Raw genomic sequence first — 60,948 nt, forward strand, 5'->3', positions numbered from 1 at the left:
TGCTCTGCATGTGTAATAATTTTTCTTTAAGAAAAAAAAAATGAAATAAAATAGTTATTATAGAGAGAAAATAGTAGGAGAAAAAGTAGGGGTTGTGGGATCATTTCTTTTTTATTTTCTAATAAAAATTTATTTTATAATTATCCAATTTACCCTTGTGATTTAATTTATTCTTAAAGTTTTTTAATATTTCAATGTTAAATCTGTCAAAATTTTCAGTTTTGGCTAACAAAGCCTCTTCTCTTAATAATAGTATAGATAAACAAGAGTCTTTTGGGTCGATTCAGAACAATGTCTAAATTATTGGTATCTGCAAGAGAGTTTCTATTGGGACCTCCAAATTTGCTCACTTGACCTCACTCGATTATGAATTATTAAATGACATATATAACCTACTATAAAATAACTATTAAGGACAATAATTATACTAAAAAAATATTATATTTATTTTATGTAGACTTTCCAATTCAATAATATTAGATTGTATTCCTTATTATTTTCCTTATCTATTTTCATTTTCCAATTTCACTACATACTCATTAAAGCATTCATATATATTTAATAAGAAATAAAAATATGATTAAGATCATATAACATAAAAATGTATGATATATATGTTGAACGCATATTGGTGAGGGAAAACAAAATAAATCCTCTTATGATTTATGACCTAAATCTAAGTCAATCCATTATATTTGCAAAAAAAAAAAAAGACACTATAAATATTTAAATAATTAATCATGTTGTAACAAAAAATACAGAAAAAAAAAACATTAAAAAATGAATGATTTCTTCATTTTTTTTTAGCATAGCTAAAATAGAAAAAAAAAATTAAAAATATTTAAATAATTAATCATGTGGTACAAAAAATACAGAAAAAATAAACATTAAAAAACGAATGATTTTTTTTTTGAGAATAAAAATAAATGATTTCCTCTTTTTTTTTTTTTGCACAACTAAAATATAATTTCTTTTAAAAAAAAAACATAATAGTTCATGACATTTTCTTATTGATTAGACATAAATTTATGAAACTCAAGTTTGATTAAGAAATATATATTTAGTTAAGATTTATAGAGTGATTAAATCATTGAAATGACTAAAATTTTTATTTTAAAGATAATAATTTGTTTGCAAATTATATGAGTGAGGTTATTTGAGGAAATTTAGTGAGGTTTAGTGAGTAAATTTAGTATTTGAAGATTTGATAAGAGGTGTAAAAAGCATAGAGGTCAAGTGAGTAAATTTGGAGGTCCAATAGAAAAACTCTATCTGCAAATGTATTAGTGTTTCGGATCTAAAAACATCTCGATACCGGTGAAAATATTTCAAGAAATAAATGTCGTGAATCAAACCTCTCAATATGAATTTGGCCGAAGATGTTTGGAAAGCACTTGTGTTCAAACCAGTGTGACTCTCTTATTTGGCAAATTGGAGACAAGGGATCACTTATTGGTTGACCTAGGCCGGGCCTTTTACTATTGCTACGTGCTAGTATTAGCCTTCTTAGAATTTCCAAAAATCTTGTTTGTTTTGTTGGTATCAAATATTCAAAGTTGATGCATGGGCTTCTCTTCTCTACACAGTACACACCATCCAGCCCACACTCCACCCCAGTTGTATTCGATTGCCCACAGAACCGAATTAGATGGATAGTTCATAGTTCCAGTTCTAAACTTGTCAATCATTTTTTTTTTTTTTAGAATAAACTTGTCAATCATTTAACAACTAGCTGTCAGCATCTTTATTATAATGACTAGCAGACAGTTTCACTTTCATAAACTTAGAATTTGGTAGATACCCATTTTAGATTAATTTACGTATCCATCTTCAACTGGAGCACGCAACATCTACGTCTTTTGATTCATGCATGGTATCGAACCTTTGTGATTGTGAATGTGTGCCTTCTTCCCACGGCTCAAATCTATTTGAATTTTCTCCAAAAGCATATATTCATGTAAACCAATTAGCTAGCTAAAATTTATATATATTCCTGACCGGCCGGAAATCGACTTCTAGATCTATCTGCTTGTCAATCAAAATCAATGAATTATTCCATCCTACACTGAATATGATCCTGCACTAATTTTCATCCTGGTAATATCTAATGGGGTTTAGATTTTTATTATTAAGAAGGAATTAATTTGACGAAGTCCAGCCATATATGCATGTGATAACAACAAAACAAATTGCAGAAGATGGTATGTATGCCCCACTCGAATTGTGCAATGATATGATGTGAAGTAGACATTGTAATTAGAATGGATGCCATCTCACGTAAAGTTTGGCCACATCCACCATTAAAATTGACCTACAAAACAGAATAGCAGAAAGAAGAAAGAGAAACATATATTTTCAAAATAGCAGAGCTAGTTAGCTAAGCAAAAGCATGAACTTAATTTTTAAGTTTCAGCCACCACTTATTCACACGCAATGATCTCATCCGGTCATCCCCAATTTAATTTCCTTCACTTTCCCAGCAGTAAAGTGGTTGCTAATGTATTCCCACACAGTCTTATATGCATCTTTTCAGATTTAGAATTTAATTTCCAGTGTGTGGAAGGTAGACGTACATTTTAATCCAATGGTGCTATATATGAAAGTTTATACAAGTCATATCTACTTTTAAATGAGAAATTAATCATCAGCATCATGGTTTTGCTAGCTCTCAATCCCTCTTGGATCATCTCTACGTTTTTTTATTATCTATTTATTTTACAGTACGTATTATGCACACAATTCTTCCAATTAATTAATCATACCTAGCTACTGTCCAAAAAATATTAATTAAACCTAGCTAGCTTCTTTTTTTCTAATTGAGTATTTGATATGTAGCTTCCTATATAATAGGAGCACCTGTCCTCTCATTCTTATAAAATTTCAAATTCTCGTAGAGGATTTAAGAGGAACATGCAATATTGGTGAATTAGTATATAAGCAATTAAGCATATATTATAATCCAAGGAATAATACATTAAACTAATTTCCTCCATATATATATATTTTTTTTGAAATAAGGGCCGATGCGGCTGTACTCAAGCTTTGATTAATGAAACTGCTCTGGGGGGGGACATGGTACCTTAACCCCATATTACAATAAGCATCATGTGAATTTCCTCTCATATTTATTCAAACAAAAATAAAATTCCACCATATTTATGTATGAACCATGCCACCTGTAATACGATACGAGCAATCCATGGTTAGAGAGGTGGCTGGTTATGCTTTTTAAGTTTTTATATATGTAAATCTCTGGCTTTTTTTTTAATCAATTATGTAAACGGCTAGAGAAGGAAAGGTATTTATATTAGGTAATTAATTAAATGGTAATACGTATCAAAAAAATTAAATGGTAATAAATATTAAAATAATTGAAAGATTCTTTCTTTAAATGTTATTATCTTTATTCCTAATGGACCCGAGTCACTGTCATGAATGGGGTCATTATTCGAGTAATTAGGGTTTTTCCATTTCGTTTGGTTATAATCGAAGTCGGTAATTGCTAGGGTTTGGCGAAATTCACGGATTTCTTGTTCCCTTCCTTTATTATGTGCGAAGACGACGTAAAGCTATATATTTATCATCTATCATCATCCAATGTATACTCTCTTTATATTTATGTGTACACTGTACACATCGATCAGAGATGAAGACGATGAAGAGGGTTGTTGAAGGTGACCTTTGCCTAACATTAATACTAAAACCATTGGCTCCTTTTGGAGATTATATTCCGTCCTGTGGAAAAAAAATGGAGGCAATGAGGGAGAAGAACACAAGGAATACGTCTCTTGTATTGACCTTTTTTTGTCCACTTTGACTTTTTCATGCTTATTGTTGACTTAGTTGTAATGCCCTGATTAGTGATTATGAATTAAGAAACATATCCACTACACTTTTAGACTAATGTACATATACCTACGACTTTTTTGTTTTTTTTTTTTTTTTTGAGAATAAGAAATTTTTATTAAAATAAACCAGATTACATAAAACGGGAAAGATCGGTGGTGGATAAGAATTCCCCACTCTCCTCCCTCAAACCTAAACCAGTTACGAGTCCGTCATGAATGATCTCCATGAGCCGAAAGGGCCCAAGTGGTTCTATATCGCCCAACCTCTCGGGCTACATAGAATCCCGAGAATATCGATACTACCTCATAGACAACCGCCAGATAAACCAACGCCCTTTTCCACACCGTGTCCCAAAGGTACCAGACCACGTGCAAGGATCGCTCGTCAGCATATTGACCATAAGATAAAACCAACAATACACCAATTCGTCCCCAGGAAAGACACCACATCCATGGCATGCACCTCAATTTGACCCAACCCTAGCTCAAATGAGTAGGGACATGCTAAAGACCAGGAAAACCTAACCAAATTCCTAACCAAAAAAACTACCTTAAACAAAAGCACAAACCAGCCGCTGCAATCCTCTTCTCTTTCTCCAGGTGCTCCGCCGGCAAAACCACCACCATAAATCAATCCCTTCAAGCTCGCCTCGCCGAAGAACTGCAACTCACTCAACAATCCACACCAAACCCCCTGCCTGTTTTTGGTGGGATCCAGGCCAAAACCACAGACCCAAACCAAAAACCAGTAAGGAATTTACCGTACCCTGCCGCCTGTTTGCTTCCACCGACTTGAGAGCCTGAAACCGCCATTGAAAGCTCCACCATCGAAGGCTCCGACTATCGACGCAACGTAGATCAGTAACCAACACCATACAATCCATGGCATGCCGCCGCCATGATCTGGTTTCTAGCCACCTACTCCATGTTTGCGCCGTCGCCGATCGCCAATCACCAATCGCCCGTCAACCACGCCTGCGCTGCCGCCTAAGAGGAGAGACGCATCATACAGAGCCCAAACCAATGAAGAAAAAGCAAAACCTGAAGCCTCGAGACTCCACGAACCAGTCCAGCAACACCCGCCATTCGTCGATGAGGCCAGAAGCCATGGTCGACGCGGGGGCGCTGCTGGACCGGCGCTGAAAAATCCCCTGTGTTTCCCAAACCCTAGTTTCTGTCTCCTGTTTTCGCGGAGCACTCTGTAGACCCCCGTGTTTGTGGTCTCTGAACCCTAAAACGACACTGTATATACCTACGACTTTGTATGCATATTGTCCGAGAAAGTAATTTTTTTTTTTGGTTTGGGCAATTCGCTCTCGCTCGAACTTTTATTCAACTAATAACTTGCTCAATTTCTCTTTGTTTTTTCTTTTTATAGGTGTAGTGACAAAATAAACGACATAGAAAAAATAATAAGATATATGATGAAATTCCTTGATCATGTATGCTTTAATTTTCATTACTTTTAATGAAGAAATTATGTTATAATAAACTTTTGAAATTACATTTTGCAAATATATATGTGTGTATACGTGTGTTAGTGGTTTTTGATTGATCAAGGATAAATGTTGAAGTAAAGCTAGCTAGGTTGTATGATGTTTGTAATGGGCCATTGGACAGATAAAACCCTAAACTAACATGCAAGCAACTGTATGTCTTGCAAACCACCATACATATCACATGGGGTAGTCCCCTCCACAAATTCACTGCTCTTTCACTCCAAACAAGCACCAACAGTGTACACCACCATCACCACCACCCCAAAATCCAAACCACCATATAAAGAAAAGAATCAGAAAGCAACTTAGTTGGTTCTACTTTGTATATATATGTATGCAAACTCAAAAGACACATGCAGCTAGGCAGCATTCAGCATTGGATTCCTTAACCTTGCATTATATGCAAATAGTATCAAATCTTCCCAACTAGTCTTAAATAGCTAGAGATACAGCTAGCTCAAACCCTAACTCTACAGTCCACCGACATGTGTGTGTGTGTGTCTATATGCATAATGATTAATGAACTTAACAAAGTAATTGGTCAGTGAAATAGCAGTACGTTCTGTTTAACTTAAGCAGCAAGAACTCATTGCTTACTCCTTACTAGATTGCGTGCTCATTCTCAGCAGTGCTACACAACCAGATCCATTACTGACTAATTTATACATGTATGGCGTACGTGTACACACACACACACATATTGAGGTCGATGAGCTACAGCTGCTAGCTACACGAGACTCTTTAAGAGTCGAGCGAGAGAAAACTCTTTTGGAAGGGAATTTTTAATGTTAATTAAGCAGCTTTTTTTTTTGAAGATTTTAATTAATTAAGCAGCTTTTGATCATCGTCTTTGAAATCTGTTTCTGAAAGAGTTCAACTGTGAGTGCAGACTGCACAGCACTTTGAAGTTATAGAGAGAGAGTCCAACAAATATAGTTATTATCTTCTTAAACATGAACTGATGAAAGTATGAGTTGCGATTAGTCAGTGCGATTATAAACAAACCAAACCAGCTAATTTCTCATCGTCCAATAATGCTCCACATGACAACACGTCTTTACACGAATGAGCGACACGTGCACGACCGGCATTGGAGAAAATAACTGCCCTAGCTGAGGATCGATGAACAGAGAAGAGAAGAAGATTATTCATTCGTATTCATAATTATTATTATTCGTTCATTTATCTTGTTAATTATTTCTTATATAAAAAAAATTAAAAAAAAGGTCGTGAGTGCACGCCAGAATCTTTCTTTGTGGGTTGGAGGAGATAGTGGAGTTGCTTGGTTTTGAAGTTTGTTTCATTATCCTATATATTCCTCCCCCTCTATAATATCCCTTCATATAGTACTTCTACTTCTACTACTAATTATATACTATTGCTAATTTTTCTTTTTTTTAGGATCCATAAAGTGCAAATCACATGTCTGTGTTTGGGGCTCCTATACGTACTCTTAAAAGATAAACTTTTCAATTTAGGGATAATGACCACTTACCCATAAAATACCAAAATACACCCCATACACTCCACCAACTTATTTTCAACCCCATTCACACAAAAGTTTTCTCTTTTTCTCCCAACTTTTCCTTTCACTTAATGTTTATACAATTAGTACCCTTCTCTCTCTCCAATTCTTGCTTTTATTAATTTGTTTCTTATTATTTTTTCTTCTTTTGATGAAACATGGTGGATCCATCTTGAATTTATTTATCTAAATTATAAATACAGCTATAGGTCATCCTCTATATTCACCGCTAAACAGTTAAACTTTACTATTCATAATTTCGATCGTTGACAGACTTGAATTAAAAGTTATCTGTAAGAAACTAAGAATACTAGCAAAGAATTGAAGAAAGAAAGAGAAAAATTGAGAAAATTGAAAGACTTTAGAGAAAGTCTTAAAAGAGAAACTCCCAATTACTGGGATATCATTTTTAGAGTACAAACAAATATCTATAAAATTGAGTAGGATATTGAAAATCTCTCTTATATCCTTAAAGAGGAACAAAAACCTCTTGATTATATGAGCATTGATTAGATCCGCAAATCACTTGTATCAGAGCTTGTAAAGAGCTCAAAAGGGGAATCCCCAATGGGAACAATGTCTGATTTAATATTAGAGAAGTTGAATTCTCTACTGACATCTTTTGATGAGAAATATCAGAACCTGCAAAAGGAATTATCTAGATGTCAAGATCATCTAGACAAACTACTTGCTATAATCCACCAATTAGAAAATTGGAAAACAAACTGGATTATATCAAAGAACTTCCAAAAACGGAAGAAGAAAAGCTAACAAATGTTAGTAGAAAAATCAATGAACAGCAAAAAACGCTGGATTCTATGAAAAATATACTGAAGGACAAGAAAGTGCCTACAGTAAAAACAAAGAAAGCTAATGGGTTTAAAACATTAGAAAAACCAGAGAAGAATCCTGTTCCAAACATGATTTTTTTAGAACCATCTACTAGTCAAACTAGTATTCGGTATGAAAATCTGAAAGAAACTAGAGATGTCAAAATGATGAGCATCTTCGGGAAAAAGAAAGGAGTACAACTCCTAAACGCTGAAGAGTTCGAATATAATGAAATCGAACATGAGGTAAAAAATTCCTCAATTCCAAAATTAGATTTTAAACAAATCTACAAAAGGGGAAAGTTTGACCTGATGGACAGCCATCATTTCAAATTATTGGAATTTACAACCCCCTCCACAACAGGAGAAACAGATCTCTTGATGATCATTCCTGATGAAGTTGCCAGAGCAAGAACAAAAAATTATCAATTTATGCTAGGGCTGGATTCGGCCCAAAACCGAGCAAAATAATGCCCAACCGTTATCGAACCGAAGTGGGTCGGTAGGCCCATTTCTTAGGCCGAAACCGAACCGTACCAGGCCCAAACCGAAAAATCGGTTACCAAATAGTCGGTTGGTTTGATTCGGTAATGGGCTGATGCCGAATTGTATTGGGCCTTCATTCCCTTTCTTTTTTAGTATTTGTTTTCAAGCCCAATATCTGTGTTCTCATAATTGATTTTAGCCTTGACCCAATATGTGTTTCCAAAGGCCAGCTATTCATTCTCTTCTAACAAAATCAGAAAATCTGGTACCAAGTACTAAGTACTAACACAATAACACATTGAAACATAAAATCTGGAAATTGAAAATCTTACAGGAATTCAGAATTCTAACCATTCAAAGTTTCAAACTCATCTTAAAAGGGATAACTCTTCATCTGGAAACTGTTAACACAAAAAACATTGAAACACAATAACACATTGAAGGGATTCAACTACTACTAATTTACATATAACTTAAATATTACAATAATTGAAAAGAATATTACATTACCAGCATAAATCATAATGTAAATTGTACCAAAGCATTTTGAAGAGCAAAATACACTAAGTCCCATTACAAGTGAAAATCAAAAGCAGCAGTTAAGCACAATGAGGTTGTTTTAATCTTCTGATCAGCATGACCTCATCTTCTTGACTTCTCCATTATGTTGCTGCAGCTGCACAGTTTAAGTTAATTAATATTGGACTAAGGATGAGGATTTGGGATACGACCTATTGCAAGAGAGATTTGTCCATGGTTTTGATGATTTTAGGGGCTAGAATCTGGGATCGATGATTTTGGGGAGGGAGGCGGGTTTAGGTCGAGCAAAACGAAGAAATGACGAAGTGAGAAATGAGGCTGGGGTCGAGTTAAGTGATAGGGTATTAGGGTTTGTTGGTCTTTGTTTTAATTTTGACAATAAGAACCAAGTGAGAAATAAATATAAAATTTGTAGTATAATATAATGAAGGCAGATTGTGCTCTAGTGGTTGGGAGCCGAGTCTGTGTGGAAGAGGATGTGGGTTCGAATCCTGCCTCTTACACAATTTTGTACATATTGTCAATTTTTTGGTATGTATACACTATACTCGGTCGGTACGGTATACCGACGGTACGGTGTATGGCATACCGTAGCCGAGCCGAAGGGAGCCATACGGTACGGCTGAGCCAAGCCAAAAGTCGGTAGGCCGAGATTTCGGCCCAAATAGGTTCGGGCCGGTTCGAAAATCGGTTGGTTCGGCCCAAAATTTATGCACATTGGAGCAGTCCAAGTAGGCATAAAACTTCTTGCCCGAGAAGGCATAAACTGCTCAATTCTATGTGTCTTACAAGACAATAGACTAACAGATTTTCAAGCTAGTCTGTTGGGAACACTTGAAGCATCTTTATGCAATCAAGTAGTTTATTTCAACTGCTTCCCAAATTTCTCAACCAGCTTGAAAGATGCAGCTCACTGTCTAAGACTAAGAGTCAAGACAGATGGCATATCAATGAAAAAAGATATGCAAGAATTGGCTATAGTAATTCTATATACTATAAACTGATGAGTACCACAGTAGAACCCAAGACAAGGATATCCAATATCCCAGGTCTCACTACTGGATTCCTCACCAGTCAGAAGAACCATTCACATCATATTCATAAGGTTACTTGGAATGAAGTAACTTTCCCTATTGAATGGAAATTATCTGGTCCGAAAATGCCAAAGCGGCAATCTATGAAAGCAGAAAGACTGGAGAGATCAGTGTCAAATTCGATGATCACAGGAAAAGTGACGTCTGCCCTGAAAATATCAGGGTAAACAAAAACCTTCTTAGAAGAAGCTACAACACTAAAGAAGCTAGTAGTAGTGGTACCAAATTTTTTGTTGAAGAACCAACAGAACCTATCACTGAAGAAGAATTAGAAGCTTATCTGAACAGACCAGTTAATATGATTAGAGCACATTAGCTCTATGATCTCTATGATGAAGCAGAATCCTGTGAAGATCCCGAACGATTAGAAAAACTAATCGAATAAATGAAAATTTTCAAACCAGGAAAGGAAAGAAAACTCCTTCCCTACCAGGATATTGAAATGGAAGAAGGAGAAAGCTCCAAAACTTTCATCATAAGAGAAAAGGGAAAGATAAAACTCTCTATACAAAAAGCCCCTACGGGAAAAAATGAAGAAAGAAATTATCAAAGATTTGTCCCAGAGAACAATATACCCAGAATACCAATTTCCTCTTATGGTTCTGGCTAAATCTAGACAAAGCTCTAGACAAGAGAAAAACTCTTGACCAATGGGTTGATAGCCTGATGATGGCTTCTGCTCTAACCCTTGGAAAATTTGAAGCACCAGATCTTCAGGTGTACTATGAAACTACCTTCACCGGAGTAGCAAAAAAGTATTACTTCTCTTTCAAAGAGACTGCCAGAGGAAAAGACTGGTTAGAAGAAATCAAAACTTCAAAATTTCCGTATGATTTTGCAGTACCCCTGTACGATCAGTTCTGTGGAGACCTCTCAAATCTGAGTGAAAAGGCTAAAGAAACGGCCAAATCAAATATTTATGCTCTCAAAATCTGTGACATGAGATATTTTGAAGAATACTTGAATGAATTTCAAGAATATTACTGTACGATTGGTGAACTAGAGAATACTGATCTAGTCAACTTATTGCACAGAAAACTCCCTGAACCATGGAGAACAGCTGTAAGAGAAAGCATAGCTGAAAAACCAATTGAAAGATTTTTAGTTGGAGGAATTGCCGATAGAATCAGGCAATTACTGAAAGAACAATGCAAAGCCAATCTTAGAGCAAAGATGGCTAAGAAACAACTCAAAGGAGTTGAAAATTTCTGCTATGGAATAATGGACATGCCAACCAACTGGGGATGTCATGAATCCAAGTTCCACAGAAAGAAAAAAGAAAAATATTACTCTAAAAGATTCAAAAGGAGTAATAAGAAAAGAGATTGGAAATTCAAGAAAAGCTCCAATATCAAGAAACAACAGGATGAAGATCCTAAAAAGAAATTCTTCAAGAAAAAGAAGAATAATCATCAGCAACAACCAAGCAAGAAAGCTTGCAGATGTTGGTTATGTAAAGCTGAAGGGCACTATGCCAATGAATGCCCGGAAAAGGGTAAAAGATATACTAAAGCTCTGTTTGAAGAATACGAGCCTATAGTAGAAACAGCTAATGTAAAGGGCTACGAAATAGCCTATTCTGATGATGAAGAAGATGACAGGTCAGTTTATTCTGCCTGGTCTGACAATAAAGAAGAAGTTACATCTGATTCTGAAACAACTGATTCTGAAGTAGAATACTTAGAATCAAGACAGATGAATGTTCTTAAGGTTAAAAACTGGGAAGAAAGTAAGACAGAAGCAATAATGTCTTCTTATCAGGTGAACCCTGGTACATTCGTTTGTGACTACTACCTATGTCACGAAAAGAATGGACTCCCCATGTTTTGTGAAGAGTCAAAAAAGACTTATCACAAAGAATGCTTCATAGCTGAAGCAAGAAGAAAAACCAAACATGACCTTATCAACCAATTGGTTGAGCAAGAATATAAAGAATATTTCTCTGAACAAAAAGAGAAAGAAATAGAACCTTTGTTCCAAGAAATCATGGAACCATCTTCCTAAAAAATAAAGGATGAAAAAATCGACGAAGAGAAAATCGATGAAGAAATAGAACTGGTTGAACCACCAGAAATTGTTCCAGAAGAATGCAAACCATTCATACCACAAGAACAAGCTCAAGAAAATGAGCTTCAACAGTCGAAAATCGTCTCTACTAGTAGATACAGCAACTACATAGAGATTGGATTAAAATTCCCTGATCACAAGAAATATCATCTACATGCATTTGTAGATAATGGATCAGGATTTACTGTTGCAAAGAGATTTTCAATGCCAGAAGAACTCTGGAAAGAAGATAAGAAAAGAACAGCTACTGGTGTCACGTTTGACCGGAGTCATCTTACCATGAACAAAGTAGCAAAAAATGTTCATATCACCGTTGATGGAGAAACATTTATCATCCACAATGTTTGGCAATCTGAAGGCCAAGGATCTGATTTCTTGTTGGGAAATGATTTTATTCTCCAACAAAGATTCATCCAGGATGAAGAAGCGATAGGCTTCAGAAAGGGAGAACGGGTGTTCTGGGCAGACAGGCTTACCCAAGCCAAAAGTGTAGTAGGTCCAAAGTTTACTACACAATATCAGAGATCGCAACAGAATAGTGGTGATCTTACCCCTTATAAACCCAAATTCGAACCCATACTCCAAATTAAACAACAACAAGTATTACTTGTTGAATAATCTTATGAAGAAGAAGAAGAAGAAACTAGTGAAGATGAAGAAGCTAGTTTTATCCATGAACATAACCTCAAGCACTTCCAGAATAAGCTTGAGTCCCAAAACATTCCTACTCTTGAGAAAATCAAGAAACTACTCGAACAGAATATCGATGTCGATCCCCAGAAATTTTGGGAAAAAGACCCAGTGGTCTGTGAATTAAGATTGCATGACATGAATGTTATCTGTCATGTTAAAGCTATTCCTCAGTACAAAGAGGAAGATCAGAAAGAATTCAGAAAAGATATTGAAGATCTCCTGAACAAGAGATTAATTCAACCTTCCACTAGCCCTCATCATGCTCCAGCTTTCTACGTGAGAAATCATGCAGAAAATCTTAGAGGAAAAGCTAGAATGGTAATTGACTACAGAGATGTCAACAAGAAGACTGTAAAAGACGGTTATCAAATTGCTCAAGTACGAGTACTAATCAACCAGCTCAGAGGAGCTAAAGTCTTTTCAAAATTCGATGCAAAGTCGGGTTTTTGGCAAGTCAAGATGCATCCTGAGAGTGTTTCGCTCACTGCATTTGGAACACCACAAGGTCATTACTAATGGATGGTAATGCCTTTTGGTCTAAAACATGCTCCCTCAATCTTCCAAAGAAAGATGGACAACATCTTCAAACATGTTGCTGAGTTCTGCGTCGTCTACATTGATGACATCCTTGTCTTCTCCAAAAACAGAGAAGAACACATGAAACACCTCCATGAGGTTGTAAAGCTGATAGTTCAGCATGGAATTATCCTAGGAGAAAAGAAAATCTTCTTTATCCTCGATGAAGTTGATTTCCTAGGAATAAACATCAAGAATGGAGTGATAAAACTCCAACCTCACATCCTTGAGAAGATCTGGAAGTTCCCAAATAGAATTCCTGATGCTAAGAGTCTAGAAAGATTCTTAGGAGTCATAAACTAGGGGAGATATTTCATTCCCAAAATCTCAGGACTAACAGCAATGTTATCTCCTAAAACAAGTTCCAAGAGAAAATGGAACTTCACAGCAGATGATGAAAAAATTGTGAAGCAAATAAAAAATCTCTACAAAAATCTCTCTCCTCTACAACAACCAGAGGAAAATGATGAAATTATCCTCCAGACAGATGCGAGTGATAATTACTGGTCCGGTGTTGTTCTGGCAAAAACACCTGGAAGTAACATTGAAAATATCTGCAAATTTTGTAGCGGCAAATTCAGTCCTGCAGAACTAAATTATCCCACAGGGGAAAAGGAAATTTTGGCTGTCAACAAAACAATTTTAAATTCTCCAGCTTTTTTTGGAAAACCTTTTACTGTCCGCACCGATTGTGTTAGCTAACTGGCAATTATTTCTCAACCAATATGATTATAATGTTGAATTAATTGCAGGAAACAAGAACTATCTTCCAGACGCCTTAACCAGAGAAATGGCAATGTTTAGCCAGAAAGATGACGACGAAGGTCGCAATCCCAGAAGTCGAAGGACTGGGAAAGAACATGAAATTGCTGAGGATCCCAAAGAAAAAATCCTCAAAAGGTTCCTGCTAAGTCCAAAAAGACTAGCCACAACTGATCAATCCCAGGGCAAAGGATTGGCTAGCCCGTCTCAAACGACAAACGGTAAAGGCTCATCAAGACCGTTGACGGCTGTTGCTTTGCCAAAAATCAAACCTACTCCAACTGGAGTAATAAATGTTTTTAACTATGAAATTCAAACGTTTGATAATCTCGTGTTCAGAACTGGCAGGAGACTAGCTTACCACCAGAAGGCAATCTTAGATAACATCCTATTTGCCTTTCAAGAAAGAAACAGTGGCATAATGTTTCCAACTCTGTTCACTTTAGCAGAAGAGCTCCATGAAAATGGAAGGCCACAGTTTGAAGAAGTTCATACACAGCAGAGTGCTGATCGAAGTAAGAAGATTCATTTTCTTGAAGATCCAGAAAGTGCTAGAGTTCCTATCATAGCATTAACATAATCAGATTGGTTTGAATTCCATAATCTTATAGGAAGTCATAATTCTGAGGCATGTATTCCTCGAACCCACTTCATCATTGCAGGACCCTATGTTGGAAGATACTTCGTCAATGTTCAGACTGAACATCCTCAAGAACACAAGCTTTGGTTTGTTGAAAATGGTTTTGTCCATAATCTGTGGACTAAAATAAATGATGATCTCAAAGGCCTGCCCCCCATTATTGTCAACACAGTCAAAAATGTCAGAAAAAATGATTGTATGCTGAGACTGAAGTTCAGATCCACTCCACCATAATGGATACATACAGCAAATGGTGAAGTTGAATACATTTCTCCATATCATTATGTGAGAATTATTCAAAGAAGATATCTTCAGCCCGCCTATGTTGGATACAATGGCCAGCCAAACTCAAGCATTCCATGGATGAAGGCCATGACTCTAGAATATATCAAAAAGATCATCTCTGAAGACATAAAGAATACATTCCTGGCAGCGGGAGAAAATACAATTATCACTACTTACGATCATCCTGACGTAGTCAACAGTAATCTTTTCCTATCTCTCACAAGAAAAGAGATAGATTCGACACTGACATGCGTAAGCATACAACCACTACAAGATGTATGTTGATACAGATGTCGAAGACAATACAACAACTGCTCTTATGGCCCAGGTAGATAACAACTCGTTTGTCATTGGTCACAATTCAGAAACAGATGAGACCATGTGAAGCAGCAGGTGTAGAAAACACCGAAAGTACTTTTGGACTCTTCCCAAAAGCCACTTTGCTTTTCAGAAAAGAAAGGTGAAAAACATTTCACCTAAAGGAATCTGCTTTTCCCTTGTCCGACCTCCATAATCAGGAGCACTCAGGAAAGCAGGAAATCATGGAGTTGTTCTGTACATTTTTATGTTTTGAATTCCAGTTTGAGTTCCGCTCCCTATATAAGGAGCTTTAGGTTTCATTTGTAAGGCATCAAAAAATCTGCTCACATCAAAAACTTCTATCATCTGAAAAATAGTTTAAGACCTTGAACAGAAGAGTCTTCTCTAAAGAAAGAGGAATGCCATAGTAGCAGTGTGATATTTCTTTCCTATCTAGTGTGAAGTGTGCTTTTCATTACAAGGAAGTACTGTAATCATTCTCATGGATAGCTAAACAGCTTTTTAGCTGTTTACCTGAGAATGAGGCTCTAAATTCTTAGCTTATGTTTATGTTTAATTGAATATGTTCATTGTGCTCATCCACTTCATCACATCTTTTATAAAATTTGCAAGTTATATTGTCAATTATCGTGTTCAGCCGTTATCCTATATTACCTGTAAGTTCAGATTTGCTGTTTCGTATAGAAATTTGCTTCAGCTTAAGATAGAAACAAGCAACAATGATTCCGCCTGTTAAAGTAACCGTTAGGCAGGAAGCCGTTAGGTGAAAAATGAGGGCATGTTGAAGGCTAGTTTTGTTTTTCTCAGAAGTTTGAACAGGTTTTTCTAAGAAAAAGTGGATTTTGGACCCAAAAGTCAGCATATGATATATTTGGCACTACCTTAGAAAAGACTACCCTTATATGTCTTTTCCCCTAAGAATTGTGTAATTGGGCAAAATACTTCATGATTTTGGGCAAACGGGCTTAACCCCTTCAATTTATTCTTCCATGTAAGAATTAGATACAACCTCCTCATATATATATATATATATATATATATATATATATATATATATATATATTCTTCCTCACACAATTCCACTTTCATATAATTAATTAGCATTGTTTTTATTTTTTTCTACAACTGTATCATATAACATGTTAGCAAGAAAAGAGATTAATGAATACACTATATGTTAATATGAGAGCAGCGCCGCTCTTCCTCAACCCTAGCCCCCCGAGGCTGGACGATCTATTTCCGGCCATCCAATAGCTGATCTCTATGCCAGTCATGGCTCTGGCCATCACACAGTTTGATAAGGGCGGTGATGTGGGTTCTGACTTAACACCAAGGAAACACAGAGGAACCTGGTTGTCTTCTGCAAATTGCTTTACCGGATCTGGGGAACTTAGCTTTCTCCAACAAAGAATGGAACAAGATCGATCAATCCAAACCGAGGCACTCCTCGTCAATATGATCTTGATCAATTTTGGTGAGTGGTGTCGGAGATGGTGCAGCTAGTCGAGACTCCAAAGGATGGCGCGGTGCCTCTCGACGTGGTCTCAGCGGCGCCAGTGACACAAAGTCCCAGCTGCAGTCAAGTTTGCCCATTGGGCTGGCTTGCTTTCTATGGGTTTGGGTTAAGGCCTTTGGGCCTCAAAGAAAGTGGGCTAACCTTTTGGGGTTGGTTTATATCTAAGGTTTTTTTTTTCCTTGGCCTATTTTACTATGTCATAGTCTTAATTACCATAGTATACAGGCTTGTTTTAAATAAATGAGCGATAAGTTCGAATATAATTAATCTACCTTATGTACCACTGTGGCTCCCTCACGAATCATTGTTCTGTCCACTGTTACGTGATAGCGGGTGGGTATGTAATGACCTTCATGACATGCGTTTTTTTTTTTGGTGTAAGGATTTGATGTTATTAGATATCAAAGCCATGAACACAGGCCAGAGTCTAACATGCGCTTACATAAGAGTCCGGTGAAACCGGAGAACCTATCTAAGTCAATACTAAACTCATTAAAGTCTAAAGGGACGCTCGCTGGATAGCAAGCCTAAGCAAGCAAGAACAACCTCGCTATTCTAAGGAAAAATCATTCATCTAGTCTAATCTGCCAACACGCAACTGTAGTACAAATACAACTAGAAACATCTTAGAAAAAAGCTCATAGAGATAACTCCAACTTTAGAAGGCTTGTAACCAGATGTCTAATAGCAGAGACCTAGAAAAATGCTAGCTCCTTCCCCTTAGGGTTGGAGCCCACACCCTCCATGACCTCTTCATGAGCCAACAACCTCGGCAACAGGTTGGTATTGCTCTTCTTATCTGAAGCAACTGCAACAAACTCAACCAGTCCAAGCTTGAGCTCAAATCCAGGCTCAGGAAACCAAGCCCAAATCCGAGCAGATGGAGAAGAGCCCATCAACTCAAATTTAGGCCCAGGCCCAAAAGCCCAAGTCAATACCAGAGCAAAGACAACAGCAACCGCAAGGCTTTCTTTCCTCATCAGCCTAAGGTGGAACCTAACCCACCTGACTGAACCCACATTGGAGCCCAACAACGCAAGCTTGATCCTAGGCCCAAGGGCCCAAGCCCTAACTCGAGCCGATGGGGCAGAAGCTGTAGGCCACTGCTGCCATGTCTCCTCCATCGCCGTTTGGCCCTCCGGCGGCCAGCCTATCTTCCATTGCCTCATCAGTCAGGCCTTCAGCTGGAAAAAAACCAAACAAATCCCTGTGCGATGCCTCCTTGAACAGTCCACAATCCCACATAGGCCCTGTCGGAAAAGATCTCTGCTCCTTGACAGCGGCGACCCCTCCGACACCTCGCCGGGGTGACATGCGTTTTATATCAATGAAATTATCATTAATTTAAAAAAAAAAATAATGAATAGCTATCCTAGGAAAATTAGTCCTACACATTATCTATTGCTTCACACATTATTTGACCCAATAAAGTTCCCAACAATGAGTAGGATGTTAAATTATTACTTATTTTATTACTTATTTTTTTCTCCTTTTTTCTAAAATGGTAGGACGATAAATTTGGTATATTATTTGTAAATTTTAAGCGCTTTTAAATGTTTATGATCATTTAGGCCAGCAGTTTAAGTCTTTCGGTTATAAACGAAAAATTATGAGTTCAATTCATGGCCACATAATTGTTTTAGCCACAAAATTTAGTGATTTTTTATCAATATATTTTTATGTTTTCCTTTGTATCCAAAAATAAAAGTGTTTATATTCTCGGTCATACTTCAAAAATCATTAAAACGGAACGAACACCGAAACATCTATTTTGATAAACATGTGAGTCAAATCATCAACATCTTCATTTTCAATCCATTAATCATAATTTTTCTGATTCAATCAAACAATAATATCATAAATTTCGTAAGAAGGAAAAAAAAATCATTGTTTCTCGTATTTAAAAAAATGCGCGGAAAGCAAAAGCCGGTACAGACGGACATTCTCCACGTGTGCTGCTGGTATTTTTCTGGGCTCGTAGATTAATTAAGTTTTGATTAGGGCGATAAACGCATTAATTAAAGAAAAAGCATCGAGGCTTTTTGAACATTTTGGAGTCCACTAAGAGCTGCCCACGTGCGAGCGCCGACACGTGGCTCACAATCCTAGAGCGGTGTCTTTGCCCCTCAATTGGCGCGCGCAAAATCTATAGGAAATATTCTCACATGCCCCCTTGCTATTTTCGATTGGTGATTACTAAAGTGGGTATTGAGAGCATTAGAGCAATTTGTTATTGGATGTACTTGGCAAAACATTAATACCAAAAATATCCGCACGTGCATGGGTGCGTGTTTTTTTTTTTTTCGGCAATGGCATGGGTGCGTGTTTAAGAATTCACTATTGAAAAACAAGATTCTACAACCCTTTTTTTTTTTTTTTTTTTTTAAAGACAACTCATTTTTTACTCGTATGTAAAAGGTATTATGAATTTAAGACAATTCATTACGCATGAGACGTCTTGAAAAAAGTTTTGAAAGACAAATTAGTAAAATTCTATATATAATATGTGATCGATTACTTTTAGCGATAATGGGATTGAAAAGAAAATTTATCCAATATGGAGTTAAAGTTGACCGATTCTTTCCTTTTTCGATGTGAATAGGAGCTAAGTGTTAAATTCTAACTCTAGATAGGATAACTTTTCTTATCCATTCCATTACTAGTAAAAGTAATCAATCACATGTTATAGAATTTTAGATCTTGTTCACATCAAAAAATGAAAGGATTGACGTCTTACAAAGTTGCACCAACTGATACGGCTTTGGACAACCCTTTTGAAAATTGAAATGAGTATACGATAATTGCTATTGTGTATTAATATGGAATGAGCAATGGATAAATTCATTCAACGAGAATCTTCTAGATAACACTTAGATGAATTTATTGGTTAATTTATGGAATTTGAGATGGAATGAGGATTCGTAATTTCAAATTTAGAGTCAAAATCCTTTATTAATGAATTTTTACCCTCAAGTATTGATTAATGAAGATAAAATAAGGGTCAGTAAGGGTTGGCACAGCTGCCCATCCTCCTTATCAAACCTCGATTAGTGAAACTACTGAACATAATGAGAAGTGAGACATATTGTTTAGCATTGAATTATGTAAGGGCCTCTGAACTTAAATTTTTTAAGTTGTACTATCAAGTTCTAAAAAACCAAAAAAACTGATGGAGATGGAAGCTTCATTAACATAAGCTTTTTGGAGATGGAATAACCTTCACAACTGCCCAATGTTCCCCTGGAAATTATTCTATGCACCGACGGTGCAAGTGACCCAACCCTTATAAAATAATCTCAACCCTTGATATTTATTATCAACTTTATTTTTAATAAACAAAAAGTGTATTTAATGCAATCTAACCATTCATTTATGTTGGTGCAAGTGCACGGCGGTACTCTGAATAATCTCTCTCCCCTCCTACCTGTTTTTTGTTGGCTACTTGGTTTCTCTCTCATTTATGAGATCCTGATTTCGCCACAATTGTCAAATATGACGTGTCCCCCTCTCTCTCTCTAATCATCAAAAAAGATAATCTATATTATTATTAATTATCGCACTTTTTAACATTGACGAGTTAAATGGGCCGTCCGTCCACTTAAAATGACCCTACAACCCCGCCTCCCAACTGGTTCCTTTTTTTGTTTTTTTTAGTCAAAGATTTATCCTCTTCTTCTTGATCAAGCATTCCTTATCCTACAGCCAGCGGGCAATGCCGTGAAGGGCCTCTCTGCCTCTTTTTAAGGTTGAATAGAATTTTCTCTAGTGTGTGGGAAAGGGGCCGTGATAATTACAGGACAGGAATCAAAGACCAAAGCCCAAATGGATTATGTTTGATCCTTATTTTTGACTCGATCTTTGCCTTGCTACTACGATATCTATACCAAAAGGTACCTATATCAATTTGTCTATTCTCAATGTGAAAAATGAAAGGAGAGGAGTATGATGACTAAACTTCGTGGTTAGCGGTAGGAAGATGCCTATCTAATCAATGTTTGATGATACACTATTCATTTATTTGACATAATTGGACAATACGTATCGACATTTGATTCAGTTGATCTTTTATACATTTAATCTAATATGTTAGAAAACGACTTATTTCATTCGTATACAATACATTTCAAAGTAATATTAAGAATAAAGGGATGATGCTAAAAACAATGTTGATACTCACTAATTTTCATCTCTTTTTATACACAGGAAAATAAGTTCTTAAAAGTATTTTGAATTGTAAAGTTAATATAATATAGCTTGTCTATCATATATGAACTATGAACTAGAGGAACTAATCAATTCATTACTCATAGTCATTTATGAACTAGACCTTAATGAATAACTTTGCATGCAAATATGAAAATGCAAGCCTCGAATAAGGAATTTAACTATATAATTAAAAAATGCTGCTATCTAGTTAAAGTTTGGATAAATTTTTTAGAGGTTAATACTAATTTTACTAGAAATTATTTTACGTTTTATATTTATATAATAGTAAATGTTCATCAAAAGATTCGCTCCAACATGTTTCATTGCGCAAACATAACATTACTCATTTTCATTAACATATCACAATTAATTTTTTTAGACGATCTGAAATGGAGTATCGATCAAGTAATCAGAATTGTATCATTATCAGACAACTCAATGGATCTTCATTTTAATAAAAAAAAAAAAAAAAAACCTGTTGTATGAGTTTAGGGTCGAATCAATCCTAAAAGATGATTAAAAGAAATGGGCCTATCTTAAACACTCCCAAAGTCCCAATGTAATAATCACGAGATTAGTAAAGCCGAAGAAGTAGTTAAAGTGTTAAACAGTAGATTTGACAGGTCAAATCTGATTAATTACCCGTATTTCCCATCGCCCTATTTGGTCGGTAAACCCTAACAAGATCCTCAAATCCCGCGTCGCAGCCAATCCCAGCACATCTGCCTAGATGAACTAGAAAGTGGCGCGAGAAATTGACTTTGAACGTAAACGAGAAATCGCGGGGGCTGCAAAAGACGTAAGCCATACGGACTCTCTCTTTCATTTTGAGCTCCATAGAGACAGAGAGAGTCTACAAGTATCCCCCGGTCAACACGTGGCACTCACCGGCCATTACCGCCGCACCCGGTAGCCGGTAGTTCCATAACGGCGACTACTACTACGGGAGGCCTCCCCGCTTTTAGTGGCCCCCGCCTCCACCACCACCACCCCATCTTCCCCTTAATACAATAATATTATTTAGGATTCTAAAAGAAAAACAAAAAAAGGAAATTATTTAATTAAGAGAAAAAACAAAGGGTTTAAGAGAGATAAAGATGGGGTTCACTAAGAGCAACTCCAACAGCTTCTCTATAATTTTTGTATTATAGGGAAGCAAAAGTCAAAGCTTTAAGTAATTTTTCTTCTTCAACTCCAACAGATTCCCTAGTTTACAGCGATCTCTAAAATCTCCAAATTCTTCCTTAAAATTTTAGAGATTGCTGTAAATTTAGGGAATTTTGTTTTCTCTCTCCTCACTTTCCCTAAAATGGAGAAAGTTATAGGGAATCTGTTGGAGCAAAAGAGGCTCATTTTTCCCTAAAATAGAGAAAAACTAAAATATGGGGAAGCTGTTGGAGTTGCTCTAAAGATTTTTGGTCCGAAAGCCAGAGAGAGAGAGCGCCAAAGCCCTTCTCTGATTTGCAGAGAGAATCCAACGAAGAAGAAGAAGAAGAAGAACAGAAACAGCAAAATACACACACATTTTTTTTTTTTAAAGAGTTAAAGAGATAGATAGATAGATAGAGAGAGATGTATTGTAAATTTTGATAATTCCAACCAGGTCCTTTTTTTTCCCCTTCTTATCCAATCCCGTAAGTCGCTAAGTCCCTCGCATTTCTTTACTCTTTTTCTTTCTTTTCTTTTCTTTCTTTTTTTTTTTTTTTTTTTTTTTTTTTTTCGATTAATTTTATCTCCATTTCTTAGTGGGTTGGGATGAACATGTTCATTATCAAAAACCAATTGTGAACGGATCTAATTTGGTGTCTGGTTTTTTTTTTTTTCTTTCTTGTTTTGGGATTAGTTGAGAGGAAAACTAATGTCTGGCTTTTGACTACTGTTACTTTGGATTACAGGGTTTGCAATTGTTTGTTGATATATAGGGACCTAAATTTTTGTTTTTTCAAATACAGTGGATTCTTGTTTCTTCATTTGGAAAAAAGAAAAAGGGAAATTGTCAAATTCTTGATCTTTAGCTTTGGTTTGCATTGAAGTATTGTTCTTTTGAATTGCCTGTATTCTGGTTTCTGGGTTTGTCTTCTTCTTTGGCAATTTGATTCCACTATATGGCATCTTGACTTTCTCAACCACTAAAAGAAGAAGGAAAAGAAGTCTTTTCAAAGATTGTTATTTTGTCCTCAGTTAGTTCACCTGGATTGGATTCAGAAATCTCAAAGTTTTGCACAAGTTGTTCTTCATTGAATTCATTCAATCCAGTTGTTAAAAATTGCTTTTAAAGGATTTTGGGTTTTATTTCTCTCTGAATAGGTTACTGTTTGCTGGGACTTGGTGCTTGGGATTTTCTAAATTCAGCTGTGGAATTTGAATGGAATCGGGTCTGTGGCTTTTCCATTGATTTTTTTGTTTTTTCTCAGGAGAAATGTTGGAGGGTCGGTTCTGCTTGCTTTCGAGGGTGTTTTCGAGCTCTTGCCAGCAGCAGCCAGAAAGCAAGTGGCCTTACATGATGACTTTTCATCAGCTCAAAGTCGATATTGCCAAGGGAAAGCGGCCACTAGAGTTTGATGGGGAAGATGATGATGATGAAGAGAGTCGACAGCGCAAGTTGTGTAAGCTACTGGATTGCTGTGAGGTGATGGAGACGGCTCAACCTTGTTCGTGTGGTGAGCAATCCGAAGATGAGAGTAATCAGGATGGGGCTGCTGCTTCCTCAGATTCAGACTCCCTCATACATCGCATTGGGAGGGACAACTCCATCAGCTGCCTAATTCACTGCTCGAGGTCCGATTATGGTGCCATTGCCTCATTGAACAAGAGCTTCTGGTCGTTAGTTAGGACTGGGGAGCTCTATAAGCTGAGGAGGCAGAATGATGTCATTGAGCACTGGATTTATTTTTCGTGCCACCTTCTTGAATGGGAAGCGTTTGATCCCAATCGCGGAAAGTGGATGCACTTGCCCAGAATGACTTCTAACGAATGCTTCATGTGTTCAGATAAGGAGTCTTTGGCTGTAGGCACTGAGCTTCTTGTATTTGGTAAGGAGGTCACTGCCCATGTAATCTTTAGGTACAGTATTTTAACAAACTCATGGTCTTCTGGAATGAGGATGAATGCCCCGAGATGCTTGTTTGGGTCTGCAAGCCTCAAGGAGATTGCAATTTTGGCAGGTGGTTGTGATTCAGAGGGAAGGATACTCAGCTCTGCGGAGCTATACAATTCCGAGACTCAGACTTGGGAGCTCCTCCCGGACATGAATAAGCCTCGAAAGATGTGTTCCGGGGTCTTTATGGATGAAAAGTTTTATGTTATTGGTGGGATTGGGGGAAGTGATTCAAAGGTTCTTACATGTGGAGAACAATATGATTTAAAGACGAAAAAATGGACAGAAATACCTAACATGTCTCCTGGACGAAGTGGTGCAGCCAGGGAGAATGAAATGCCTGCAACCGCTGAGGCGCCGCCTCTGGTTGCAGTGGTAAATAATGACTTGTATGCAGCTGACTATGCTGACATGGAGGTGAGGAAGTATGACAAAGAAAGAAGATTGTGGATCACGGTGGGAAGATTGCCCGAGCGGGCAGTCTCAATGAATGGTTGGGGGCTCGCATTCAGGGCTTGTGGGGATCGTCTTATTGTCATTGGTGGACCTAGGAATCTCGGTGAAGGTTTCATCGAGATCAATGCATGGGTTCCGAGTGAAGGTCCTCCACAGTGGAACTTGCTTGCGAGAAAGCAATCTGGTAACTTTGTCTATAACTGTGCTGTAATGGGATGCTGAAGCTTCATATGTATAAGATTGGTTTGTCCACCAACACAGGAGTCTTGCTAATTGGTAACACTCCCCCTTTCTTTATAGATTGTTTTTCCATTTGGGTGGGGGAGAATGGGGAAAAGTTTAGACTTACTCAAGATTCAATTGAATATTTTCTTGGAATGAGATCGATCTTGAGGAAATTTTTTTTGTTCTTTTCTTTTCTTTTCAAACTTCTATTTGTTTTCCTCCATGGAATGTCTTTCCCCCATTTTTAGTGACATAAGAAATTTCAAAGGTTGGCATCATGTAGGAAAAGAATGGGTTCAATAATTTGAAGTACCAACACATCGTGGTAGGTTGTCAGTAGTGCTCGCTGAAGCTTTCTTACTTAAATACACAGAACTAGTTGTAATGGTTTCCCTTCTTTAATTTCATTTGTGTTGTCTTCGAAAGAGAATGAGAGATTGTTAACTTGGATGCTGGCTTTATGTACGGATCACATACGTGATGAAATTGATGGGATATATTTCAAGTTTTCAAAGTTTTAAATTCATGTGGATCTCTCATAGGGTTTGATATTTTCTTTGGCATGTTGAATCGATGTGCCGAACAATTATTTATTCTTTATTTTCATGTGAACTATTGCACCTATTCATCCTCGTAGTATGAATTTCTTAATCTTTATAAACATTTGGGCTGATAAACAAAAGTATCATGATTGTGTCATGTACGCTTTTGATTATATCAAATATCTTGCAGAACGAAACGACGTGATTAAATGGAAAATTGGATAGAAGATGGTAACTTATACAAGTTATATGTGCTGGCTATGACGTAGTAAATGTAAAACAATAAATCCTTTATATTTCTTTGTGATACATGGCTGCCTATGCATGGTAGAGAACTATTAATTTGGTAGTTGATACGCTGAATCTTGGCTTTCATAGTGATCTAAGATTATAGGGTTAGCTTCCCAACTTTATGTGAGAAGATTTTAGTCCAATTTTAATTTTAGTTTCCTCCTCAATCTCGATTCTAGTTATAATTTTTTGTATCAATGAAGTTTGGCATATTGTATAATGTCCCTACAGAAACATGAGAACCAAGCAGACATGTAAATGCTTTCAAAAGCTCTAGTTCACCACATGTCTATGCCTTTGGCCAGTCAAGAAATTGTGTTTGCAACGGCATGTAAATATATTACACAGTGAAGCTTCACACTCTTTGCAGCGCTTTGATACTTTGTTCTGTTAGCTGAGCTGATAATATCGCTGGAACATTGCATTCATATTGTATGATAAGATCAAACAAGATTAAGTAATCCCTTTGCCAATGTATCTCGCATTTCATGGAGTATAAAGCTAGTTCTCCATACAAGCTCCAAACAGATAGAATTCAGAATGATATAACCGTTACATGTACCCGGGAAAATGCAGGCCAAAACGTAAGTTAGAAAATGTGGCACATAACAGTTGCAGGTGTGTTCTGCTTCCTCAGTGTGTGATTCAAAACTGGAAAGCCCTGTTCGATGACTCTAGAAACTTGAGTGGTAGGTTTGAAATCGTTGGCACTCATTAACTTGCTTTTATTATGACAAAGTTAGATGTGCTCATGGCCATTCACATTAACCCTGTTTGCCTACTTGATCTTGATAGTCATCTGTATTTGCATTGATTCGATTTGATTGTTTACTTAGCCTGGTTGTCCGTGTTTTTTACTTGTTTGGTGTATAATGGGACCTCTCCTGGATTTTCCAGATAGGGTAAAAAGTTTGGTTGGCCATTACTCAATGCTTTCTACTTGCTATTTTTTTCCTTTTCTGTAACAAGCAAAGATTGCTTACCTGAAACTCACTTTTTCTCTTCTGTTAGTGAATTGTTACCTTCATCAACAAACAATTCTAGGTGGGTTAGGTCGACCTTTGCTCACATGGATATGAACTCTCTCTGTTAAGTCTCGTGTTTAAACATCCCCAGGTCCGCATCACATGTATAAAACCAAATGTCGTACTATTTATTTGGTCGATTAGGCGTGCATGAATCTAAACTTGTACGACTTGCTGCGACAACTATTCTAGTTCATTTTTCGCTCTACTAGATGAGCATCCCTTCTGTTTCTATTCTTTTATTTCGAAAACAAATGGAGGGAGTTTTATATGTACAATATGCTCTAGAGTTGACGAATTAGCAGAAATAAACTTCTTCTGTGCTGCTCTTAACGCAATATATGATCTCAACTGTTCCATTTTTGAGTCTTTGTTCAACAACAAACTTTGTAAAAAGTAATTTGGACTATCACAATCATTTTAAATTGCTTATTGATTATGTTCTTCGTCTATTTGTTTGAGTCAGTTGAATATTAAGACTCAACTTGGTAGTATGAAAGTCTGCTGCACTTGCAGACTTGAAGCTTTGAGAAGGAACAAGCTTTAATGGGCTCATTAACCTTTCCATATACAACTATAACCAGATTTTAGGCCCTCTACTTCTGCAGTCCATTAATACCCTTTATGTGTTGGAAGTTCACTACAGCCCAACCCAAATAAATGCCTTTATGTGTTGCCCACAAATGAGTTTTAGGGTTAATGTTTCCATTGGTTCACATGTCTCCCCTTTTGGTTTTGGTGTCTATATGACAAATGGAATATAATGTATTTTAGTGATATCTGTTAAGAATCTTTAGCTCCCTAATCTAATTGATCTTAGTGCTTTTGTTCCCTTAATTTTATATAAATCGACACAGCTATCATGTCTGAATTGACCTCGAACAAGTCCCATGTTTTCAAGGAGCAATTACAGTTGAGGGTGGCCATAATATCAACATAAAGTGAGCTCTTTCCAGCTAATTGTTTAGTTGTGGTGGTGGTAGTGGTGGATAATGCAATTGCCATCATTGATTGAAATTCCTTATGATGCCCTAATCCTATAATGCTCTTTTTTGTGCCCATCTCCCACTAATTGAACGTGAGAAAGAAATAGAAAAGGCAGATTTGATTTCATTTTCTCCTTTATATCCCTTTCAACAACATCATAACATGAATATAAATAGGCAGATAAGCAAATGACATTAGAGATTTATAATATTGGATGGCCCCTTTCCTTCAAAAAGAAGCATTCTTTCTAATAAATCTTTGGAGAGCAATGGCTACTTTGAATTTGAACCCCACCCATTAAAACCCACACGACATACAATACCAAAAGTTGAAAACTAGTTGAGGCATCCATTCTTAGATTCTTTGTCTCCAATTTTACCACAGATGAGGTTGCCATGGAACACAATATAAGGCCTATGCTTTAAGTGACACCTTAATTATATGTCAAGGCATAATAACAAAACACCACAACTTCTCATGCTTTTGTTTGGTTGGCTTTGGTCTGTTTAGATCTTCAAAGATATTATCAGATACTGCCTAATGAGCCTAGTCTATATGGAATAGCACAACTATAGATATCTAAATGACCTACACTACGTGATCTGTTTTTACTAATTAAAGAATGGATAGAGGTTGACATGAATTGTAGTGTGAAGAAAAGCATGTGTACATTTGAAGTCTAAATTATTTTATCATAATATTAGAGTTAGATTGTCTCGCAGTCAGATAGAGTCCACGTGTTTAACTTGAAAATGTCACATATGCGAGGGAGCATTTTAATTGTGAAACCAATTACTTCATCATAATTTTTTTTTTAATTATATATAATGTATATATACTTAGTCCACCTGTTGAAGTATGTCTTAATCGGTGTTCTTAGGATCTGATTATATTCATCAATAGCTGCCGTTTAAAATAAAATTAGTGATGCACATCAATAACTTATAGTTGTTGCCGACTTGTATTTGATATTTTGATCTTACTTGGTCACATCAAATGACGTGTTCTAAAGTTCTCGTACACTTCTTCCCTACCTTATTTTCTATCTACTTATCTAGGTCGACATTTTCTTTCCAAAATTGTGACTTTATTAGCTAAGCACTACTCAGTTAGGTTTAGAAAAGTATGCGAAATTGAAGGGTGACTTATCAACTAAACCCTAAGCAAGACTTCTTTGTCGTCAATCGTATGTTTTGCTTTAACCACATTAGCATTGGATAGCTTGCTTCACTCCAACCGCATGACTCCAACTTTTGAGAACTTACGAGAGAATTTGTAGCACTAGTGATAAAAATCTCAATCGCATACTTATGAAAAGTGTTCTTTGGGCCTACTCTTCTCATATTCCAAGAAATTGTAATTTGGGTTAAAGTCGAATGACTTACAATTTGACTCCAAAAATCATGACTGTCTGCATTTGTTGATAGACGCAAGGAAATGAGTTGCTTGGAAATTTCTTCACCAAGAAAAATTGGGATCATGAGCTTCCTCCACTTTGTTCAAGTTCTCTACGCTGCTAAGAAACTTCCATGAATCTGACTTTACTTTCTCTTCTTCTCGTTTGAACTTCTAGTAACGTATTTGAAATGTCCAAACTCATACTCATATTAGTGCTTCTTCGATCTGAATCACTTCATGTCAATAGCTCCTTGATCTTTTCTTCATTTCCACAAAACTAATTATATTTTGAATTTGACATAATGGAATATTCTCGACATTAAAATGAAAAATTAAATTTTAAAAAATAACTAAAAATATATAATAAAAAAATTAAGTTAAAATTAGACTAAAACATGAGTTCGGTCTCTTTCAATGTAACTAAAAACGATATTGAGACATCACGTGCATGATACATACGAGTCGTGAACCCAACAGCACTCGCATTATTGAACCCTAAAGCAGTGAAGCCCATGCAACCAAAGATGATGATAGGAAGCAATTAGATAGGGAGAATTAATATGGTCCATCTGCCAAGTGGTTGAGGCACATCACAACACAACATTATGGAAACTTATATATGACTCACCAGTACTACTAGTTCATCATCATCATCAATCCAACTTATTATATAGCAAAAATGTTACACCTAATAATCGATTAGCTAGCTAGATTCATGGTGTGTGTGACAGCTAACTCAAAAAACCTCGGTACATGCCTCGAGCTAACATGAGACACGCCACTGTTACATTATAATTACATTACATTAATATATAGTTGAAGATCCATGTTACGAGGACCATATTTTTATATATGTAACATTGTTTTATATAAATGAGATTAAAATTGAGATGCATATATGGGGCTAAATTAGGTTCACTTACCACGTGCAATGCAGCATTGGATGACTGGATGACATCCAGGTCTCACATGGAGATGGGTTTTTTCTTCTCGGCCGATTTTGCACGTTGCTGTCTTTCCCATCCGGAATTTCGGATATGAGATATCTCCAACTACATTACATTTTGTCCCCAGTTTTAATATATCCTTCAATTCTTTTGTCTGCCAAAGGCTATATACGGTGAGATGCTTCCATGGATGTTAATTACCAAAGAAAAACTTGACAAACCTTCATATTTAATTAGAGCGGTTAGAAATGACAGGGACTTGAGTTTGGATTAGGCTGTATTAGAAGTTCAAGTAACAAAAAATGATACAAAAAATCAATAAATTATAAAGAAAATACGCAAATCTTGTGCTTAAATTTGTAATACACGCACTTGGTATATGTTTAATTCCATTTTGCACCTTTACAATTCAAATCTTGGTGCTAGATTCTCGTGAAATATGTTACAATTGTGTGACTTGATGCAAATTAAAGATATACAAAGAGAAATTTCGCATTAGAAAAGAAACACGACAACATAAGAATTATAATTGCGGTACATTCCTAATAGTAATGACGCCTTTTATGATGAAATTTCAAACTACCTTTACTTAAGATGATTAAGTAAAGAAATTTAGAAAATGTCGTTTCCGGTGCTATATATGTGATATGACTAATAGTAAGAAAAGTGAATTTTATTGCTACCAACAAGACATAGAGAGACGACGTGTGATATGACTGAGAGTAAGAAAAGTGAATTCCATTGCTGTCAACAAGACATATCGAGACGGTAAACGCTTTAAAATTACATAAGACATCCGTTGATTTGTACAATGAAAACGAGAAAATTAACTTTTGTTTACACATTGATCGCATCTACCGTTCTCATTATGCTCGTTGAATAACTTGCAACTCTGTTTATTTTAAAGCTAAAGCCAACAGGGCCAATGGAAGGCTTAATTATCAAATTAGTAATGATAGCAACTGTGTACTCTATAATATACAAGTACATCTACTAATTAAACTACTATTCACAAAAATTGAATAGAAAGAAATGACGCAGGCGGTATCCAGCAAAATCCAGACAGCGATTTAGACAAAACAAGTGGAAATTATTCTATGCACCGACGGTGCAAGTGACCCAACCCTTATAAAATAATCTCAACCCTTGATATTTCTGATCAACTTTATTTTTAATTAATAAACAAAAAGTATATTTAATGCAATCTAACCATTCATTTATGTTGGTGCAAGTGCACGGCGGTGCTCTGAATAATCTCTCAATTATAACATCTCAACCCCTAATTAGTCTAATTAATTAAGCCGACCACCAAACCCTAATACAATTACGACTATAAATAAGACGTTGACAGAAGGTTTACGTATTCATGATTTGAGAAAATAGAAATAATTAATAAGATTAGGTTAATGAGCGAGAATTCGGGACAGGTGATCTCCTCCTCCTGTTAATGAACGAGTTATAGGTCAAGTATTAAAGCAACAGCCAACAATCCACGTGATTAGGATCCCATTAATATTAATGGGTTTAGTTTAATGAAGTTGATTAGGTGTGGTGAGGCATGAGGCGTGAACATGAAGCTTCTTGATTACTCAACCAATTAGTTTTAATCAAAACGTAAATTGATTAATAGTATATCTATGAGATACGTGCAGTCTAAGATCGATGTATAATAGGTGACAGTTGCAGAAAAGAAATGGGATAAAAGAGTTGGCATCTGTGTGGGAGTTTTTGTCGTCTTGACTGGAATTCATGAGCAACTTCGATAAGTTACGGCCGGCCAGATAAAACAAACCCTAGATATAAATACTACTCGTTTGAAGTTTGAACATGGCCTTGATTCTCTTCGATCCGAACAAAAATAAGAGATTGCTTTTGTCAATAGTTTGGTTAACTTTGAATTAATTATTCCTTTTACGGCTAGGTGAAGAAAAGAGGAAAGTCTTCTATGAACTCGGCTGGGGGGGGCTTAGACGGGAAACCATCGAATTGAATCAAAAGCAGGGCCGTCCCTTATGCCTCACATTTTGGGAGGCCTCATATTTTCCTATGAGATAAGAGTTTAGACTTCTTAACATTGACTAATCTATTTTGTTATCCTAATTTTGAGGTAAGAATTTATAAAACCATCACATAGATCAGATTATCTAAAGAAGCATTTTTTTTTTTTTTTTTTGAAATAATGGAATTCCATTGAGAATAATAGCGCATGCCAACAAGATCATTACATACCCACTCACTGACACATAACAATGGTCAAGACAAGGATTCGTGGAGGAGCCACAGTGGTACATAGGATATACCAACTATATTTGAACTTATCGCTAGCATAAAAGCGAGCCTATAAGCTATGGAAAAACATAGCGAATAGACAAGCCTAAAACAAACACTCGTTAGGTTCCTAATACAAGGGAACTTAATGTAATTAGACAAAAAAAACTAAAAACATAGTGTTGGGCCAAGGGCCTAAACCCTAGCCCAAATTTAGAAGTTTATGGACTAGGGTAAACTCGAGTCCAACAACCTAAAGCCCAAAATGGTAGTCAGCCAAGAAGATCACCCCCGGCCCGTCAACCTGGTTTGGGCCCAGTCCACCATCTGCTCCCAACCCTCATCGTGCGTCACTTTCCGGCCGAGTTTGGTCTGATCCCTGCCGCCAACCCGCCTCGTCAGGATGACACCACCATGGCAGCGATCCAACCGTCTCAAATACATCGCCGACCTGCATCACCACCAAACAAACACAACCTTCCACTTATCTAAAGAAGCTTAATGCTGAAGAACTCAAAATTATTGCCTTTCATTATCTGTTGGGAACAAAAAAAAAATTAAAAAAAAAAACAACAAATTTCTCTTCATACTATCCATTTAGTCAAAAAATGTGAATTTGGTTCTAGAACAACTTGAAATTTGTCATCAATTATGCTTTACTCTCCGCCTATCTCTTGTCTCTCAATTAGTAAAATTGTTTTCTTTGAAACACAATGTATAGATCTCTTATGAAGAACTAAGAATATTTTTCTATATTTCGCTTTAGGCCTCGTTTCATATCAGGACAGCCCTGATAAAGAGTTTGGTTTTGGTAAGTCTTTGGTCATGTTCAATGGTCGGTGTGGTTGTGTCATACTTTAGATTTTCGGTTGAAGTTAGAGGGTTATGTATGCCTTCATAACTCGATTAATGGTGTTTTAATTGAGTATCATTGGCTACACGTCCTTGATCATGGTCGTCATGAGTTTGACTGGAAGTGATGGTGAGGGGATTTTGATAGTGTAGCTAGAAACAAAATGTTCAAATTGAAGGTGCTCAGAGTTATGTTGTGATTCTTATATGGCGAATTATATGTCAGAGATATGTAACAAAGCGGTGTGAATTGATGATTGAAGAAACCAAAGAAGTGGTTGATGGATGGTAGCCATGCATTGTAGTGGGAGTTTATATCAGTGCTCCATAAAGTATTTAAATAGTAAACCAACTCATATAGTGGTAGACTAACTCTTTGAAATACTCAATCTAGTCTACAATTGTATAAGATTTATAACTATTGTTCGATAATATCATACTATTGATGTATCGATGCGATACACAACTACAGACACACAGCCCTTCTACATTACGTTGCCGACGGGGAATCCCGCGGACCAAATGATAACCCTTGAACCAGGATATCGCAATAAACACTAGATATGGTATACCAAGGACTCACCTTGGCACAGGGACATAGCCTTAGCCACATACATACTACACTGTATCTGTATCTAAATAGTTAGTGAATATAATCATTCGAGAAATATCAGTAGAATAGTGACACAATAATACTAGTAAAGATTTTTGATCTTGAAATCTGGGACCAGTGAAAGAAACAAACCATTTAAAAGCGATATCTACCACTTGTACTATACTCCTCCTCGGCCATGAATCTGCCTTTATCACACACCCGTTCATATAGTACTGACCCGACATGACCTCTCAACTTTTGTCCTTTTTCGTAATTTTATATTTTTAAACCTCGATATCTTCTTCATCACCTCCACCACTCTCCACCGCACATTTCTGTCTCGATAACCCAAAAAGCTAATCCAACGGTTATTTATCGCATTGCAGTGCAGGAGCAACACGTACGTCTCACCTCTCCCTCTCTCTTAATAAATACTTTTCCCTTTTTTCATTATTATATGAATATTTCCAATAAAATATTTGGTTTTCCCAAAGCATCTTTTTTCCATCTAACACAGTGAATCCTTAATTAAAAAAGCAATTAAAATATTCTGATCCCATCTCCATGTTTCACTTATTTTGTGTCTTTTGACTTGACCCTTCTCAAAGTTCCACACTTTCTCCCTCTATATAAGCCTCCCCATCCTCCACTCTCTCTCTCATCCAAGCTTGCTCCTCTCTCTTCAATCTTCAATATCTTCCACTTAATCTCTTGAGTCTCTCTGTTTCCGGTTTTTTCAGTTCTAAAGCATAGTCATCATGGCCATGGTTGAAACACAGTCCTCAAAGCGCCAAAGAGATGAAGAACAAGAAACCCAGATGTTAGAGCAAGATCCTAAGCGCCAAAAGTCTTACAACCACATACTCTCTCTTCTTGATGAAGATGAAGAGGAACCCACCCAGGATTTGAATTCTCTCATCACAACCTTACAGCAAGAGCTCTCCTCCGACTCCGACCTTCTTTTGAATCCGGACCACGTTGGTCACCAAACCATAGCAGATGCTAATTTGGATGCTTCCGAAGGGTACAACTCCTCTTCCTCCGGCTCTTCCTCACCTTCTTCTTCCTCGGCACTGTTCTTGAAGGAGGGTGACGAGCAGGAGGATGAGAGTAGTGTCGAGAGGGTTATGAGACACCTTCTAGAAGCTTCCGACGACGAGCTAGGGATTCCGAATCGAGAGGCTGGTAATGGTGGGTTTGAGGATGCGGAGGAGGCGGTGTTTAATTTTGGGGATAATGGGCTTTCACTTTGTGATGGGTTGTGGGAGCTTGAAGATGAAGCTGCCAACTACTATGCCCTGGTGCAATCTGAACTGTTCATGTAGTAATGGGGTGAAATGCAAAAAAAAAAAAAAAAAAAAAATCTATAGGGCCTTTGGGAAAAAAGTGTTCTCAGAGTTTAGAGGGAGAAGTAGAAAAGTGGAAAGTCTTTTAAATTTTCATTTTGGTCCCTCTTCTTTTGTGAAAATATCAAATGTCCCCTGGCTTCACTCTTTAGAAGATTAACTTGTAGAAGGAAAGACAATTCAAGATATATTAATTTGTCATCATCTTTTCTTATTTTCAATATCTTTCTTACTTTATATAAGCAGCTCAACACCCACCTTCAGTTAATGGATCCTCACTTGCGAACTACGAAGTTAAGATGAAATTACCCCTGAATGTCCTTGACGATCACAGAATTTCCTTCAAATTAACCTCTTAAGCTGTGTAATTTGATCATGTGACTTGACCAAATTAACCAGGACATGAAATTTACGTACTTGTACCTTTAGTCGTACCTTTAATTAAAAGCGTTTGATTTTGCAAGTATAGTAAAAGGTTGGGGTAAAAAGGCTATGAGACTGAAGTTTCAATAATTTCGGTTTCAATAAAGAAAGAGGAAATATGGATTTATTATTACCCACAGGGTAAAAAAGCAAGCTTGTGACATTGGATTCCATAGCCAGCTGTAGTAATTCAATTTCACCGTTTAGCGCGTGCAATCACATTCTTTGTGAAACATTGCTTTTACTTTTTAGCCCATCTCTCGATCTGCTTTGATTCGAGCGTGACACGCCATCCCATAAAAGAAAAGATAAAGCATGCTATTGGTTCGTGCGAAGAGAACAGACAGGGCCAAAGTTGTCACTTTGTCAATACATGAATCTTTTTCTGATTTTCTTACGTCGCCTCGTGGACCCGTGAGCCAGATCAAAGTAAAAGTGAGAAGATAGATCTAGTCACACAATTTGTGTATGGAACCACAAATTCAATGGAACTCTCAAGTATTAAACTTTTGGAGTCGAGAACGTTACAATACAATGTGGTTTCGATGTGTTATATATTCAATAAAGTGATATAAGGCCAATTTAGTACAGTTGTGTTTGTAAGATAAGTTGATTTATCTGTTATATGAGCATAAATGGCTGTTAAGCATTTGTTGAATAAGATTTTTAAAAATGTTTATAGTACTAAAATAGTGATGAGGTATTTTACATGATTTAAAATTGAAAGTGCTGTGCATGCTTGCTTTCATAAGTTAGATTGAATGAAATTCTGTTTTTAGCTTTAAAAGAGATCTGGCTTCAAATAAGAGCAATTATTTTCAGTTTTACTAAACACGGAGAATGATTCAAAGTACCGACATACATTTGCACAAATACAAATAAACTTTTTAATTAATAAAAAAATATTAACTATAAGTATTAGGAATGAGATTTGAGTCGCTTACATTGTCGGTGTAGAGAGAAGTTTCTTCTGACTGAATACGATATTATCCATCACTTTAATTAATTTATGTTGTTTATTAGTTTTTTCAAATGCAGCCCTAACGTTTGGATCGGTGTGTGTATACTAGGGAGCGCTGTAGACGACCTCGTCGAGTCTAGTCTAAGTGCGACAAATAATTTGAGCGTGGGACCAAATGCAGAAGAGCGTCCTCGATGCGAATGCCGGATGCAAGAGGCAGTGGGACCCGCAGGACAGTGAGATACTGACGAGGCAATGCGTTGTCCGCCACGGCCACGCCACAATGTGCTTTCAGATTTTTGTAAATAGCGATTATTATGATGATGATGATGATGTAGAAAGAGACGGACCATGCATGGCTGTGGATGCGTGTATGGATGATAAGGACAGGTGTCATGTCCCGGCCATCATTTCATCTGGGCCCGAGTGTGACATTAGGGGCCCAAAGAGAGTTACTGGACTGTGAACAATTAGATACAGGCATTCATTGTGATTCACGGATTTCACAGGGCGATACTAGACTTCTAGAACACTACAACGTTGGGGTTGGCTTGAACTGTATCAGGTCCTTTCAGCTTGACACTAACAAGTAACCTAATTTATGATGATATTTGATTTTTTTACTTTTAACCGGCCATTTTAGTTAGTTCTAAGTTCTAACCACGTTCGGTTTAACCATTGAATTCTTAGACCCAGTTTCACATAGTTTTAAAGTGTAAAAAGCTACTTTATTGTAGGTGAAGTAGCAAAAAGTGTTTGGTACTAATTAAGATGGAGATCTAGATTTGTTTGTTAGAAATTTTTAGAGTTTCGGTGGTTCGGATTTTAAAATTATTCATTTAAATTTTGGGGCTGCTTTTAACTTTTTTTTTCTTTTTTTTTAATATTTTATATTTGATAAAAAAAATCGTCATCTAAGTTAAACAAGTTTCTCAGCATCTAAGTTAAACAAACCAAGAGTTTGTTAAATTAAAAAGATGGCCTGACAACAAATTAACCAAAATCTGAACCGAACAACATTCAACATTCAGGTTGCATCATTTTCTCGAAAGATTTTCAAGGAAATGAAGTAGTTTTTGGTTATGAATTACATGACCAATTAAAAGTCTTCGTGGTTCCCGTTTAAAAGGTTTCGGGATTACCTAGTCCCCAAGAAACACTGAGCGTGCCGTACCCGTTATTTCTAATTAATAACGTCGGCATTTGCAAGTTAATTTCCCACAAGTCTTTGATCAACTACAGTATATTAGCCAGGAAGGCATCAATTCGATAGTGACCAGTTGCGCAGCGGAGTCTAATCATTTTGGTCCTCTCACATACTCCAGTTTCGATTAAAAACAGGTCCATTTCAAGTTTTCAACCTAAAATTTTGTAGAGTGCATCATGGGTTCCCTTTTTTCTTTTTTTCTTTAAAAATTATTCTCTAGTTAAACTAAGATAAATATATTCATATCTAAATAACTAAATTGATTTTGAACGTGCCCGTCAAAACTCTTATCTATCTACAAAACCGCTCTTTAAATATCATGCTTGACATTTGCATTTGAACAATTCTTAGGTTCATCCCTAAGGTGAACGAGCATATTTACTCTCATTGTCGATTAACATACTTTTATTTAATAAATTTATAATCCAACGATCCATATTTTAAATAAGCCTTTTAAAGATCATCTCTATAAAAAATCAATCGAATCATAAATTGTTTAATTATCTAATTAGATCAAACAAATGGATGGTTCTAACAACACTTACTACTATTATGATGAACCGTCCATGTATTTCATATAAATGAATAACTAAAAGGTCTTCAATTTGATTGATTTTTTACAGAGCTAATCTTTATATTACGTTATACAACATGAATGGTCGGATTAAAAAATTATAAAGTTATTATGCCTTAATCGCAAGATATGGTGAGTATACTCATTCACTCAAAGAGTGAACCTAAGAATTATTTGCATTTTGTGTGAGTCTAGTTGTCTGGCCGCAAGCTATTTTAATCGCATACTTCAAATCAATATGCTGATGAATTGTAGGCTGTCAGTTATTTAGAATAACTGAAACTGTGGCTCAATAATGTTAGGTATTGATAAAGATGGGGGTGACAAAGAGTGGCATGCATCATGATTTGAAACTGTCCAATAAGGTTTTAATAAGATAAATAGCTGCATTTGCAAAGTCGACGACAATCTAAAACCAAGTGGTTGGCTCAACGTCTATTTTCCCAGATTCCAAATCTAGCACATATTAATTAATGTAATATAAAGCACCCCAAATGAGTGAGAGATAGATTACTTAAGTACGTGTGCGACTCCGCATTCATACATGAGTTGTATTACAGTAGAACTTAGAAGAGAAGTTGATTTTGGGAAGCTTCCTCTGGCACACAGCCTATCTTTTTCTAGCCGCCTATGAATGCATGCTTTCATATTTCTAACATTTCTAACACGCCATCTAAATTGACATCTTATCTTGATTTGGTGAAGTATAATTTGATCTTAGTTGTATACTACTTTCACATCCGTTGCTGTTGTAACCTAATTTATCTTGGCTTTAGTTTAAAAGTTTTTTCTCATAGCAACTTAATTATTCTAGGAGTGATATAATTACACTATATTAAACGATTGTTGTACATGATTATATTTAATAGACTTGCGTATAGTGATTAAAGAAAAATTGCTCGAAAATAATCGCAACGAGATTAGGCTTATAGGAGGGAGATCCGACAACGTAGATATGGAAAATAATTGCATTTAAGGGCCCTAAAAGAATGTAAAGAAAAAAAAAAAAAAAACTAGAGGTCAAAAGAGAGAGTTTTCAAAATATGGGGTTTGGAATATATTTGCGTTTTCCTTATCAACAAAAGAATAAAACAAAAGGCACCACATTAACATTGCCCCAACGTATGTATGTACTGCAACTTGTTGTTTGATGGTGATGAACTCTCTCCTGTCTATTTTTCTTAAAAATCATAGAGCATGTTGTTCTAAACAAAACGACATTATTTTGGGACCGTAATTGATACTTTAACATCTATCATTTATTTTTGCGATTCTTTTCTCAAGCTAAATTATTGGGGTAATTAGAGTGTTACATTACGTTAACCTTCAATCTTAACGCACGTCGTCTTAGGACCTAGGGTTTGGAATTAAACAGGTTGGTTTCTATGCTTGTCCGGCGGCGCTTCTACACCGGCGTGGGCTTTAGGCCTTGTCGGTGTGGCTTGGGTGCTGCCGGACGGGCTGGTATGTTTCTTCAGTGGTCGGGCGATTTGGTTGCTAAAGTTGGTCGCGTTCTCTTTCTTCTCATATCGGAGTTGGTAGCGGTTGTGATCTCGATCTCTTCTTCTTCAACGGAGTGCAGATGGTGGGGGGGGGGGGGGGGGGGCGTACATCTCTGGTCTCTGACCAGAGATTGTATCTCTCCATTTGCTGATCTAAATCTGGTTGCACGAAGGCTGGGATTGAGGAACCGAAGAGACATGGATTTTTTGTTTTTGATCGGTGGCAGTAAAGGGCGGTGGTTCAGAACATGTTGTCTGATTTTGAACTTTGGTTGGGGGTGGTGGTGCGCAGTCAGTGGTTTGAATCTGTGGCAGAGGAATAGGGGTTGGATGTGGTCTGGGTGGGAGTTGAGGAAGAGTGGTTGGCTGTGGTTGGTCAAATTCAGATTATTGATGTCTTTTTGGAACTGGTTTGAGTCTACATTGATTGCTAGTCACAGTTCGATGGTGGCTGTTTCGGGAAGTGAGGTACTTCGTGGCGGTTTGTTATTGTTTTTTATTTTGGTTTTTAGGTTTTGTTTAGGGTTAATAAGTCCCTACTCTTTTGAGTTAGGGTTTGGTTGGTGTGGTTGTGCCATTGTTATGGTGTTATCTCCAAGGACTAGTTGTTTTAATTTCGATGTTTTCTTGTTGTCAATGTATTGGGGAGACGCCTCTACACGTATACTGGCGGTTTTGGTATATGGTGTTAGAAGGGGTTAGTCTCTTCTTGAGGTTGGTTGTAAGGATGTATCGGGACTCCTGGGATAGGTTGATTATCTGTATCCCAGAAAAGAGGGCGATTCATGTGGTTAGAGTTGAGTCCCTATAGGCTCATGGTATATGTAACCGCTGGTTCTACATTTGGGGCATGAGTAGGTCCTCTTCTCTAGTTGAAGTAGGTGAGATTTTACGCAGTCATCCCTGTCGTTGTAATCTCTTGGATTAATGAAATTTCTTCTCTTCTAAGAAAAAAAAAACACACGTCGTCTTCAACTTGGAGCGCCTTCGACAATGATGTTTCCTTCATGTCTAAAACATGCTTGGAAATTGGAATTAGATATAGAGTAAAAGACTCTCAGTGGGCTTTTGATGGCCCAGCCCTCACTCGCTTGCTTATTAACACGCATATGGGACCGCGGGCCCCAGAAGGCTCTAGCTGTTGTATGCTTATTTCAATGGGCTTACTGCTTGGCCCAATATGAAACTGTGTAGACCAAGCCCACTAAAATAAACGGTGCTTTCTCTTCGTCCCTGGTCTCCCAGTCTCTCTGCAAACCAGGGTTTAAGCTTTTCATTTCCTCTGAACCCTCTTTCAAACTATGCAGACCCTTGTGAAATTAGCAACGAAGCCTACTCTGCGTAACACTCTGAGCAAAACCCAATTCACCTCCACCGTCAATTTCAAATCTTTCTCCACCAAACCCTCCGCGCCGCCCAATCGGAACCCTAAGAAAGCCGACGACGAGTGGAACGACGCGTGGGAGACCGCGTGGCTCCCGCCGGACCCGTCCTCCGAGAACGCCAGAGCTCCATGGGAGACCGACGAGAATCAGACGGCGGCGGCGGAGGAGGTCGTGATTCCCTCCGACTCCGACGCCGACGCCGAGACGAAGGCGTTTGTGGAGGACATGAATGCGAATTGGGACGAGAGACGGAAGCCCAAGGAGGAGAAGAAACAGCAGCAGAGTGAGAGTGGGAAGCTTTATAGCTTGGAGAATATAAAGAAGGACTATAGGTTGAAGAAGCAGAGGATTCATGCCGGGCTTTGGATGAAGGAGATTGAGAAGCAACAAGAGGCTAAATTAGCTGATTCCGGTTCCATAGGTGGTGGTGACGATATCGAACGCTTGCTTGATAGCTGCTCCGAGTAAGCTTTTCTCCATTCACGCTGGTTTTGTTGAGATTGGAGGTTTAATCACGTAAAATATGGACTGGTTATTTGGGTTGTTATAGTTAGAAGATTCAATTTTGATGGCATTGTGTGCCTACTGTTTACATTTCGGCATTGTTGATTGGATTTGAGGAGGCTGCGTGTTGATTTGGTTGTTGTGTGTAACATTTGGATACTTGCAGTATTTTCGATTCTACGAACAATGATTTGGAAAATGCGAAAGTGCCGAGCGCTGATGATTTCAAGAACAAGCCTGATGGTTGGGAAACGACAGCCAAGGCTGAAGAGGGAAGTGTATGGGAGATGACACAGAGGGAAGAAGATATCCTTCTCCAAGAGTTTGAGCGTCGAATTGCGTATAATAAGTTTCAGGTGTGTACGTTCAGCAACTCAGACTTCCTTGTTTTCGAGTATCAGCTATTCAGCTTAAATAAATGGAGCAAATAACCCGAGTAACTCAAATTGGCTGCATATAGCCTTCTCTCTAGTTATAATGAGAAATTGGAAAAGCTATTGAAGCAATAACTAAATCACAAATGTTGCACATGATTGTGGTGCATCAGATTTGGTAAAAGGAAACTTGTGAGATTCGAATCTCTATGTGTTGAATGGTGCCACAGAGCCACAGATTGGCCATGGCTGCGGCTGTGTAGTCAGTTCCACGTTTGAGACTATTTTTCTTAATTACACCTATAAGTTTTGGGTTCATCATTTGTTACGTGTATCTCAAATTGTCAATGTTAATAACTTATTTCTGCTCTCTCCTTTCTTACCATTGGTGTGCAGATTGCTAGTTTTATCAAGACTCACATATTTAGTCGAAGGAGGCCAATCGATGGGTGGAAATACATGATAGAGGAGCTGGGGCCAAATGCTAGGAAGGGAAAAGGTGCTGTTTCAAGGTTACCAAATTTATCCGATGCATCAACCCAACCCTTCAAGGAGGAGAGGACTCCAATTAGCACCAGTCTTACCTCCTACAAGGATAGGTAGTTTGGTATCCAACCACTTTCGTATCCTTCCAATGTCTGAAATGACCTTTCTTTGTTCGGAGGTATCAGCATTGAAAGTTTTCCTAGCTACTGTATCGCTTGCTTCATGCAAGTTTTGAGCTCAATGTTTCTCAATGTATATGATGGAACCATCCTGTAAGAAAACTGAAACTGCAACTATTGCAATTGAAAGAATGAATGCATTCGCTCTGAGTTCATCTTCAGTTTTGCTTAGTTACGATATCAGCCCCTTCAATCTGGTTCAAAGGTTGTCAATTAACTCCTGGTGTCACAGTGGATTTCATGGGCAGAGCCTACTGTAGTTTGAACTTTCAAATGAAATCACATATGTGCTTCTAACAAAAGCGCTATTGAGCAAAAACACTTTCTACACAAGCATCACGATTCACGAGAGATATGATAGAAAAGGCGGTAAGTGCTAATTCAAACACGCCATTCCCTAAACCCTAAACCCTAAACCCTGTCTGCTGTGCCGCATGGCTAATGACTCACACTTTGGCCGTACGCCTGGGGCAAAGACTCAACCTTTGGCCTTCGGAAAACGCAAAGCTCATTTCTCTACTGGAATGCTGCAAACAAGTCTCAGAAATCTCTCAAATCCATGGCTCTATGATCAAGACCGGTCTTGACCACAACCCTTTTGCCTTGAGCAAGCTCCTCGCCTCTTCCATTCACCACATCCAATACGCAGCCTCCATTTTCAGCCACATTCGAAACCCGAATCGCTTCATGTTCAATACATTGCTCAGAGCCTATTCCATTAGCGACGAACCAAAACAAGCTTTTCTTGTTTTCAATAACTTGAGGGCTCGTAATATTGTTCTAGACCAGTTCTCTTTCATCACCACGCTCAAAGCTTGTGCTCGTGAATTGGCCATTGGGACTGGCCAGGGGATTCATGGGGTTGTTGTGAGGTCTGGGCATGGCGGGTTTATCACTGTAAAGAACACCCTCCTGCATTTTTACTGTGTTTGTGGGAAAATTGAGGATGCCCACCACTTGTTCGATGAATTTCCTCAGAGAAATGATTTGATTTCATGGAATACTTTGATGGGTGGTTACCTTCATGTTTCGCAGCCTCGTGTGATTGTGGACTTGTTTAAGGAAACGTGCATTGGTGGTTTTGAAGCTAGTGTAACCACTGTTCTGTATCTTTTATCGGCCATTGGTGAGTTGGGAAGTTACCTTGGAGGAGAGAGTGTTCATGGCTACTGCATTAAGATGGGATTTTCCTGTAATTTACATGTGGTTACTGCTTTGATTGATGTGTATGCAAAGAATGGGGAAATTGACTTGGCGCGTCGGATTTTCGATGGAGTTGCTGTGAAGGATGTTGTTTTGTGGAATTGTTTGGTAGACAAGTATGCAAAATGTGGCATGGTAGAAGAAGCAGTAGCTTTGTTACGGCTGATGAAACTTGAAAGAACGAAACCCAATTCGTCCACATTGGCAGGACTGCTTTCAGCTTGTGCTGCTTCTGGGTCTGTGAGGGTAGGGAGGTTTCTTAAGGATTATGTGGAGGAGGAGAGATTGGTTTTGGATGCGGTTCTTGGAACAGCTCTGGTTGATATGTACGCTAAATGTGGGTTTCTAGACAAGGCTCTTGACATTTTCGAAAGCATGGAAAACAGGGATGTGAAATCATGGACAGCCATGATTTCAGGTTACGGTGTTCATGGGGAGGCAGGTAATGCCTTGAGGCTCTTCTACAGAATGGAAGCGGAGGGCTGCCAACCTAATGAAGTCACTTTCATGGCAGTTTTAAGTGCTTGTGGCCATGCAGGGCTAGTCAGAGAGGGAGTTAGTTGCTTTGAGATGATGGTTTGCAAGTATGGTTTTGTACCAAAGGTTGAACACTACGGTTGTATGATCGATCTTTTAGGTCGTGCAGGGTTGTTGGAGGAAGCACACAACCTAATCGAAAGCTTGCCCATCAAGAGTGATGTTACTGCATGGCGTGCATTGCTTTCGGCCTGCAGGGTCTATGGGTATGTTGCTCTTGGGGAAGTTGTACAGAGAGTGCTGGCTGAACTAAACGATGACCATCCCACCAATGCAATGCTACTATCAGGGACTTATGCCATTGCTGGAAGGTTGCACGATAATACAAATATGCAGAAAACGGTGGAGGGAGAGATGGTGAGAGAAGAAAACCCAGTAAAGGAAGCTGGGCTCAGCACAATTGAGTTGGATAGTTGACCCTGTGCATTTTCTATACCGGGTTCGAGAACTGTGTTCATTTGTTTGGTATAGCCAAATTCAGACTAGAGATTATAGGTTATAGATTGACATTATCGCAGAAGTGATCAAGCCTCATACTACTACCATATTGTTTTAGTTCATTTTCAATGTATATGCAAATACCAAAAAAGACTGAAAACCGTCGGAGTTAAATGATGACCATCCTAGAGCAAATGGTAGGAGAGGTTTTTATTATAATTTTTTTTTACGAGAGAGTTTTATTGACGACACATTCGACAATAAATAGTTTTTATTTTATTTTTTTATGATAGGATGTTTGTCAACATCTCAGATTCTCAGTCTTTTAAGTCACTTTATTTTGTTAGGAGGCTTTCGCCGATAAAATTTCATTAACAAGGGTTTTTTTTTTTTTTGAGAAACTGTCAACTCAATTTTATTAATAATAAACAGAATAAAAATTACAACTGATAGATGTAGAAACTACATCAAAATATAAAATAGTAAGAAAAATACTAGATGCAACAAAGCATCGGAAATAAAACCTAGCACGGGTACGAAGGGATGCAATTAAGCATTTGATGAGGCACCAGACAGAGTCCGGGCTATGTAAAACGGTACCAATAGTATGGTCGACCATACTTCCACGCAAAGATATGCGTCGAATAGAGGGTAACCTTCTATCAAGGTGACCGCCGGTAGTGTGACCGACCTTGCCTACTCCACGCAAAAAAATGCGCTGAATAGAGAGCAATCTTCTACCTAAGGAACCAAAGCAGCAGATCCAAAACTCATAACAATGTAAGATCCATAGAGCGTCGCCGGGATCCCAAATGCTAACCCGAACCACTATGGGCTCATACACCATTTTCAAAGCCCTAAGAATGAAGACCCACTCCAACACCCTTTGGCAGTCCAACAGAGCAAAGGCCCATATCCACAGCCTGCTATGGGCACCCAAAATCACTCTTGGCACCCATGCCATCCCTGACCTCGGCCTTGATCTCTGCTCCACCGTCCTTCGTCGCAGAAAGGGTATCCCAGCCGGAACGCAGATCTCGCCCAGATCGATCCCACCCTGGTCACCTCGCCGCCAAACACCTTCACAGACGCCGCCCTCCGTGGCGCGGATCTTGGTTCGACCCGGGACTGCGCAATTGCTCCGCCACACCCAGTCCCCTCTCAGATCGGAGAGACTCTGACTAACCGAGCCTGACTCCGACAAACCCCTTGGCAGCAGCTCCCCACCACCACGCTTGTCGAACTCGAGTTCCTCGCCCAGCCACCTCGACGCCATCCCTAAACCCGATTTCAGTCGAGCCCGGCTTGGTCGGAATCTCGACGCCGTCCCAAACCAGAACGGGAACACAGCCTCTTCCCCACTCTGACGAAAAGCACTACAGGCAGACCGGATCTGGGACAACACTACATCCATTGCTTCTTCCCATTGACGCAACACACGATCAGAACGAATCTGATCAGAAGAACTTACCACCGGCCGAGATGCGAACCACGACCCGATACAGGGCACGGCGGGAGCCGTGCGCACAACAACCGACGCCGAGGACGACATCGGAACAGTACTTCATCGATGATGGAGAAAGGTACAGAGAGGCCGGAGGCGGCGCTCTCCCAGCCCTAGCAGAGCGCTAGGTATTTTCATTGTTAAAAACTAGGGTTTTTTTATTTATTTATTATTATCATTTTTTTATGATAACGTTTTATTATTATTTTTTATTTGACTGTTTGCGGACAAAATTTCTTCGGCAAAATGTATCATGAGACTGATGAGAGGCTTTTTGACAGCAAAGTTATTGGATGATGGAGAAGTTCATAATATTAACTGGTAGGAGTTAACGTGAGACATTTCCTTGGCTTTTATAAAAAACAGTTGGGAGTACAAGAGCTTTCCAAAAGGAAAAGATGAAAAAAATTGAGATACATCTCAAAAACATGATTCGTCTTGAGATGGATCCTAAACCCTAAACCCTAAGAAAAAGAAGAAGAAAAATCCTGCAAAATATCAGCATTAACCGCAGAATATCTAATCTGACCAAAAAAAAACTGCAGAATGTCTTGACTCCTCAAAATGTCTCCTTCAGCTCATAGATTTCTTTTTCTTCTTTTTTCACATTTTAAAAATCTCTGCTTACTAAAGTTTTGACATTCTAAATCTCAGTCTACTTTTGCGAATTCTAACTCCAGATCCTTTGAGCAAAACTCTACTGAATGATTAACGGGCAAAATTTACACATTCCAGTAGAGGAAGAAGGTCGTGGGATGTATTCATACATGGACAGCAAACATACTACTCTGCACTTTGTATATTGTGCCGCTCGCACAACATTGCGCCATTATCTGCCCACCATCTCTCTGCTGCTTCTTCAGTGAAATGTCTCCGACTGTGGAACAACAGTTGACCAAACAACATTGATTCAATTGCTTTTCCAACAGGATAATCAAATTCATATTACCTAACAACGTGAAATTAAAGCTATATTTTTCGGCGGACAAATATGTGTAATAGTTTCATATAACAGATGGAGGACGCTGTGATAAGATGAGCAAAACCAACTAAAAATAGAGATGAATGAATACAGAAAGTGTAGGATAGAGAACCAGTCAACAGTTAGAAAGAAAGCTGATGGAGATTCCTCAAGAACATGGATTCAAATGTGCCAGCCGAGTGTGTAATAAAGTTCTACAACCTAATGCATGGCCTTACAAATTAAATCGGTAGTATTTATCAATCTTTGAAAAGAAAGGTGGTGGTGTGTGGTGAAAAATACCTGAAGCGAACACGTCTGAGTTCATTACCACCGCCCGGCAAGGAGCATAAAGTTATATAGACACCAGGTTCATCTTGTAGAACTCGCTCTACCTTTCCACTCTGTGATTTAGTTCCATTCCCTAAGATCCGATCCATTGAATTGCCATTGGACTCCATTTGAGGAGTAGTCATATTTGTCTGAGGGTTCTCTTTGGATAACTGATTTACAAAAGTGATGGCATGAGGAGTTGAACCTGCATTGCAACTTGCAACATGTCCTTCTGGCATTCTTTCAGCCATCTCCTTCAACTGTTTGAGAAGTAGATAGTTAACATAAGCAGAACATAGTTAATCTAACAGACTTAGAAAATAATCTGTTGAGAATTTGGCTTTATAACTGTCAATCAGATGAATTTCACCAGATGATCTTGACTTTCTATTTCATCATCAATTTAAGCACACTTCCAGAATAGCATAAAAAATCCTTATCAATCAAACCAATCAACATATCTTCAAGTCAACCAATAAGTTAAAATGACTATCTCCTAAACATAAACATGTGAAATTTGCAAAGTTTATGATTTAGCTAATAGGCTTTTTGTATCCTCACTTTGTTAACTGGCTCTCAGGTTATATTAGGATCCAACACATAATGAGTTAAGTCTGAGAACTGAAGACAAATGTATAGAAATCTGATAATAGCAACCTCCTGGAGAGTAATACACCACTTGTTTATTATTGTGTTACTAGTACGACTCCAACAACTTCAAGTGAGGTTATCAAGATCCTATAATGATATAGTTATGCATAAAATTGGGTCAGTACCAGCAGGCACTCTGCTCCTAATTTGAATATATATTGGAGGACCATTCTTAATATCAATTAATCGAGCATATATGCCTCAATTATATTTCTCAAAGATATGAAAGAAAACAAAATAATGAACAGAGAACATCTTGCAAACCTGAGCAGTTAGAGAATTGATAACTTCCTTTGCAGATTTGCATTTTTCAGCTTCATCGGTAGCTACTGCAGAGACCTCGTTCAATTTCTTTAATGTTCTTTGAAGTTCAGCTTCAAGTCGTTGGGATTTGAAAGTAAGGTCTTCTACCTGCATAGTTTTCTGAATAGCTTAGTTATAAACAATTTTTCAACCCATTTGAAATATAAAAGGAGATGAAAGCAATTAAAGTCTGAATCGATTCATATGCCCAAAAAAACAAAAAAACAAAAAACAAAAGTATCCTCTCATTTTCCTGTTAATGTGAATTTAACCCGGTGCCTCAGTTCATTAGTCATTTTATTGGGTATCACATCAGTTTGTTATCCAGATTTGCTCCTCTCCCTTTAGTATTAACGAAATTCAACCATCCACACCCTTGAACTCACCTCCAGGAGGAGGTTCTTTAGGCTAGTCAATAACAGTAATAATCTTCTAGTATCCAAGTCTAGATTTTCTGCTAAGCTACTCTAGTCAATCCTGTAAAGTATCTTGACCTCCTAAAGCAAACGTGGATGAATTAATAGTTTGAAGCTATATTGAACTCTGTTTAAAGTAGAAGATAAAACCTTGTCATGAAACTTATTGAAACGAGAGGCAAGGTATGTAACACACTTGAGAATCTTACAGTCCACCCGGACATTGAACTACGTTTAGATGAGGCCTTTCCTAGATATGATACCCATAAGATCAACTCTATGTACTGTCAAAAGTCCACACCTGTTACCCCAACCCTCTGGACGCTATTTGCCACAAATAAAAAAAAAATTAAATAATAAAGGAATGCCCCCAAAAGCCAAAGGATGCGATAAAGTGAATCTTTTAAATGTAGAAAACTGATATTTTTAGACCACTTAGAGTTCAAAAACATAATCAGCTTATGTTATACCACTTGCCTGTGTATGCAATTAATAAATATGAGATTGCAGCCATTAAAGCACTGTAACAGGCATACCTGTGCCCTTAAACTGATAATTTCTCGGCTCAAACTTCCATTTACTAACTTTGGGTCCTCAAGAATGTCTTCAGAAGACTGACGTGGGCTTGACTTTCCTGAAACAGGAGATGCAAACACAGAAGACTTTCTGGAAGTAGGCATGGACGCTGACATGAACTTTCCTGGATCTCCATCAAGGGAAGTTGATGCTTTTGACAAAGTAAAGGCCCCTAACTGCAAATGTCCATTTAGCATTGGAAAGACACGATTATCACGCGCTTCTGGTTTTCTTTCAGGCTTAGGAATCTTGCTTTCAGTATGGTTGCCTGAGCCAAAGGATGAAATTCTGGACAGTGTTGCCCGTAACATAGGCATTAGAGTCTCTTTGTCTGCCGTCTCACAGGATTTATGGTGTACATGTCCACTTCTAATTTTGGGATTTCGTACAACAGAACTAGCTTCTGCAGCTTTCTTTAGTTTAGTATAACAATCATCACACACCCGATAGGGCTTGTTCACATTTGGAGCCAAGGCAGCTCTCAGAACTTTCTTGCTGCTGCATGCTTTACAGAAAACTAACCCACAATTATAACAATTATGACGTTTTCTTCTGAAACCAAAGGGATTATGACAATTAGAGCAAACGGAATGGTCAGCACCAGATGCCCATTTATGAAGACAAATGACTGCAGTAAGGTTTGAACCACATACTACACTCTTTACTTGTTTATCCTTCATAAATTCAACGAGAGTAGGTGTCTTTCTATTATCATTGTCTCCGTGTCCTAATTGCCCATTTGAACCCCTTCCCCAAGTATAAACCTCTGTCTTGGAAGTCAAAACTGCCACATGACAAGAACCACAGGCAATTTCTTCGACGAAGCTATCTGCAATTGTACCTTCAACACGAGTGGGAACTTTTCCATCAGCTGAAGGATTGCCAAGCTGTCCACAAGCAGCGCTTCCCATTGTATATACATGTCCTGATGTTGTAAGGGCAACTGTGAGACTATGCCCACATGCTACTTGACAGAAATTTTTATTAACCAATGCAGCTACACATTCAGGAGCTAGTCTAGAAACTTCATCGCCATGTCCAAGTCGGCCTTTATCTCCATCGCCCCAGGTGTACAGCTTTCCAAAAGCAGAGTTACCAGAATCCTCAGACATATATGATTCCTTTATTATTGCAACAACTGCAGCAGTGTGCCAAGCGCCACAAGCAACCCTTGCTGTTCTCAGCCCTCTCAAAGTTTCCACCTCTCGTGGAGTACTTGTGCTACTATGATCTCCATGGCCTAAAGCACCAAAAGAACCATCCCCAAATGTAAATAACCGACCAGCTGAGGTCACAGCAGCTGTATGCCACAGTCCGCAAGAGATATAGGATATGTGTATACCTTCCATATGACCACTTATCTTTTTGGGAATCCAGTGACTAACTTCACGTCCATGTCCAAGTAGACCAAAATTATTAGTGCCATCACCCCATGTATAGAGCTCTCCAGAAATTGTAACAGCACAGGTATGATACTCCCCACAAGCAACTAATTCAACATTCATGCCACTAAGAGTGCCAATGAGCTTAGGGTGGGAAACATCTGCTCCTACACCATGACCCAGCCTGCCTCCTGACTCCTCTCCCCAACTGAAAATTTCCCCTTGCCTGGTGACCAGTGCAATATGTCTGGTACCACAAGCAATTCCATGAGCATCTATGACCACTGTTGATTCCAATGCCTTGGGCAGGAGAGCATCCATACTGGAAGAAACTGATCTTCCTATTCTATCTACATTGCCTCCTAGTACTCCACCATTAATACTTTCACCCCAAATAAAAACATCTCCTAAAGCATCAAAGTCATCTGGACAAGAACCTTGACTTGATGAGCTTACGGCACTAGATAAACTAATTCGAATTGCTTCAGATGTGGAACTTCGACCATTTGAATTATCTACAGATGCAGGTGATAATGAGGAAATAGGAGGTGACTCAGCTTGAGTCTTGGTAGCATCAGTATATGATATTATGTCAGCAAATGCCCTTCCTAATCTATTTGTTGGGGCAGTCTCCAAAGGAAGTCCCTCAGTATCTCCTGCAGCATCCTGTTGTGTCTGTAAGAAAAAATAAATGAATAATTAAATAAATAAAACAAGAATAAACTGTAAATGCTTGATTTATTAGCAGAGCTATTCCTTGTTTTCAAAGATAAAAGGGGATAAATAAAAATATAAGTCACTGACACAGGTGAATGGTGCGATTGATGGAGAACTTCTTCGAGTATGAGCAAGGGGGGTATCTGTTGATACACTGTTGTCACTTCTTGACTCACTTCTAAAATGCCGGTAGGAACCTCGAGTAATTAATGCCTTAAGACCAACAAACCAAACTTCAGCCTCATCCTTGTCTTTACATATCTGTCAATATGGTGGTCATGTATTAAATCACACTAGCAAACAAGATTTCTGAAGGTCCCATTTTATTGATTTTTCTTGGTCGAGCATAAACTGCAAAAGTGAAGCTTAAGCATGCTGGCCTAGCAAATGTACTCACCAAGTCCAAGGATCTATCATTGTAAAGAAGAGAAAATGATTGGTACTCCTTTTCTGGTCGTGGATACCGCTGAAATATTGCCTGGAAGAAAGCCAAAATTATACCTATCGATATTTTTGAATTGTTTGCATAAAAATGATAACGAATCTAGGAAAAGGAAAACAAAATCACGAGCAATGCAAGGCATAAGCATATTAAAACATGTTAAAGGTTTGGAAAATGTTCAGCTCAGATTGGAGATTTTCTAACCAAAGAGAATGAAATCGAAACTTACAGTACGCTGCCCAGGAATAATGGTAGTAACATGACTAAGTCTAACATGTTTCTCTTCTTTTCCAGAGTACCATATCAGTAAAGCCTCATCCTGAAACAAAAAAAAAAAAAAAAAACAATTTGAGTCAACAGAACAGAACAGAAAGAGAGCTATCTGTCAAGGCAACTTACATTAGAAAGCCGGAAAGGGCAGAATTTCGGCTTCCCTCTGCGCCCGTATTTTAACAAAGTCGCGCCTTTCTTAAGCGCCGCTATGGCCTGAAATGCAAGCATAAGCTGCATTAGGAAGCTTAATGCATTATAGTTCACTACACTGCGCTTAGACAAAAATGTGCATTCACTTATATGCTAGATGATTTGTTTCGAAAGTGTACAAAATGTTCTAGTTAGTACAATCCAGCCAGCATTCACAGTAGCAGTTATTTCATGGGAGAGCAAAAAAATGAAAAGGGGACCAAATTAACCTGGTCGATATCCCTGTCGGCCGGACCGATTCTCTGAGGACTAGCCATAGCCATTCAAGTTGCAATATCAGGTTTTCCCCACAAGTACAGGACCCAACACCACCACCTAATATTTTCGACACCATAACCGAATCCCCAACTCCTTCTTCCCATTAAACCAACCAAAACCACACATCACTCAGCTTCAAACCCCTCCGCTTCATCTCTACCCCATTCCAAGCACAAATTGCTTCATCTCAAGAAAACAACCTTGCAGCTCAAGAAACCCTAAATCATCCACAATGCCGAACAAATCAAACCACTAATTTTCCACACGCCACTGAGCTCCCAAACAGCTCAAACCACTTGCCCGGAAATCAAAGAAACCCTAGAATTCAACCAAATCCCCACCGAAACGTTTCGATTTTCGCAGCGAGAACCAAAATTGTAACCCGAAACGTGCAAAGATTATAGCGAGGAAGATTGAGCTTACCTACATTGCACAAAATAATCGGCGAATGTGAGCCGATTCCCTGAAATCTGAGGAGGTCGTTTCAGAGCTGAGAGAAACCAAAAGAAAGAGAGAGAGAGATACCTGAATGTGAAAGGTTGGCTTTTGTTGACGTGCGCGCCTCTTCTTCTTCTTCTTCTTCTTCTCTCTTTCTTTTGATTTGTTTGTTTTTTCAAAGAACAAGTTTAAAAAATCTGTTTGTTTTCTCCTGGTTACCAAATCAATTCTGTGCCGCTTTGGTGCCACGTCACCACTCAAAATCTCCCGGGATGGGGATGCTTTGCTTTTGTCCTTATTTGGACTTTGGTGACAATATGAGCTTTTGTCTTTTTCATTATTTATTGTTTTTTGACCACTTTTTTTTTTTTCTTTTTTAAAAAATAAAAAATAAAAAAAATGTAGATACCATTTGCTTTTCTATTGATTTTTGTCTCCTATTGTCGTCATTTTTTTGGGTATCGAGAAGAAATCTATACCCTAAATTTCGCACTAAGACTTAAGCAATCTCAAAGTTGGTATACAATAAAGAGGAAAGAAAGCAAGTGAAGTTGGTTTATATCAAGGAGAAGATAAGACAAATTCAGTCACGCAAACCGATTTTACAATTCGTGTAACGATTAAATCAAAACCCGTAAAATTAAAAGAGATTCAACCTAATAAGTTTACAGCATACTCTACGATCATTCTACCAATCAAACTCCACTAACACCAAGATAGCCAACTCTTTTGGAGTAAGTGAGATCAAACTTCGGTGGCCACAATTGCTGCTAACCCAAATTATCATCCCACCAACCCTTTAGTCTAAAAAAAAAATAAAAAATAAAAACCCATTTCTTTAGGATTTCATATTGTCATGATTTTGAGAGTTGAAAAGGAAGATGTTAGTAAGACACGCTTATAATCTCATTCTAATCACTTATGAATTGTCCATTATATCACTCTGATAAAGTGCATTATTGGATTGAGGGTCGTATAGACAATTTATACCATAAAGGCAGATTCAAGTGGAACTTTTTTTTATATTTTTTTTTATTAAAGGAGCAGAGCTCAATTTATTAGAAAGAGATAATGTCAAAACAATAGGGACGGGGCAAAACAAAACCCCTCCAAAAACAAACCAACCTACAAACAAAACCTAGTAGCACTGAAAGAATATCAGTGAAGAAAACGAAAATGAGGTAAGCCAAGCTTATCCCGATGACAAAGGTCAATAAGGAATTGGGGGATTGAATCCCAATAAACCAAACCTGAAGAAGTTAAACCTACGTTTGCTAAAGCATCTGCAACTTGATTTCCTTCTCGGAATATATGAGAACAACGAAATTGCATCTGAGAGACATGAAACATACAATTATCCCATGCCACACGAAGTCTCCATGGAACAAGCTGAGGGGAATTGAGGAATTTAAGAACAAGGGAAGAGTCAACTTCTAGCCAAATATGCTTCCACTCCCGCACCCAAGCTAGTTCAATTGCCTTAATAACAGCCATCACCTCCGCGTCTACTGAACAAGGGATGTCAAGATTACACGCAAAGGCACCAATAAACTCACCCCTAAAATTGCGGAAAAATCCCCCAAAACCAGCCTTGCCTGAATCATGATTAAAAGCCCCGTCGGTATTGATCTTGATGCAATCGAGTGGAAAAATAATGTATATATACATTCATATTTAACGTACGTTAATAACAACGGCAAACAAAAATGCAGGTGTATACAATGTTTTATCTTGATTTATGTCTCTTATAATGCTATGGAAATACATGCACAGTTTAATAGTTTGATTAGTTTCCAAAAAAGAAAATTATTCACCCATATCTGACCTAGCTCTGCTAGGGTTTCGAGCGCCGTCGTCTAGGGTGGCTACTGCTCTTATACCTTCTCCATTTTCCATGGATAAAAGTGTAGGCCTAGGCCTATCGTTCCTCTTCCTTTTCTTTTTGGCCGGTCTTTGCCCGACGGTGGAGTGGGTGGAGTTTATTGAATTTGTTGGGGTGGATTGGCTGGGGTTATTCGACCGCGGCTGTGGATTGGGATGTGGCATCTTCGCCGGTAAGGGACTTGGTACTTTAACTGCTTCTGGGTGGAGTCTGGCTCTGAAATCATTGCCGGATCGGAGGTTTTGGGACAGGCGATATTGGGAATATTCTCATGAAATGGATGTCGTAGGTCCTAGTGAGATGGATCTCGCCGGTAACTGCGGTGTTCAGTCCCTTATGGTAGAGGCTGTGATGAACGCAGAGGATCGGGTTTGTACTGGAAGAGAATGGTCGGCCTTTGTCGGTTCTTGCTTCTGTAATTTCCGCTCCAAGGCCGACGACGAAGGTGGTAGCATCATCAATGGACGCGGTGGTTGTTCTGACACCAGTGGCTGCGGAATGTCTGCTGCGAAGGTGATTGCTAGGGTGGAAATCGGTGGCTGGGATAGAGTTGGTTGTAACAGTGCAGTCGCTCCGGCGGTAATCTACGGCGGAGGTGGCGACTTGGTTGGCTGTGGTGGGGGTGGTGACGTTCTCTTAGCTGGTTGGACCAACTGGGCCTGGTTTTGGTTGGACGGTATGTGGGTGGGCTGGGCCCAAACTTTTACTAGGGCCTGGTCTGCCTTTGGTTTTGGGAGTGGATGTGACTCTTGGAGTTGATTGTGGATACTGGGCTTCTTGAGGGCTGGATATTGGGCTGCATGGGCTGAGGTTGATTGGAACTTCTCAATTGGGGCGACTCTGATGAATGAAGACGGAGTGGATGGTGATACTTCATCCTCTACTCCAAATGTTTTTTAATTTTTTGATCTCGGTCGCAATGCAAAGATCAGTAGCTCTGAGGGTTTTTTATTCTGCTTCAGAGTTCCTAAGTCTTTGTTTGAAATAATGGTGCGTGGACTTTCTAAAAGGTGGGTGTACTGGGGATATATTGGGTTTTGTTCTTGTTTTAGAATAGGAGTCTCAGGGTACTTTGAGAAACGATTCTTTCTGTCGACCCCATAGGGGTGTTTCGTTTTTGTACTGCTTGTTGAATCTATATAATGGGCTGACCTCTTTTGATAAAACAAAATGGAAATACATGCATGATTTATATTATTTAGTGGTATGTGCACTATAGAGGTGTTTTTCTCAAGTAATGGTAATTCAAATTGTATTGTAGTAGATTGTATTGCCCATTAGTACTTGTTGTTTTCTTTTTTAGACAAGAACAACTAGTTTGCTATATATGCATTCACAACGATCACAAAAATATTGCACCTCGTATTGTTTTTGAGGTTTTGTTGTTTCTTAATTGTTTTCATTTGAAGTTTAGTATTTGATATGTTAAGGATAGTAATATAACTCCTTTTGATCATTCTATTCAATTCATCAGTTGAAATAAATCTCCAATCTTTTTATCAACTGTGTATTCTTGTGGGAATAAAAGAATTAAACTCCAATATTTAGTTTAAAAATACACAGTTGATAAATGCCCTCCAATAAGGCTTGGTGTTAATATTAACTAATTTCTTAACTAACTGGATGCCATCCTTATTCCACTCCTGACCTTGTGTGTACATGATGATATACTCCAAACAGGGGACTTGAGAAGTTCAAAGCCAAAATAATACTCAAATTTCATTCCATGATAGCTGGAGCGAGTACATTCATATATAGCTAGATTCTAATCAAGGACAAAGCAGATACTCCATCAGTAGGGATTAATTAGTTTAATTAATTAGTACATATAATCATCATCAAAGATCATGTAATTGTTGCTCCTCCTGGCTCTTGCTTCCCTATCAGTCTGCAAAGCAATAGAAAATTAATATCAACTCATGACCGTGTGAACACTACTCATATATAGGTACATTGGTTATGAGCTGGCAATAACATAGGTATACTATGTGTACGTACACACTATATCCAGGTACCTTGGTTATGAGCCTCTCAAAAGCTTCAGTGCCATGTTCTTCCATATATTTCTCAGCGGCGGTTAAAACATCATCTGGTTTGCTGAAGATGTTCTTCTTATCCTTGGTTCTTGGGAAATACCAGATCTGCTGACCATTAGTTATGATCTGTGGGTTCATGTAGAAGGGTCGGATGAAGCGGCGATAAACATATGCTGCGCCATTGAATTGAGGCAGCACCAACCAACAAGTCACGATCAACTTGGCATAAGCCCAAATCGGGAAGCTGTGCGAGCATAATGGATCATAGTAATTAGTGGAGTAATGAAATAAGTTGATGTTCATACTCAATATTTACATGCATATGGTTAAGAATTAAGGTCGATCACCATTCAAGGACTTTGGCAAAGGTCATCTCGAAGAGTGTTATGAGAGAATACAAAACCCAGTACGTAAGCCATTGCTGATCATCAGTGCGAGACTTGGTCTCTATTGCCCTAATCGAAGCATATCTGTCGAAAACAAACACATGCATTTCATGTATCAACCATAATTTCAGATTTGAAACCCTTCTGAAGATCCAGTAGATAGTAAGTAGTGTATATATAGCTAGCGCTACGATCCACATTATACAGATACTTACAAGGGGAAAACTAGAGTGACAAGAGGTCTGCAGATAAGAAGCAAAAAGTTTGAGTAAGAAATTAAGGACCAAGACAAAAGCACAATGCATGCCAATATCTCAGTAAAAGATATATGCATAAGAAATTGATCAGAGAGACATACAAAGCAAGAACATCAAAGTTGTTGGCCACAACTTGGAGAAAGTTATTTCCAGAGCCTGTAGAACGACCCATCGATGCTTTGCGAGCTATAAAAATTGCTACTTTCGTTGTGTCAATGTGTTCTGATCGATCTGGGACGTCTAGCTAGCTTAAAAGAAATGAGATCGACAGTACTGGCACTGGTACTATTTCAAAAAGCTGCTTTAGAAGAGCTAGAAAGAAACGTGAAAGGAAAAGTTTGTAAAAGGGGAAGCTGATTTCGCGGAAAATATCAAATCATGCACAAGAAAAGAGGCACCGATTTACTGATTGACTGATAGGGTTGAAAATATAGCATCTTTTATTTCATCCTCATATCCCATCTTAAAAACTCACTCCCTTTGCTATTAATTAACACATAATTTTCACTTTTTTTTTTTGAGAATGAACACATAATTTTCACTTTGTTTACACACTCTAACTGATTTTATTGAGTTTTTGACAAAATGGTCTATAAAGAATAATTTTAAAAAATATATATATATATATATTTTTAATCGAACTCAAATCGGGCATATATCACTCATCTGAAGTCAGAATTGACCATTACATATCCTCCCTCTACTGACATGGGGTACATAATAAGTATGTGGTAGTACCACATCGATACATAAATTAGGTCCACTCATTGAACATTCCCCGCTTACTGAAAAAAAAAAAAAATTTGAGCCTATAAACTATGTTGACACTACGACATAGTAAATAGGAACAACGAAATACAGAAGTGCATTAGCTCCCTAAAAACAGTAGGGAATTATAGAAAGTAAACAAACTACTAAATGATTAGAAGCCCAAAGGCCCAAAGGAAAACAAGCTAGCCCAAGGCCACGCAGCAGCCTAGCCCAAATTTGATTCCTTCAACCCTGTGCAGCAACATCGCCACAAGCAAAGAATCCCGCCGCCGCTGCGACTCGCTGGCGAACTCGCCACTAAACCTACCGCCACAACACGCTGCAGAGCTTCATCGCCCATATCAAGGAAACCCCACCACCACGCACCATCATCAAGAGGAAAATGGCAAAACCTGCATTCAAGCCGCCATCGGACTACTTGTAGGGTGATTTTTCGGGTCTTTGAATAATATTGGGTAAGACTCTTGACCGCGTTCGGAGGCTTACCTGGTAGTGTCAAGATTACTGCTTCCTTGGGGCTTATTCCCATGGTTACATTATGTTTGGGTAGTCTAGGGCTTGCTTTAGATTATTCATTCATGGCTCTTTTCTGTCGTTGTTCGGAGTCCGGGTGAGTCATACTTGTAATGTATCCTATTTTACTATCAATGGACTGACACCCCCCGCGTTAAAAAAGAAGAAGATTTGTATATAAGATTTTTTGTTTTCTTTTTAGTTTGGGTCAGAATTAATAGAAGATGTTGTAAGAGCAACTCCAACAGCTTCCCCATATTTTATTTTTTCTCTATTTTAGGAAAAAATGAATCTCTTTTGCTCCAACAGATTCCCTATAACTATCCCTATTTTAGGGAAAGTGAGGAAAGAGAAAACCAAATTTCCTATATTTACAGCAATCTCTAAAATTTTAAAGAAGAATATGGAGATTTTAGAGATTGCTGCAAAATAGAGAATCTGTTGGAGTTAGAGAAGAAAAAGATGCTAAAGTTTTGACTTTTGCTTCTCTATTATACAGAAATTATAGGAAAATTGTTGGAGTTGCTCTAACTAAAGGAAAATAGGGGGAAAAAGGGAGAAGAGCAAAAAAAAAAAAAAAAACTTTGCTAACAATGAGATTCGTCAAAACCGCACAGCTAATTTGCCAATTGAACAAGAATGTTTTTCATCAAAAATTAGCACTCTAGTATGTAAATTATTGTAATAGACACGCCACTGTTTGTCCCTATGAAAGAAAGCTTAACTTTCATTACTAACAACATTGGCAAAATTACCTCACATGGGAGAACTCTTTTAGGTGACATTTGATTTGCAGGACGAAATAAGAGGCATATAATAAACTTGCTCCATTTTATTATTATTGAAATAAATATTATTTAGTCTAATGACATAAGTCTTTCATTTGTAAGTAAGAAATTATAAGCTTGTCTTTAGACCTTTAGTAGTCTTCTACTAATTTTGGTTTGATAAAGTCCAGGATGACTTATGAATCAAATTGAAAATGAAATTCATGTTTCGGATGTTTCATTGTAATTTTGGGAGCATGTAATGAAAATTGGTTTAGAGACGCTCATTGGCTCCAGCCCAACGAGGAAAGTAGCAGAGAGTACAATTAGATAGGGATAGGCCTGGTTCTGTACTTGATCGAGGGTAGCCATGACACTAGGTTTATATATGCATGACGAATATTGCTTGTTAAAAGAAAGATTTACTGGCCTAGTACTGTTTTCAAATTTTTTGACAGTCTATGAAAGAAGAAGAAGAACAAGACAATGAATAATACACGTTGATTGGAAGATTGAATAATATATATGAACCACACACACATATATTCGGCCAGTACTTAAGGCTAGCTCTGCATGCGTCCATGGCAGCCGGGCACACCTGTGTACCATTTTCACTGTAAGGTCTCGTTTGGTTCACGGAAAGGAAATCAATTCCCTTGTCTTTCTCATGAGGAAGGGAAACTAAAGTTCATGAGGTATGAGTGGAATGATTTTCCCCTCTACTTTCCCATTTGTCAGGAAAGTATTTCCGGAGTTTGTGGTTACCAAACAAAGGAAAATAATGCCCTTCCTAAGTCCTCAATTCTGCGAACCAAACGAGGCCTAAATGCATATAGCTAACATTTCAAAGTTCAAAAATCTGTTTCTTTTCTTATGGGAGTAAAGCCTCGTTTGTTTCGCGGATTTGAGGACTTGGGAAAGGAAAGTTATTCCTTTCCTTTGTTTGGTAACCACAAAGTCTGGAAATGCTTTCCTGACATAGGGGAAAGTTGGGGGTAAACTCATTCCACTCAAACTTCATGGGATTGAGTTTCACATCCCATTTCCCAGCATTAATTGCAATAATTTTGGACAATAATACCCCAGCATTAATTGCTTGAGTACCCTTGGTAGTTTTGAAAATTCATTCTAGGTTGTTTTTATTTTAAAATATAAGGGTATTATTGAAACATTGATATATTT

The 60,948-nt window shown here is 37.9% G+C and overlaps 6 protein-coding genes across 12 annotated transcripts; 4 read left to right on the forward strand and 2 right to left on the reverse strand.

Moving 5' to 3' along the window:
* The first annotated feature begins 22,299 nt into the window (after positions 1-22,299).
* Positions 22,300-25,192, forward strand: LOC133708931 (F-box/kelch-repeat protein SKIP11-like). 2 transcript variants are annotated; one of them, XM_062134520.1, is made up of 2 exons: positions 22,300-22,522; positions 23,303-25,192. In XM_062134520.1, the coding sequence occupies exon 2, from the start codon at positions 23,308-23,310 to the stop codon at positions 24,661-24,663; it is 1,356 nt and encodes a 451-aa protein (XP_061990504.1). In that variant the 5' UTR covers positions 22,300-22,522; positions 23,303-23,307; the 3' UTR covers positions 24,664-25,192. The 2 variants fall into 2 exon arrangements, with proteins under 2 accessions (XP_061990504.1, XP_061990505.1); XM_062134521.1 differs by having other exon boundaries at positions 22,300-22,491.
* A 9,021-nt stretch (positions 25,193-34,213) lies between these two features.
* On the forward strand, positions 34,214-35,138 carry LOC133710658 (uncharacterized). The gene has a single exon (XM_062136794.1). The coding sequence runs from the start codon at positions 34,330-34,332 to the stop codon at positions 34,894-34,896; it is 567 nt and encodes a 188-aa protein (XP_061992778.1). The 5' UTR covers positions 34,214-34,329; the 3' UTR covers positions 34,897-35,138.
* A 5,512-nt stretch (positions 35,139-40,650) lies between these two features.
* On the forward strand, positions 40,651-42,673 carry LOC133710679 (protein GAMETE CELL DEFECTIVE 1, mitochondrial). The gene is made up of 3 exons (XM_062136815.1): positions 40,651-41,433; positions 41,640-41,829; positions 42,244-42,673. The coding sequence occupies exons 1-3, from the start codon at positions 40,886-40,888 to the stop codon at positions 42,448-42,450; spliced, it is 945 nt and encodes a 314-aa protein (XP_061992799.1). The 5' UTR covers positions 40,651-40,885; the 3' UTR covers positions 42,451-42,673.
* A 149-nt stretch (positions 42,674-42,822) lies between these two features.
* Positions 42,823-44,992, forward strand: LOC133710678 (pentatricopeptide repeat-containing protein At1g26900, mitochondrial). The gene has a single exon (XM_062136814.1). It carries the CDS (start codon positions 42,954-42,956, stop codon positions 44,667-44,669), a length of 1,716 nt encoding a protein of 571 aa, XP_061992798.1. The 5' UTR covers positions 42,823-42,953; the 3' UTR covers positions 44,670-44,992.
* A 1,530-nt stretch (positions 44,993-46,522) lies between these two features.
* LOC133709756 (PH, RCC1 and FYVE domains-containing protein 1-like) lies at positions 46,523-53,395 on the reverse strand. 6 transcript variants are annotated; one of them, XM_062135611.1, is made up of 10 exons: positions 53,242-53,395; positions 52,668-53,139; positions 52,375-52,461; positions 52,205-52,294; positions 51,931-52,011; positions 51,621-51,794; positions 49,395-51,482; positions 48,404-48,550; positions 47,459-47,748; positions 46,523-47,071 (listed from the first exon to the last, which is right to left on the reverse strand). In XM_062135611.1, exons 2-10 carry the CDS (start codon positions 52,719-52,721, stop codon positions 46,978-46,980), a joined length of 3,105 nt encoding a protein of 1,034 aa, XP_061991595.1. In that variant the 5' UTR covers positions 52,722-53,139; positions 53,242-53,395; the 3' UTR covers positions 46,523-46,977. The 6 variants fall into 6 exon arrangements, with proteins under 6 accessions (XP_061991595.1, XP_061991593.1, XP_061991594.1 ...); XM_062135609.1 differs by having other exon boundaries at positions 48,404-48,562; XM_062135610.1 differs by having other exon boundaries at positions 49,395-51,491.
* A 3,334-nt stretch (positions 53,396-56,729) lies between these two features.
* Positions 56,730-58,046, reverse strand: LOC133711498 (HVA22-like protein c). The gene is made up of 5 exons (XM_062137608.1): positions 57,817-58,046; positions 57,674-57,700; positions 57,420-57,542; positions 57,052-57,316; positions 56,730-56,924 (listed from the first exon to the last, which is right to left on the reverse strand). The coding sequence occupies exons 1-5, from the start codon at positions 57,885-57,887 to the stop codon at positions 56,856-56,858; spliced, it is 555 nt and encodes a 184-aa protein (XP_061993592.1). The 5' UTR covers positions 57,888-58,046; the 3' UTR covers positions 56,730-56,855.
* Positions 58,047-60,948: the final 2,902 nt, after the last annotated feature.

This window comes from Rosa rugosa, chromosome 5 (genome assembly GCF_958449725.1).
Source record: "Rosa rugosa chromosome 5, drRosRugo1.1, whole genome shotgun sequence".
Taxonomy (NCBI): domain Eukaryota; kingdom Viridiplantae; phylum Streptophyta; class Magnoliopsida; order Rosales; family Rosaceae; genus Rosa; species Rosa rugosa.

Coding starts and splice junctions, on each gene's coding strand:
- LOC133710679 (XM_062136815.1), top strand. CDS start 40,886: ATGCAGACCCTTGTGAAATTAGCAACGAAGCCTACTCTGCGTAACACT. Junction 41,434..41,639: donor TTGCTTGATAGCTGCTCCGA/GTAAGCTTTTCT, acceptor GGATACTTGCAG/TATTTTCGATTCTACGAACA. Junction 41,830..42,243: donor TTGCGTATAATAAGTTTCAG/GTGTGTACGTTC, acceptor ATTGGTGTGCAG/ATTGCTAGTTTTATCAAGAC.
- LOC133711498 (XM_062137608.1), bottom strand. CDS start 57,887: ATGGGTCGTTCTACAGGCTCTGGAAATAACTTTCTCCAAGTTGTGGCC. Junction 57,543..57,673: donor GTCACTCTAGTTTTCCCCTT/GTAAGTATCTGT, acceptor TGTTTTCGACAG/ATATGCTTCGATTAGGGCAA. Junction 57,317..57,419: donor TTTGCCAAAGTCCTTGAATG/GTGATCGACCTT, acceptor ATGCTCGCACAG/CTTCCCGATTTGGGCTTATG.
- LOC133710678 (XM_062136814.1), top strand. CDS start 42,954: ATGACTCACACTTTGGCCGTACGCCTGGGGCAAAGACTCAACCTTTGG.
- LOC133708931 (XM_062134520.1), top strand. CDS start 23,308: ATGTTGGAGGGTCGGTTCTGCTTGCTTTCGAGGGTGTTTTCGAGCTCT.
- LOC133709756 (XM_062135606.1), bottom strand. CDS start 52,721: ATGGCTATGGCTAGTCCTCAGAGAATCGGTCCGGCCGACAGGGATATC. Junction 47,749..48,403: donor TCAATTCTCTAACTGCTCAG/GTTTGCAAGATG, acceptor CTTCTCAAACAG/TTGAAGGAGATGGCTGAAAG. Junction 47,072..47,458: donor CTCAGACGTGTTCGCTTCAG/GTATTTTTCACC, acceptor GTTGTTCCACAG/TCGGAGACATTTCACTGAAG.
- LOC133710658 (XM_062136794.1), top strand. CDS start 34,330: ATGGCCATGGTTGAAACACAGTCCTCAAAGCGCCAAAGAGATGAAGAA.